The sequence below is a fragment of the Pinus tabuliformis genome, chromosome 6, assembly GCF_031772625.1.
Source record: "Pinus tabuliformis cultivar Carrire ecotype Pingquan chromosome 6, CPIR1, whole genome shotgun sequence".
In the NCBI taxonomy this organism is placed as follows: Eukaryota; Viridiplantae; Streptophyta; class Pinopsida; order Pinales; family Pinaceae; genus Pinus; species Pinus tabuliformis.
In genome coordinates this window covers 1,630,710,172-1,630,782,260 of record NC_142292.1, presented here as the reverse complement: position 1 = coordinate 1,630,782,260, position 72,089 = coordinate 1,630,710,172, and the positions used below count along the sequence as shown (strand labels likewise).

At 39.0% G+C, this 72,089-nt stretch overlaps 1 long non-coding RNA gene across 1 annotated transcript; it reads right to left on the bottom strand.

The window, feature by feature from the left end:
- Positions 1 to 25,516: 25,516 nt before the first annotated feature.
- Positions 25,517 to 30,296, bottom strand: LOC149265161 (uncharacterized). The gene is made up of 3 exons (XR_016250791.1): positions 29,423 to 30,296; positions 25,831 to 26,043; positions 25,517 to 25,689 (listed from the first exon to the last, which is right to left on the bottom strand). It is a non-coding gene; the product is annotated as an uncharacterized LOC149265161 (long non-coding RNA).
- Between the last annotated feature and the right edge of the window lie 41,793 nt (positions 30,297 to 72,089).

Sequence of the window (72,089 nt, the reverse complement as noted above, 5' to 3'; positions counted from 1 at the left end):
TGAATGATGAACTTATAGATCAAGGATATGTGATCCTCTTGAAGTTTGTCAAAAACAAAGAGGTGCTTGCCATAAATAGATGGGAATTAGGGAAATAATACATGAAACCTAGTTATGGCAGTGAGTCATTCTTGAACATAACACTCTTTCACCTTTGTGACTACTTTGGGGTATAGAATCTACCTTCCTCTATGTTGATCACACCTCATTGAAATCCTTCATAATGGATCTTTGAGTTAAAGCTGCCAAATCCATATGAATGTCGTTGATATGTTCAAGAGATGTCCACCCTTAGTTGACATCTTCTACAATACCTTAAGCCTTCTTTCATGTATGTCACCCCTGAACTAACTCTGAATCATCACATTCTATCTCAAATATTGATACACACTTTGTGTTGTTGATGTGGGATATATTAAGGCCCTCCCACGACGGGTTGCTTCCTATCGACATCAACGCATTATCTAGGAGGTTGACTTAGAAAATCCCTTCAATGCCTTGGAACTTGCATACCTCAATGGAAAATCTCTTCACTTTCGAACCAGGTTCTCATCATTTCCCTTCGATCAAAAGATTCTGTGAGGTGTTCAACTTCTGCTCATTTGTTCACATCTCATAGATTTCACTTAGTACCTTGAGGGACATTATCATTATCGGTGGTTTCTCTTGCATCTGTTAATTTTTTTCATCATTGGTCGGTAATTAGATGGTATCTACCATATTCAACTCTAGTGCATCTATTCACATGGTTAGATTTGTACTATTGAGTGACAAGGTAGAAGACCCCAGATCTAGTTTCATCCATTCGGCTCTGATTTCAAGATTCATACAAGATATGCAAAATATGATGCCTATGTTCATGCAAAAATTCAGTCGGGCATGAGTCCACTATATGTAATCAATGGACGTGAATTTGATCATATACATGTGAAATGACTTATAGGTTGAGTATGGGTATGCCTCCCTCAACAATGATATCATGATGATAATGTATTGTAACAATCAATTGGTGATATCATCCAATCAATTCTTGATCTAGACTTTTCCATGGTAAATCACTTTAATTATCAGCCCTAGCTTCTCACTTTGTACTTTCGGGAGCAATCTGTTACAGGGCATTCTATTGCATCCATATAAATGGCCCTGAACTTGGATCTGTCATCTTCTATTAATACTTTGAAATAATCCCCTATAAAGCGAAAAGCATTCCCATTCCAGAAGTTACAAGAATCTTGGATTACATTGGCTAAAAATTCTAATTTTGTGGGTCATCGCACTTAGCATTAAGACAAAGAATGTCGATGCAGGTTGCACACATGGAAACTTTGTTGGCCATAGCAGGTTGCTTCCATAAAAAGTGCAATGAACACCTAGAAATGAGGAAAAATAAAAATTAGCTTCAAAGTTTCTCTCTCTAAAATCTTTGAAAGTGGTTTTAACTATTTACTGTAGGACCAAAACTCGAAATCCTACTATTGAGGTCTTATCTCTTATCCCCTAGAACTTACCTCCCTCTAATGTGGATCTAAGCATGTTGAACACTTTCTATGTTTTATTTTACACATGTTTCTTCTCTATTGTGTATACTTTTCTTCTAAGATTGTGTTTCTCTTGTACGCTTGATTTTCATGTTTTATTGCAATTACATTTATATTAATATGTACATATATAATTATGGACAATCCTAGTGGATAGGGAGTAGCGTTCAATGTTGTTGGCTATTGGGTTTTTGAACATCTATACTTCGTGAAGGACTTGTCACTTGGTTGGGACTGCATGGGGATAACTTGGTGCTTTATATTGGAGTTAACTAAATCTTTCTAACGATGACATCTATATATATATATTCATATTCACACACAAACTTTTCTTCAAACGTAAGTACAATAATCACTTGGTCACACCCTTAAAACTAAATATCAGAGGTTAATCTTTTCGTGATACAACCACAAAATTGCATACAATAGATGTTATAATTACCTAGTTTGGTATTATCTGACCTAGTTTGGTAATTAAATGGCTTGACATGACATAATAATGAATTGAAACCTTTATATATTTTTATTAAACTTTCTTAAAATAATTTGATGTTTTCAAGTACAACTTTGAAGATATATTTTAATAAAACTTTCAATCTAATTCAAGATGCGTTGATGTCAATCTTTTCTACCCATGAACAAGGTTGACGTCATTATATTTATAATATGACTGTTGGTGACACACAAAATGTCTATTGGCACATCATAGTGACTGCAAGCTCGCACCCTATATATGCAAGTTTTAGAAGCGCAAATTCATAACAATATTTATTAATAATTGAAGGTATGCGTACTGGAAATTTTTTAAGGTCGCCCACTGGTAAGTGGTTGCTTTAAACGACCCGCCATAATGGAGCAGGTTGAATAATTACTGGGCCAAAAAAAGGATAACTTAATAATATTACGGTTATACGAGCAGTATATTGGTTATGGCTTTTCATACGGCATCTTACTGACCTGATAGTCGCGCAACGTCTGGCAGAGGTTTCATGGCTTCTCATCTGCCAGCCATTCCAAGTTTTAGAACCTCCAAAGCAGGAGATACCAGTAGATCAGAAATACGAATTAAAGATAGAGAGAAAGAAAACCAAGAGCGCGAGTGAAGAAGGTAAAACTTAGAACTTGGAATGGTGGTCGGAATGGTGGTCGGCGAATTGCATTATATGGCATGACATTATTACGCCAAATTCATGGAGTTTTCGCCTGCGTACACACTTGTATATATATAGCGCCGGTAAATTCAATTGAATGATAAGCTAACAGATAGATAGTAACGGGAGCGCAACATTAAATGTACACGAGGAAATATCCCACATGGCAACCACCGCCAGCTTACCGACCCTTTATAAATCCGCTGGCTCAGAAAACTGTAAGACGTGCCACTTGGCAGCCGTCCGTTGGCAGAAATCTGGCCATTGAGGACGTGCCACTTGGCAGCCATCCGTTGGCAGAAATCTGGCCATTGAGGACGTGCCACTTGGCAGCCATCCGTTGGCAGAAATCTGGCCATTGAGGACGTGCCACTTGGCAGCCATCCGTTGGCAGGAATCTGGCCATTGAGGACGTGCCACTTGGCAGCCGTCCGTTGGCAGGAATCTGGCCATTGAGGACGTGCCACTTGGCAGCCGTCCGTTGGCAGGAATCTGGCCATTGAGGACGTGCCACTTGGCAGCCGTCCGTTGGCCGTTGGCAGTGGCTGAATCACGTCCCTTCGATCGGGCTCTCAGATCGCTGCCAAGTGGTGGTCTCCTGTCCCTCCGATCTAGGCCATAAATCGCTGCCAAGTGGCGGCCTCTTGTCCGTCAGATCTGGCCCATAGATAGCTGCCAAGTGGTGGCCTCTTGTCCGTCCGATCTGGCCCATAGATAGCTGCCAAGTGGTGGCGTCCTGTCCGTCAGATCTGACCAATAGATCGTCAAGTGGCGGCCTCTTCTCCGTCCGATGCAGCCAATAGGTAGCTGCCAAGTGGTGGCGTCCTGTCTGTTAAATTTGGCCATTGAAAACGTGCCACTTGGCAGGCAGTCGTTGGCTAAATGCTGACCACTGAGGATTGCCACTTGGCACAAATCCGTTGGCTGAAATTAGGCCATTGGTGAAGCGCCACTTGGCAGATAGCTGTTCGCTGACTGTTGGCTCAAAAGGCTACTGAGGATGCGCCACTTGGCAGCCTGTGGAGAAATTATCTCTGTGAATATGTGCAGTATCTTTTCGGCGCTTATATTATCGAAATGTAGCTTGTCTGTGTGTAAGTTATCTGCCAGTAACCTATCAGCTTATAACTACTTACCGATAATTACTGTTGCTTATTGGACATAACCTATAGTAATGAGCAGATGAACTATCACGTAGAACCTATCAGACTATAGGCTATCAGCGTATCAGCATATAAACTATCAGTGAAAAGATATCAGAGTAGAGCAGATAAGCTATCACTAGATAACCCATCGGGGATAAGTTGTCATCTATCAGACGATAAGCTATCAGCTATAAGATATCGGCGTAAGAACAGATACGCTATCACTAAAGTACCTATCAGCGTATCAGAAAAGAAGCTATCAGAGTATGAGAAGATACGCTCTCACTAGAGAACATATCATAGTATAAGCTATCACTATGAGCAAATAAGATATCTCTAGATAATCTTCAGAAGATAAGCTATCAACGTATCATAAGATAAGCTTGGTCGTATCAGAGTTGACCAGATAAGCTATCACTGATAACCTACATAGTATAAGCTATAACATATAATAAACTATCAGTTGAGTGGTTATCAGATAACCTAAAGATCATAAGCCTTCAGTAGATAAGCAATTGGAGTATAAGCTATCGAAGATAAGCTATAGAGTACAAGCTCTCCGTCTATAAGTTATAATCACAGAAGCTATCCGTCTGTCAGCGAATAAGATATCAAGCTATCGGTAGATAACCTATAGGTGGTACGCCATTGAAGAGTACTTCTCTGCTGGAAACGATAAACACAGAATTTCTGGAATTTGTACGCTATGCCAATCCTGCGAGGAGCCATCAAATATAAACACGGTGTTTGCTATTTTCAAATCGTTCCTGTCTGCCACCATTTCAATGCATTCATCACACAGGGATTGCCGGAACTCAGCAAAATTGTTGGATCACGCTCAATGCACTCATCGCAGAGATTTCCGGAACTCAACAAAATTGAAGGATCACGCTCAATGCATTCATCACAGGGATTGCCGGAACTCAGCAAAATTGGAGGATCAGGGAGCCTGCGGGTCGGCCTGCTCAGAGGATTTAGGACCAGCAATTGGGCTGCCATGGCTGCAAGCAGCTCCTGCTCTATTCGAAGGATGAATTTGGAAATAATAAACTGATAGAGGGTGACTCCGAGTTCGGACAGAAGATAATCACAGAGCGTGAGCAAAAGATCGCAGAAAGCAAGAGAGAGGGGCAATTTTTGAGACACCTGCTCAGGATTTTCGGGACGAAGAGCATAAATGCATCTGCATTTCACTTTGTCCATTGGGTGCGACTGGCGAGGCATTGATTTCATTGGGTGCAGAGGAACATATTTTCTCCCAAAGAAAAACATGAACATGACATCGAATTGCGACCATGACATACTCCAGCGAGGTAATGGTTTTACCTCCAAGCTAGTTCCACAGAAAGCACTCCAACTCCAATGGGCAGGAAACAAACAGCAGATAGAAAAAAATTAAGGTGAACGAAAAGATTCACATGGAATTAAAAAACTTAAGGTGAACGAAAAGATTCACGTGGAATTTAAACGGTGATAGTGGTGGTGATAGTTTTTTAATCATTTATTATCTAAAGTTTGGGTTGCAATATCCCTGTTTAATTTGAAAAATAATTTAAATTTGGATTTTTCCACCGTTATGGTATGAGATTTGTTCCAGGTTATAGAGAATTTTTTAGATAGTTTAATTTATTTCTCCGAAGAGATTGTTCTTAGTTTCTCATAGAATATGAATGAGAAATCCAATAAAAACTAAATTCCACATACTTCAATTTATTTTTATTTCATAAAAATATTTAATTTATTTAAAATATATATATATATATATATATTTGAAAATGAAATAAAACAAATATTATTTTTTAATATTTATAATTTTGATAAAATTTATTATTTATAATTTAATAATAATAATATCCATTTTTAAGGTCACAGCTAAGCTAGACACCAAATTGATGTATGAGACCCCCTTGTTTATAGGACAAGGGACCTACCTTCGCGCTGCTAAGTCTACGAAGGCATACATACTCTACCTCCCTCTGGTTTTTGAACCTGTGACCTCTTAGGAGAAAACACATGCTCTTAACCATTAAGCCCACTCAATTTATAAATAAATTATAATTAAAAATAAATATTTTTTTATATAAATATGTTTTTGATAATCAGATCTGCCATGATATGATTTGCGGCTCTATGGCACATTTAATATACATTTTCGGTCTTGCTTCCCTCGCCTGCTAAGGTGTTTTGCTGGTGATTTGCGGCTTTCAGATCTACCATGATATGATCTGCGGCTCTGCGACACATTTAATATACATTCTCGGCCTTGCTTCCCTCACCTGCTAAGGAGAACATTCTCTAGATGGCTCCCAGCTTCGCGAAAATAGCTATTGGCTCGGTTCCGTCTGCTTCTGGGGGCAAGCTCCTGCCCATATCGTCAGTGAAGCCCCAGCTCCCACTGCCAGGTGGTCCAAGCTTCACTCGATGAGGCTTTGAAGTTCTCTGAAAGTGCCCTAATATGTCGATTCAATGGTTTTTGGCCGCGGCTGACAACTCTCCACAGTTAGATCTCGGAGGTATGGAAGCCTCTAATTCCTGATGCAATTAATATCTACCCCTATGCTAGGGGTTTCTTTATAGTAGATTTTGAAAACCGTGAAAGCAGACAATGTATTCTAGATTCCGGCCCTTGGTTTTGGGATAAATCAGGCCTATTCATGAGGCCATGGAACCCATCATTCGATCCCTCAACAACACTGATAACCTCAGCACCAATTTGGGTGAGATTGCCAAACCTGCCCTTGCATCTCTGGAATTTCTCTATATAATTGCAGATTTATATATAAGTTGAATTTAAATCATTTAAATTTAATTATATTTATATTTTCACATAATATATAATATTTTATTGATATTTATATGTTTACGCAATATATAATATTTTATTATTATTTTTTCAAAATATACGCAATATAATATTTTTATGGATATTTTTATACTATACAAAGTGTTACTTTATAATTTTATTATTAGCATTTATCAATGTAAATTATTAATATAAATTCACAGAGTCGCCTAACCAAATCACTACTTAGTAGTTTGTCGTTGGTCAAGACCCGCCCAACCACAGGCCGCCACTTGGTAGCCCGTCGTTGGTCGAGACCCCCCAACCACAGGCCACCACTTGGCAGTCTATGGTTGGTCGAGACAGGCCCAACCACAGGCCACCACTTGGCAGCCCGTCATTGGCCTAGACCATCCCAACCACAGGTCGTCACTTGGCAACTTGTTGTTGGCTAAGACTTGCCCAACCACAGACTGCCACTCGGCAGCCCATGGTTGGCCTAGATCCTCCCAACCATAGGCCACCACTTGGCACACACCCATTGGCTAAAACCTAGCCATTATGCACGTGACACTTGGCACATATCCATTGGTTGAAATCTGGCCACTAAGGATGCAACACTTGGCACACATCCATTTGGCTAAAATTGGCCCAACGAAAATGTGCCACTTGGAACACATCTGTTGGCTAAAATTGAGCCACTAAGGACGTGCCACTTGGCACAAGCCCATTGGCTGAAACTAGGCCACCCAGGACGTGCCAGTTGACACAGATCCATTGGTCAAAATGGGGCCACTAATTGGCAGTTGCGAAGGTGTGATGTGGCAAGCTTAGGCAACAGAAATCGGGAGGGTGAGAAGACGCCATGCATATTCATCGTATTCATCTAGGGGTTCAAATCAAGCAGTTGTGAGGTGCCATTTAGTACACATCCTGCGACTGAAATTGGGTGGCTGCAAGCACGGAGAGGAGATCCATCAGTGAGTACCCTATCAGGGAAGCTGAGAACCAGCACCCTAGCGGGGGAGATGACTAGTAATCAAAGGAAATGATGCAGTAGGGGAGATGACTAGCAATCAAAGGAAATGACGCAAAAGCAACGTTGAGCCAGCAACGAAACAATACTTTTGTGTAGGTATGCGCAGTTATCCTATGGCACATGTTTGGCTCATTGTGATGAGGGTCGAGTAGTAGGAGTGGAGTGGAGTCTCAACTCTTTTTAAGTCATAAATTTTTGGTATGTCTAGTTTACCAACTGTTGGATATTAGTCTTGGTGTTGATCATTTGGTACACACCCTGCGACTGAAATCTTGTCGTTGCAGGCGCGGAGAGATCCACCAGTGAGTGCACTATTGGGGAAGCTGAGAACCAGTGCCCTAGCAAGGGAGATGACTAGCAATCAAAGGAAATGACACAAAAGCAACACTGCCACATTGTTATCACTCGACCTGCCAACGACTGTTATCACTAACCTCACTGTTATTTTCGCAACCTCACAAGCTACAGGAAGCTACTGAAACGAAACTCTTAAATAAACTGTGTTGGTTGGCTGGGACCACGAAAAACGATCCAAAAGAGGCAAAACAACGATGTCTCGCCAGGTTTTGACTGAATGAATGCCCAGTTGGTTCACTGATTGATGGCGTTGTTGGAGCTACAAATCATCTTCGTCAGTGCCCCTCATTCATTCGTTCATTCCAGGTCAAAATTGATGTATTCAAAAGAAAGTCAACATGGGGCCTTCAAAGATCTAACATTCAGGTTATACAAAGTGAAGTCAATGGCGTGGGCGGAGCATTCCAGTGTTTGTTGTTTCAGGGGAATATTGTACATCGTTGGCCAAAGATTACATTTGCATTTTAAAAATACTTACATAACAAAACTTGTTATAATATCTTATATATAAGTGTGATAAGAAAGGAGAAAGTTATGAAACATGATATAATATTCTCTTTGAGTTATTATTATAATAAATTGACCGTAAAGAATGTAATATAAGTGATTATCATAAAAATCTTAAATAATATGGATATTAAATACCATTTTAAGAAACTGGGCTATAAAAGGTTTGATTGATATGAATCTAACATTATCATGAAAGTGAAGTTCTTAGAATCCACTTTGGTGATTGGTAGCCATCAATTATAGAAGTGCTCAAACTTCAATTGCAAGCCTTTAATCATTGTAAACATATCTTACAGAATGCAACATAATGAAGCCACACTTCTAGGTTTTTTTGAGGTTGGATTTATGATACTGATAAGATCCCAGTGAGATAAATCATTGCAAACATGTCTTAAAGAATGCAACATAATGAAGGCTTGGTTCTAAGCTTTTTTGAGGTTGGGTTTACGATATTGATAAAATTAGAGTGAGATAAATTGAGATATGGAATGCTCTAATTGCCACGCACCCACCCTTCAAACACATGCATAGGTCGGCCATCATTTGTGGGCTTGCTTTCCTTAGTTTCATGAAAAATGAGTTCTTTAACTTATGTAAACCACTCCACTAAAGGATAGACTTAGGCTTCTTCATATTAACAAGGTTGGAATTTTCTAGTTCTTAGAGAATGCCACCTTTTTCAATCTTGACTTTGGCACTTAGTTCAACGTCTTCCTTGCACCAATTTACGCACCACTAAAGGAACTCATTTTCAGTTCACAATGATAGACTTAGGCTTCTTCATATTAACAAGGTTGGAATTTTCTAGTTCTTAGAGAATGCCACCTTTTTCAATCTTGACTTTGGCACTTAGTTCAACGTCTTCCTTGCACCAATTTACGCATACTTCATTTTTTCTTTCCATTTGAGAATGAACCTATCTTTTTAAATTCTAATGAAAATCATGCAAGGCAAATATGCATGATTGTAACTTCAATTCCAATATAATAATCAATGATAGATGGGCACATCAAATTTTTGAAGTTGTTAAATCCTTCTTTCAGAAGGAAGAGAGGTTTAAGAATGAATGTGCACTCACCAAATCGTAAAATGTCTACACAAGCCAAGCCCATTTTCAGGGGCCAAAATTCTAGCAAGACATTGCCATGTTCAAATTATGTGTTCTGCAAGTATTGCATCATTTGAACAAAAACATTGTTGGTATTTTAATGTTCTTATGTAATCTCATATTGGTTGATTGGAACTTTTATTAAAAAAATCAATCTAAAATCTGAGTCATGTACATACAAAGCTTGAGCATATGCATTGAAAACATGATAAACATTTATATTTTAATTTCATAAATCATATAAAAAAGTCATCACAATTACCAATTATATTAGAAAATATATCTTATTTAAATTGAAATAAATTAATATTATAAAATCCACATACATCAAAAACTATGGTAAACTTTTCCTTTTTGGGAACAAAAAAAAAAACTATTTAAAGTGATAGTTCTTCATTGCTAATTAACTAAAGTATATGATTTGATAAATTTTAATAATTATATTTTAATATTCTAATCACTTTATTTTTATTTTTGAAAAATGTCACACCCTTATTTATTATATTTTAAAAAATAAGATTCAAAAAAATAGCATTTTTTTAATAAGACTCAAAAAACATTAGCAAACTATCACACCTTTCATACCCTTTATTATTTATAGTACATTGGTACCTTTCATACCCTTCATTATTTATAGTACATTGGTTTGTTTTCATCAATTTAAAATACTTTGGTTTGCCTTCATCAACTTTAGTTATCTAATTAAAGTACTTTACTTTATTTTCATTAAAACTTAGTTAAGTAATTAACCAAAATAAGTTATATAATTAAAGTACTTTGCTTTGTTTTCATTAAAATTTAGTTTAGTAATTAACCAAAATAAAGTACATAGTTTGATATTCTGAGAACTGTGTACTTCAGTTTGTTTATAGTTTGATACTAAGAGAACTATGTACACTGTTGTTTATAGTTTGATTGATATTAAGAGAACTATGTACTCTGTTTGTTTATAGTTTGATACTAAGAGAACTATGCACTGGGTTTGTTTATAGTTTGATTGATATTAAGAGAACTATGTACTATGTTTGTTTATAGTTTGATACTAAGAGAACTATGTACTCAGTTTGTTTATAGTTTGATACTAAGAGAATTATGTACTTTGGTTTGTTTTCCTCAATCTTCCACATATACCATGCTTTCCTTAAAAAAATATTTTGACATTTTTTAATAATTTGAATAAATCATATATCATTCTCTTATTCACATATACCATGTTTTCTTTAAAAAGATTTTTTTATATATTTTTTGATACTCTTATTCACATTTACCATGTTTTCTATTTCAAATAAATTATGTATCATATTCTTATCGCTTTCCTTGAAAAGATTTTTTTAATACTCTTATTCACATATGCCATGTTCTCCTTAAAAAAAATGATATTTCAAATAAATCATGTATCATATTTTTATCCACTTATAATTTTGTATCATACTCTTATCTTCTTATTCATATATATTCACATATGCCATACTTTCCTTGAAAGTTTTTTGATATTTCAAATAAATTATGTATCATATTCTTATCTATTTATAATTTTGTATCATACTCTTATCTTCTTATTCATATGTACCTTGCATTCTTTATAAAGATTTTTTAATATTTTTTTGATATTTTTATTCACATATACCATGCTTTTTTTAAAAAAATAAAAAATTAATAAATTATGTATCATACTTTTATACTTAGCTACTGATATCTTTCACAAATATATTTTTAAGCTACTAATATTTCTCATCAATCTTCCACAACTACAACAAAAATTCTAGGATAGTCCCATCAATCTTCCACAACTACAACAAATTTTAGAATAGTCCTCCCTTATAAGGGATTCTAGAATAATCCTCTCTTAATCTATATTCTAGAATAATCCTCTCTTAGTCTCCTCTTAATCTAAATTCTAGAATAGTCCTCTCTTAGTATTTTATGATATGTTTCTCATCAATCTTCCACAAATCTTATAAAATAGTCATGTAAGAAAAAGTTTTCTTTTGTTTTAATTTATACACCTCTATTTGCTTACTATTTGTTTTTCCGTCAATTTTTCACCATATGTTTTTCATCAATCTTCCACAAATTTTACAGAATAGTTCTTTGTAAGAAAAAGTTTTCTTTTGTTTTGATTTATAAACCTCTATTTGCTTAGCGTTTATTTTTCCATCAATTTTTCACCAAATTTAATTAATACATATGAAATTTTATAACAAATTCAATTCATTCATACAAATATTTATACACCTCTATTTGCTTACTCTATTAAGTTTTCTCCGAAATTAATTAATACATATGAAATTTTATAACAAATTTAATCCATTAATACAAATATTTATACACCTCTATTTGCTCACTGTTTATTTTTCCATCGATTTTTCACCCAAATTATGAACTTTTATAACAAATTTAATTCATACATATAAATATTTAAAATAATTAAAGTTTTAAAGTAATGTTTTTCCATTCATTTTTCACTAAATTTACTTTTATAACAAATTTAATTTATACATACAAATATTTAAAATAATTAAAGTTTTAAAGTAACGTTTTTCCATCAATTTTTCACTAAATTTAATTAATACATATTAACTTTTATAACAATTTCACTAAATTTACTTTTATAACAAATTTAATTTATACATACAAATATTAAAATAATTAAAGTTTTAAAGTACCCTTTTTCCATCAATTTTTCACTAAATTTAATTAATACATATTAACTTTTATAACAAATTTAATTCATACATACATATATTTAAAATAATTAAAGTTTTAAAGTAATTAGGGTTTTATTAGCAATTGGATATCTATTCAAGGTATTCGGACTAATAATTTTTACAAACTTAAATATCTTCATATATACATATTCATAATTTATGATATACATATTCATAATTTACCTTTTCATATGCATATTCTTATTTATCCATCATTTATCTTTTCATATCAAGGAAAAAGGAAGAACTTAATTATTTATTCATCATTTATCCTTTCATATCAAGGAATAAAGAAAAACTTAATTAGGATATCAAGTATCCTCAGAACTTAATTATTTATCCATCATTTTTTCATATCAAGGAACAAGGAAGAACTTAATTATTAGGATATCATTTATCCTCAACCTTTCATATCAAAGAACAAAGAAGAACTTAATTAGGATATCATTTATCCTCAACCTTTCATATCAAAGAACAAAGAAGAACTTAATTAGGATATCATTTATCCTTGCATATTAAGGAAGAAGGAAGAACTTCATAATCTATTCAAAACAGTCAGTGTGTAATATTACAAACGATATTTTGAAAAAAGAATTCTCTTAAGATATTCATATTCTTAGGGATATTACAAACTTAAATATCTTCATATATACATATGCATAATTTATCTTTTCATATGCATATACTTATTTATCCATCATTTATCCTTTCATATCAAAGAACAAGAAAGAACTTAATTATTTATTCAAGGAACAATGAAGAACTTAATTAGGATATCATATATCTTCTCATATCAAGGAACAAGGAAGAACTTAATTATTTATTAATCATTTATCATTTCATATCAAGGAACGAGAAAGAACATAACTGGGATATCATTTATCATTGACCTTTCCTATCAAGGAACAAAGAAGATCTTAATTGGGATATCATTTATCCTTGAGAAGAAGGAAGAAATTAATTAGGTTTTTTTACGCAGTCTGTGTAATATTACAAATGATATTTTGAAATATCAAAGAAGGAGGAAGAGCTTAATTAGGATTTTATCTCGATCTAGGTGGATTCAAAAAATGTCGTGAATTAAGGTGGATTCCAAAAACGTCGTGAATTAAGGTGGATTCAAAAAACCCCGTGAATTAACTTGGGTCACAGGTGTAATTTTGGCTGTGTTAACCATATCTTTCGGTGTAACTGGTTGTAATATATATACGTGGATTGTTTCCGCATTATCACCCGAATCATCTATGTTAAATTGGCAACTAGGGCCAAACTCCATGTGGGTCAGCTTATTTATGACAGCTGATAATTTTATTGGATCCCTCTCGTCGAGAGGTGTAGGATTGATCCAACGATCATCCGATTCCGATAAGTATTTATGGAGATATGAATTTATTTTGTTTATGTAATTATAGTCGAGCCGACCAGCTCTTATGTAGGCTCTAGAAGCCCAACCAACGTGTCTATTCATCATCCTCATTTTGGTATAAATAGATGAGGATTTGATATCATTTGCACACACGTATTCTTGAGGTGATCTCCTCTCCACGTCTGGGTTTTGGGAGAAGGAGAGAACCAAAAGAATACGCTGGCCTAAGAAGGAGCCCTAGCTGCAGATGATGCCCTAGCTGATCCAACGCAACCATAAGATGCCCTAAGTCACAGCAAAGGGAGGCTCAATATGCAGTACATGAAAGCTCTCTGTAATGATATAACACGCAGTCAGGCAATCCATTGTATATATATGCGTTATACGCACAGCTCTCTGAAATGATATAACACGCAGCTCTCTGAAATGATATAACACGCAGCTCTCTGTAATGATATAACACGCAGTCAGGGAATCCATTGTATATATATGTGTTATACGCACAGCTCTCTGAAATGATATAACACGCAGCTCTCTGTAATGATATAACATGCAGTCAAGAAGGCATACACATACGGGAATGAATGTCACGTAGTCATATAATATACACTGCTATAAAATTGTATTGGAAGAAGCAATGAGCTCTGCGAATACGTCCCATCAAATATATTTTGCTGTTAACAGTTTGAATTCGTGTTATTTTGAAATCCGCGGTAACAAGTTGGGTTAGGGTTTAGATCAGATGAAGAATGCAGAGGTGGTTCAAGTTTCTTCTTCCGATTCATCCGATTCATCCAATGGAGATTCTGATGGCTCAGAATATGTTATTGATATCGACGATAAAGACAATGCCGAAGGCCGGGCTAATTCGTCCAGCGATGATAGCGAGTTGAGTGACAACGAAGTTGACCATGACTCTGTGGAAGACGATGTGATCTAATGCGCTGGCCTAAACGTAGCAAATCAATAGATACATATACGCAGGCACGCAGTCAGTCACTCAGGTATATATATTCGACGCAGCCCAGGCATATATATATTCAGGCAATATTCATATATATACGCAGGAAATGGGAATGCAGTCACATATGGTCTCATACGCTCCTTCCACAGCAATAGATACATATACGCAGGCACGCAGTCACTCAGGTATATATTCAACGCAGCCCAGGCATATATATATCTCAGGCAATATATATATACACACAGTAAATATATATATATACATGCACAGCATTCACGTATGATATAGTCACGCAGGAAGTATATACGCAGAGACAATACGAAGGCCATGAAACATGATACGTAGGTCATACACAGATGTTGGAAATGGCTATACTATATTCATGGGCAGAAAGAGTAATCTGGCCGAAATCAAGTTTGAATTAAGGCAGCAGCAAGGTCACGTTGGTTAACCATCTCAGATGTCTCCGAGATACCATCATAACCTAACCTAGGAGTTGTGGTGAGGACGATAGCTGCCCTATCACAATGAACAACAATGATAGAATGCCATATGTTAAAGGCAGTTGCATGATGATGATGCACATTAGTATGGGCAGCATGAAGTTGAATGATGATCATGGACATGGGCAGCATGATGCAGTATGCAGTGGTGCAGCTTGAGAACCTAATGATGATAGGTGAAGGAGTCACCTCGGAGGATCAGTTGAAGCAGAATGTCTTCAACTGATCTCATCGTTATGGAAGATGATCTATGATCAGAACTAGACAAGTCAAAGTGTTGACTTCTGTTGTAAATGTACTCTCTCTCTCTTTCTCTGCTGAACTTTGAAGATAAAAGAAGAATTGATCAAGGGTTTCCCCACACATTGTGGGGTTTGTCCCTGGCTCGCGCCATATCTTGTGTCCTCTTGCCTTGGCTTGTCTTCTGCGATTTATATTTATGTTCTATCTGCAGTTTATCTTAATGCTGATGTGTTTTGCTAATTTTGCTAACAGTGAAAATTTAAATAAATTGCTCTAGCATAGAACATACCAAATCTTAACAATCTACCAGTGTTGGTGATACACTACTATACTAACAAGATGGATCACTTGATGTCAAGGTAGATATTTCATGATCCAATACTATGATCAGTGTGTAATATTACAAATGATATTTTGAAATATCAAGGAAAAAAGAAGAACTTAATTAGGATTTATCATGGAAAAAAGAACTTAATTAGGATTTATCATGGAAAAAAGAACTTAATTAGGATTTTATCTGGATCTATTCAAAACCGTCAGTATAATATTACAAATGATATTTTGAAAAAAAATTCTTAGTATACTAATAATCATAGAGATATTAGTATTCATATTCATTATTGGATAGAAAGTACAAATTCAGGCATATTAATTATTTGTGCCTCAAAATTATGAAGCAGCAGCTAAACTAAAAAATGGCTTCAATTTTTCCAATCACATAATGTCTTAACTCTATTTCCATTAACAAATGAACAGATACAGATATCTACAAATTCAAGCATCTTAATTATTTGTGCCTCAAAATTATGAAACAGCAGCTAAACTAAAAAATGGCTTCACTTTTTCCAACCACCTAATGTCTTAACTCCATTTCCATTGACAAATAAACAGATACAGATATCCGCACTCAGTGTGTAATATTACAACTACACATTACAAATAGTCAGTGTGTAATATTACAAATGATATTGTGAAAAACAAATGTCTTAACTCCATTTCCATCGACAAATGAACAGATACAGATATCCGCAGTCAGTGTGTAATATTACAAATAGTCAGTGTGTAATATTAGAATGATATTTTGAAAAATAAATCTCTCGAGGATAAAAAGTACCAATTCAGATATACTAATCATTTGATAGAAATCCAAGAACAATTATCTAGAATCTCAACTTATTATATAGTAGCCTCAAAATTATGAAGCAGCTTTAGAGGTTGCCGATTGATTGCCTTCCGCTTCAATTTTTCCAATCACCTAACGTCTTAACTCCATTCATTAACTTCATTTCCATTGACAAATGAATAGATACAGATATCCTGAACTCCATGGACAAATGAATAGAAACAGAAATAATGATATAAATGCAATTCCAGCGACAAGTACTGGCATGGTTATTGATAATCAATTAAATATATATATGTCAGGATACAAAATTGCAAAAGAACTCCATGGGCAAATGGATAGAAACAGAAATAATGATATAAATGCAATTGCAGTGACAAGTACTGGCATGGTTATTGATAATCAATTAAATATATATATGTCAGGATACAAAATTGCAAAGATAAAAAATTTTAATAAAAAACCATTCATACAAAGATTGGTACAGAAACTAACCCACTTTGCAACTTGTGGTAAATCCCGGTTAGTTATATCACGTTCTTTTCGTTCTTTTTAACTAAAAACATTCATCCGATATACCCAACCACAAGCATTCGGATCGAAGTTCTGGGCTATGTGAGGATTAGAAAAGTCCAGATATTTGTCGGAGCGATGGAAACTCTCACCACCACTGCACCATTTAAATTTCCTTGGAAGTTAAAAGACCAGAGTGCAGTCAAATCTCTCTTTACTACAATATCATCATCATCATCCAAGGATTTGTACTACAATATCATTATCCAAAAAGAGGATCTTGTCCAGTTTTTTTGGAACTTGTCCACCTTTGGGTAAACTGGAAGTAAATACAAGTGAAAATCCAAAATCCAAAAAAAGAATCTTGTACTGCAATATCATTATCCAAAAAGAGGATCTTGTCTAGTTTTTTGGGAACTTGTCCAGCTTAGGGTAAACTTGAAGTAAATACAAGTGAAAATCCAAAATCCAAAATCCAAAAGGAAAATCTTGTAGTGCAGTATCATCATCCAAAAAGAGGATCTTGTCCAGCTTTTTTGGATGTTGTCCAGCTTAGGGTAAACTTGAGATAAGTACAAGTGAAAATAATTTAACAGAGATAATTAATTGAGTTTCGATACTTCAAATTGGAGGCCTGCTGCCAAATTAGTTGGATGATCTACCTTAAAAACTTGGAACACTCTTTGCTGCCCAGTGCCACCTGACTTGAAACTCGCTCTAACTTTTTAGTGTTCTTACCTGATCATCTCCAGATTGAAGCATGGCTCACAGCTTTTGGGTTACACAATGGTACAACCATCTAATTGTTCTCTTCTCTGGTTGTGGAGAGAAGCAGCGAAAATCATTTAACATCGCTTATTTTGAGTTTCGATATTTCAAGTTTCAATATTTCAAATTGGAAGCCTGCTGCCAAATTAGTTGGATGATCTACCTTAAAGTAAAATAATATTCCTGTAGCATTTAACGTAGCTAATTATTTTTAGTTTCGATACTTCAAATTGGAAGTCTGCTGCCAAATTAATTGGATGATTTACCTTAAAATAATATTCCTTCACTGCTTCAGATTTGAAACCATCGGCTGTAGATTGGCCTGGAGGGTTTTCTAAAAACCATATTCCCTGATTGCTACAGATTCAAGCTGCCAAAGAACTGGACAATAAGAAGAATTTAGCCATTTGAAATCACCGACTAATCATCAACTATAGCTTTGCCAGGAGGGTTTTCTAAAAGCCACATCTTCATAACCCCATTTAATATATCCGTCAGAAGATGAAATATTTTTCAGGTTCCTGAAACAAACAAAGGAATATGCTGAATGAGAAAGAAAAAAAAATGACTGATTACCAAAATAAAACAGTGTGACACTGAAATCAAAGGAATATGTTGAATGAGAACCAAAAAAATGATTGATTACCAAAATAAAACAGTGTGGCACTGAAATCAAGTTCATACCTTGGCATTCAGTATGGTTGAATTAATCACAACAGAGGTAGCTAGCACATTGTCAGAAAATAATGCATAATGATAGACACTGGGGTCCTCCAACTTCTCCTTGTTAGGAAATTCAAGCTTTTCAGGTGCAAGCATGTCGTAATCAATTGTCAACCACATTGACACAGTACATGCCCTTCGGAACAGTCTTTGTTGCCCAGTGCCAACTGACTTAAAAACGTGCTCTGCCTTTTTAGTGTTCTTACCTGTTCATCTCCGGATTGAAGCATGGCTTGCAGCTTTTTGGTTACAATGGTACAACCATGTAATCGTTCTCTTCTCAGGCTGTGGAGAGAGCACTTTTTAGTGTTCTTACCTATTCATCTCCAGATTGAAGCATGGCTCGCAACTTTTTGGTTACAATGGTACAACCATGTAATTGTTCTCTTCTCGGGCTGTGGAGAGAAGCAATTGAGTTTCGATACTTCAAATTGGAAGCCTGCTGCCAAATTAGTTGGATGATCTACCTTAAAATAATATTCCTTCACTGCTACAGTGGAAGCCTGCTGCCAAATTAGTTGGATGATCTACTTTAAAATAATATTCCTTCATTGCTACAGATTCAAGCTGCCAAAGAACTGGACAATAGGAAGAATTTAGCCATTTGAAATCATCAACTGTAGCTTTGCTTGGAGGGTTTTCTAAAAACCACATCTTCATAGCCCCAAAATTCAATCTATCTGTTGGAAGATGAAAAACATGATTTTCAGGTTCCTGAAAATAACACAAGAATACGCTGATTAAGAACAAAAAAAAAATGACTGATTACCAAAATAAAACAGTTAACACTGAAATCAAGTTCATATCTTGGCATTCAGTATGGTTGAATTAATCACGAGAGGTAGCTACCACATTGTCAGAAAATAATGCATAATGATAGACGTTGGGGTCCTCCAACTTCTCCCCTTGTTAGAAAATTCAAGATTCTCAGGTGCAAGCATTGTTAGGATATTCCGACACATAGGATATAGTTAAGTTCAACTTGGTCTAGTATAGAGTTAGGTTAGAGTTAGGTAAAGTGTGTTTCTTTACCGTTGTACATTTTGTAACTTACAATCCGACGGTCACGATATGTAGTGATCCGACGGTTCACTCTCACCTCGGTATTACCGACACTTGATCCGTGGCTTGACACCCGATTGGTCCATGAGTTCTATTTAAAGCGCATGGAGGGTCATTGTTCGGGTAATCCGTGCATGAGAGAAGCTTATGTAAATTTTCATTCTTTGATTAATAAATTGTCTGTACCCACGTTGGGACAGGCCGTGGACTGTTTCCCTCCTTGCACTCTGAGGGTTTTAACCACGTCAAAAATACTGGTGTATTGATTTGAGATCTGGTTGTGAGCGGTGTCCTTTTGGTATTCTTCTGTGGAACTTACCCTGTAAATTCCTACATGGTATCAGAGCTATTTGAGGGCCGCGTCCGTTGGTGATCCAAATCTGAAGCCGGTAGAACTGCATGCGGCTGTCGTTTCCTAGATCTGCTGTTTCTGACTGCTTTCGGGCCGAGAGGACTGCTCTGTTGCATTCGGAGCATCTGTTTCAGTGAGGAACCCCTTTCGTTTCACGCGAAAAGGTTTCCGGTAGCCCTAGCTGCGTCATTTTTCAGATCGGGAGGTATACAGTGTTTTTTTTTGCAGTTTACTGTCATTTTCTCTCTGCTTATTTCGGTTTCGGTTTATTTAGCCTTTTTTTTTTCCCGGATCTATACCTTTCATTTCTGCGTATGCTCTTTGCCCTGCGACTCTGTGCGATCTGGGCAAATCAGAAACAGAAAGAAAGGATTTTTCTCATGCGTATGCTCTTTTCCCTGCACCTTAGTGTGATCTCGGAAAATCAGAAACATTGAGGAAAATATTTAGTTTTTCGGCTAAAAGCTAACTTTGAGATTTTTTTTAAAATTTCTAGTTTTTTGGCTAAAGCTAACTTCGAGCCGTAAGGTTCGTTTTTCTTTGGATATTCGTGTTGGGTTTTGTGTTTTGTGTTTTGTAGGGGAAAAGAGTCTTCCCAAGGCAAGCACGCAAATCGAGGCCCCCCCCCCCTCTCTCTCTCTCTCTCTCTCTCTCTCTCTCTCTCAAATCTTTTGTATAGATCAATTGGTTCAAAGACCTTTTAAGAGAGTAGAGGTCTTGGGTTCAAGTCTCCATTTTGTGGGGGCGGATTTTTTCATTCCCGCACATTCGCGCACTTTGCCGGCAACGTCAACAATTTTTTTTCAAAAAGCCATAACTTCTTCATCCGGAAGCCTTTTTCAGAGCCGTTTTTTTTAAAACCGCCTATTTTTTCGAGATCTATCCATTGGACCACTCACTTTCAGCATCTTCAGCTTCAGTTGTTTTTCAAAAATGGAAAGTCCATGCCAAGTCATTCTTGACAGCACTAACTACTTCCAATGGGTCGCCTACATGGGAGATTTACTTAGAAGTAAAGGTCTCTTCAGAATAGCCACAGACCAAGAGAAGAAACCCAAAGATGAAGACAAGGCCGAAAAATGGGAAAATCGACAAGATCAAGCACGTGGCTTGATAGGAATGTCTGTTTCTCCTGATCTTAGATTCCACATTGCAGAAATTGAAACTCCTCATGAAGCATTAGAAAAACTTGCTAAAGTTTTTGGGATTAAAAATGAAATTAGATCCCATCAACTTGAAAATGAGCTGCTTACTTTGGATCCTAATAATTTTTCTTGCATTGAAGATTTCTTGTCAAAATTCAAGAACCTTAGATATCTCTTGGAAGGTGTTAAAGTTAAGAAAGATGATGGTAACCTTATTTATTCCATCCTTACTAAGTTAGGGCCAGCCTACTCTGTATTTGTTTCCACTTTCCATTCTACCAGGGAAGCTTTCATTTGTCAAGGCAAAGACTACAAGCCCCCTTCCTTTGACTCCTTTTGTGATTCCTTAATAAGAGAACAAGAAAAACTCTTACACCTTGGTCTTCTTAATCTTGGAAACTCTTCCACAAAAGCGTTAGCCGCCCAGCAGCATCCAAATTCAAAGAATCCTAAGAAGTCTTATCCTCAAAGGAATGGTCCTAAACCAACTCAGCCTCAAGATGAAAGATCATTTCAGCAATATGATAAGCCCAATAAAAACAAATGGAAGAAGACTGAAAGACATTGTAACTTTTGTAATCGAGATGGCCACTTAGAATCTAAATGCTTTAAGAAGATGGAAGCCTTGGAAGCCGCAATGAAGAAACATAACATCCATCTGGAGCCTACTTCAACTTCAACTTCCGGAACGGCATTTTCTGCATGTCATCGTCAATCATCTCAGTCTGGTTATGCATTAAATGTATCTTCTTCTTCTTCTCATTCTCATGAGTGGCTCATTGATTCTGGAGCCTCTTGTCACATGGCCAAAAACCAAGCCATGTTTTCTTCTTTAAATGATTGTAACACCAAAAATATATATGTTGGTGATGATAGATCTCTTAATGTTGTAGGGACTGGAACTGTTCATCTAGACAATGGTCAGTTCAATGATGTATTATGTGTTCCAAACTTATCCTGCAACCTTCTATCTGTCTATCAGATAACTCATTCAGGTGAAGGTAAAATTGTTGAATTTTCACCTCATGATGTTGTAATCAAGGATCTAAAAGATCCTAAACAGATTCTAGCTACTGGTCTTGCTGATGATTCCAAAAGGTTGTATAAGTTTCACAACTTTGGGTCATCCCATCTTCCCTCAGTATTTGTTGCTCATAATGATGAAGTGAGCAAACTTTGGCATGAGCGGTATGGTCACTTAAACTATCGCTCCCTTCAGCATCTATGTAAAGAAAACATGGTGACAGGTCTTCCTATGGTATCTTGCAAAGATGGTGTTTGTTCCGGATGTGTACTCGGAAAACATCATCGGGACAGTTTTGACAAACGTGCCTCTTGGCACGCCTCAGCCCCTTTACAGCTTGTGCACAGTGATTTATGTGGTCCTCTTCCTGTTGCTTCATTCTCTGGCTGCAAGTACTTCTTAACTTTCATTGATGATTTCTCTAGACGCACTTGGGTATACTTCTTAAAACTCAAGAGCGAAGTATTTACCACCTTTTTGGCCTTCAAAGCATTCGTTGAAAAACAATCTGGACATCAAATTCTTAAGCTAAGAACTGATAATGGTGGAGAATATGTTAAAAATGCATTCATCAACTTTTGCACCGAAAATGGAATTCAAATGCAACATACTGTTCCATACACTCCACAACAAAATGGTGTAGCTGAAAGGAAAAATCGCACTTAAAGGAAATGGCTAATTGTATGCTGCAATCTAAAGGACTCAGTCTTAGTTTTTGGGCCGAAGCAATTAATTGTGCAAATTATATAATCAATCGCACTCCTACTAAGGTTCTAGAGAATATCACTCCAGAAGAAGCTTGGAGTTCCATTAAACCAGATGTAAGTCACTTTCGTGTGTTTGGAAGTGAAGCATGGGCCCATATTCCAGATGAAAAGCATAAAGCTTTAGAACCTAAGAGTGAGAAATGTACTTTTGTTGGATATTCTGAAGATGTAAAAGGTTATAGACTTATTCCATTTAAGTCCAAAAATGTTATCATTAGAAGAGATGTAAAATTTGATGAAAATAAATCGGCCTGCGAGCCTAGTCCGGCGGATGTGCCACCTCTTCCCATCTCTTCTATCTTTGAAAACATTTCTTCTTCTGATGATGAAAGCGAGGATGATAATCCTTCCCCACCTTCTCAGGATCCTCAACTTCCAAGATGGGTCCGTGCTACTCGGGATGCAGCAGGTGATCTTGCCGGTGATCCTACAGATCAGCGACGTACACGTTCTCAGTTTGAAAGAGCCTCTTCTTTACTGGCTCAAGCTCCAGTGAATCATGATCCTGACACTTTTGCAGAAGCTTCAGGCCATCCACATTGGGAAACAGCTATGAATGAAGAATATCATTCATTGATGACAAATGATACATGGGATCTTGTTCCTCTACCAAAGGGACGCAAACTTGTTAGATGCAAATGGGTTTACAGAACCAAGTATGGACCAGATGGGAAAGTTGATAAACATAAAGCTCGTCTAGTTGCTAAGGGCTTTTCACAGGTTGAAGGCATTGACTACACTGAAACCTTCTCTCCAGTTGCCAAAATGAACTCTATCCGCCTTGTTCTTTCCCTTGCTGCCTCTTTAAAATGGGAAGTCCATCAAATGGATGTTAAATCTGCCTTCTTGCATGGGGACTTGCAGGAAGAAATCTATATGGAACAACCCATTGGCTTCATACAAACAGACTCCAGCCTCGTTTGTCGACTTAAGAAATCCCTTTATGGCCTCAAGCAAGCTCCTCGAGCTTGGTATGCCAAAATGGATAGCTTTCTTTTAGAATCTGGCTTTTCTAGGTGTCATTCTGACAATACTGTCTACACCAAGAAAGTGGGCAACTCTCTCATCATCCTTGTTCTTTATGTTGATGATCTTATTCTTACTGGTAGTGATCCCAACCTTATAAACCATGTGAAGTCCAGCCTTAAAAAGAAATTTGAAATGACAGACTTAGGACACTTACACTATTTTCTCGGTCTTCAAGTCTTGCAATCCCAAGAGGGTATTTTCCTTTCCCAGTCCAAGTATGCTTGTGATATTCTTCGTCATTTTCACATGGAAGACTGTAAGCCAGCCCCTTCTCCCTTTCAGTCTGGAGTCAAACTTTCAGTCTCTTGTACTTCTCCTGAAGTTGATGCTACCTTATACCGTCAACTTGTCGGAAAACTCTTGTATTTAACCCATACTCGTCCTGATCTTTCCTTTGTTGTTGGCCTTGTTGCTCGTTTTATGCAAAACCCCCGTGAAAGTCATTGGAAAGCAGCTAAAAGAATACTTCGTTATGTTCGAGGTACAGTACAGTTTGGGATTCATTACAGTGCCAAAGCAGCTCCTCTGTTAGTTGGTTTCACTGATTCTGATTGGGCTGGTGACCTTGATGATCGGAAGTCTACTGCCGGTTATGTCTTCACTCTTGGTTCAGGACCTATTACATGGGCTTGTAAGAAACAGGCTGCCATTTCTCTTTCGTCAGCAGAAGCAGAGTATCGTGGTGCCGTGGAAGCTAGTAAGGAAGCCTTGTGGCTTCGTCAGATCCTATCAGAGTTTGGCTTTGAGCAGCAGCATCCAACCACACTTTGGTGTGATAATCAAAGTGCCATTCAGCTATGCAAAGATCCAGTCCAGCATCAGCGCAGCAAACACATTGAACTACACATGCACTTCATCAGAAAGCTCATTCATGACCATGTTCTTGAAGTGCAATATTGTCCAACGGATGATCAGGTTGCAGACATCTTCACAAAGGCTCTCACAGAGGCGAAGTTCACTAAACTTCGATATATGCTTGGAGTTCAGGAAGTTGTCACTAAGGGGGGATAGGCTCTAGTGCCTCCTTCCTTCTCCTATTGTGTCATATTTGTAAATCCTTCAATCCTATCCCAAGTTGTTCTTAAGGGGGGATGTTAGGATATTCCGACACATAGGATATAGTTAAGTTCAACTTGGTCTAGTATAGAGTTAGGTTAGAGTTAGGTAAAGTGTGTTTCTTTACCGTTGTACATTTTGTAACTTACAATCCGACGGTCACGATATGTAGTGATCCGACGGTTCACTCTCACCTCGGTATTACCGACACTTGATCCGTGGCTTGACACCCGATTGGTCCATGAGTTCTATTTAAAGCGCATGGAGGGTCATTGTTCGGGTAATCCGTGCATGAGAGAAGCTTATGTAAATTTTCATTCTTTGATTAATAAATTGTCTGTACCCACGTTGGGACAGGCCGTGGACTGTTTCCCTCCTTGCACTCTGAGGGTTTTAACCACGTCAAAAATACTGGTGTATTGATTTGAGATCTGGTTGTGAGCGGTGTCCTTTTGGTATTCTTCTGTGGAACTTACCCTGTAAATTCCTACAAGCATGTCGTAATCAATTGTCAACCGCATTGACACAGTACATGCCTTTTGGAACAGTCTTTATTGACGAGGGCCGACTGACTTAAAAACGTGCTTTGCCTTCCTTTTTAGTGTTCTTACTTGTTCATCTCCAGATTGAAGCATGGCTCGCAGCTTTTTGGTTACAATGGTACAACCAAGTAATTGTTCTATTTGTTCTCTTCTCTGGCTGTGGACAGTAATCTGCACTCACAAGTCAATATCAATTAAGGCCCAGCTCATACCAGTGATACACCATACAATAAGAGTTGATGTTTGACGGATTTATAAAATAAATGAATCCCGGTCCAATGCAAGAACTTCAAAATGGTGAACCAAACTTACAAGCAAGAACATTCGCCTCAACACCTTTGTCTTTAGCTCCTCCTCCGACTCCTTTCAAGCCTGTCACCAGCGTTTCATTATTTGAAGCATTACCCTGCTAAAGTGATTTCAATCTAACATCCTTGGAATTTTGCTCGAGTCATTTGCCAATTTGTTTTGAAAGATTAGCTTGCTGATCACTCTTTGTTTTTCGTCTCTGCCATTGGCAAATGTCTGTAGCAAATGCAGAGACAAAATATTGCTTCTGTCAGCATCAGTCCCTCAAATAGGTGCTAATTTGCTAGATAAGCATTGGAACAGAGGATTCTTTCAACAATACTACAATTTCCCAAACATGCCAAATGCCAAAATCCTATCACTTACTCAAAATTCACTGAGAGATTTACACGGAACAAAAAAAAATAGAGCGCAAAATCACATGACTCAGTCTCGACAACGACTTGTCTCGAAAATGAATATTAACTGCTACCTAACTATATTGACAAGTTGATTCAAGGTGGGAAGAGGGGAAGAGGCATGTTAAGGCACCCACTTCCTATTTGGCATTTTCAAAACATTCCTGATGTAAGCCCTGCAGGAAACAATGGATAATGGATGTCGTGGTTGTGCAGTGTACTGAATAGCTGAAAGGGTTGGAGTACGTACTGATACATGAAAGGATTTAAAGGGGAACAATTTAAGCCATGTACTGTATAATGCATTTGAAATGGATAACTGTTACAGCTTGTGAACTTCACAAGTGATGCTTTGCAAAATAGTGTTACAAAGCACTTGGAAATTCTTACAAACTGTTCGAATTACATAGCATTATCCAAGAACTTGTAAAAAAGAGGATGGACTTCAACTATACCACAAGCTCTGGCAATCATTGATGTATGGCAACTTGAGCCATTTAGGATTACAAAGCACTTGGAAATTCTTACAAACTGTTCGAATTACATAGCATTATCCAAGTACCTGTAAAAAAGAGGATGGACTTCAACTATACCACAAGCTCTGGCAATCATTGATGTATGACAACTTGAGCCATTTTGCTTCCTAAATAAGTATAGACATCCTAGTACTGGATGAATTCATTAGGGTTAGCAGTAGGCTCCAATGCCCAACCTTCCTGCATTAGTTGAACCTGGCTCACTTTATCAGGATCAAGAGTAGCTCCAATGCCCAACTTTGCTGAAGCTCTGGCACTCATTGATGTATTATAACTTGATATTATTTGCTTTGTATGATGTATAAACAACATAACAGTGGCTCACTTCACTAGGATCAATAGTAAGCTCCAATGCTAACCTTCCCGCACTAGTTGATCTTGGCTTCCGTATGGATTTTTTCCAGTTTCTACATCACAACTTGCATATTAGGCAAAGGGGAGTGGAATACAATCACCAACCTATATGACTTGGTCGGCTCCCTTTCATCAACTTCTGTGGCTTTCTAAAGGTTTAACTTTGGAAAACTTTGCAACTCTTGCAAGCATATATAAAAATGGAACACTATAGGATATCCAGAGGGCTCAGAAGGGGTATGCCACCCACTTCCTATTTGCATTCAACAAAACATTCTTATTATAATCCCTAGTGGAAAAAATGGATATGACGCTAACACGGGATAGATGTGACGGTTGAGCATTCCATTGAGCAGCTAGATGGTTCAGAGTAGGCATTAATAAATGGAAACATTGAGAAATTGATGAATACTGCATACAAGGATACCACATTTGCTGCAAAGGACTGAGATGTCATTCAATTGATCTGAACTGTGTACTCAACGCCAGAGATTTGTGTTGTTGTAACAGTAGTATAGGCTGACTCCCTTTCATCATCTTGTTGCCTGGCCCTCTAAAGGTTTAACTTTGAAAAACTTCCTAACTCTGTACTCAATGCCAGAGATTTGTGTTGTTGTAACAGTAGTATAGGCTGACTCCCTTTCATCATCTTGTTGCCTGTCTCTCTAAAGGTTTAACTTTGAAAAACTTTGTAACTCTTCTGGGCATATATAAAGTAGAGAAATCACTATAGGATATCCAGAGGGCTCAAAAGGGAGTATGCCACCCACTTCCTATTTGCATTCAGCAAAACACTCTTATTATAATCCCTAGTGGAAAAAATGCATATGAATGCTAACAGGAATAGATGTGGCAGTTGAGCAGTCCGCTGAACAGCTAGATGGATCAAAGTAGGCATTGATAAATGGAAACACTGAAAATTTGAAGAATACTGCATACAAGGATACCACATTCGCTGCAAAGGACTGAGATGTCATTCAATTGATCTGAACTGTGTACTCAACACCAAAGATTTGTTGATTTGTTTTGTTGTAACAGCCATTCATCATCTTGTTGCCTGACTCTCTAAAGGTTTAAGTTTGAAAAACTTTGTAACTCTTCCAGGCATATATAAAAGTAGAGAAATCACTATAGCATATCGGCTCAAAAGGCGGTATGCCAACCGCTTCCTATTTGCATTCAGGAAAACATTCTTATTATAATTCCTAGTGGAAAACTTGGATATGAATGCTAACAGGGGATAGATTCTTATTATAATTCCTATTGGAAAACATGGATATGAATGCTAACAGGGGATAGACGTGGCAGTTCAGCAGTCCACTGAACAGCTAGATGGGTCAGAGTAGGCATTGGTAAATGAAAACACTAAGAAATTGATGAATACCGGATACAAGGATACCGCATTGGCTGCACAGAACTGAGATGTCATTCAATTGATCTGAACTGTGTACTCAACACCAAAGATTTGTGGTGTCGTAACAGCCCTTTCATCATCTTGTTTCCCAGTTCTCTAGAGGTTTAACTTTGAAAAATTTTGTAGCTCTTCCAGGCACATATAAAAGTAGAGGAATCACTATAGGATATTCAGAGGGCTCAAAAGGGGGTAAGCCACCCACTTCCTATTTGGATTCAGGAAAACAGTCCTATTATAATCCCTAGTGGAAAAAATGGATATGAATGCTAAGTTGCTAACAGGGGATAGATGTGGTGGTTGAGAAGTCCACTGAGCAGCTAGATGGGTCAGAGTAGGCACTAATAAATGGAAACACAGAAATTGATGAATACCATATACAGGGATACCACATTGGCTGCATAGCGCTAAGATGTTATTCAATTGATCTGAATGTGTACTCAACACCAAAGATTTGTGTTGTTGTAACAGTTGCTGTGTTGTTCATATGCTTTGCAGATGACTAGGAGTTTCTTTGTGAAACTAAGAACCATTGAGGAGGTTTTTGAGTAGACGATTATGGAACTTCTGAACGAGGCAAACTTAGTGTACAATTATACATCAATGGAAACAAATAAGGCAACAAGCTGCTACAGTCAAAAGAAGTAACTATTCGACCAATAGATTTGTGCTACAAAAAGTTGAGTTGTCATTGAATTGAACTGAACTGTGTTTTCAACACCAAAAATTTGTGCTTTGTTGATGACTAGGAGTTTTTTTTGTGAAACTGATGACCATTAAAGAGGTTTTTGAGTAAAAGCTTCTGGAATTCCCTAAGCAGAGGCAAGCTTTGTGTACAATTATATATCAAATGGAAAACAAAAAATGCAACAAGTTGCTACAATCAAAAGAAGTACCTATTAGACCAATAGATGGCTGTTACATGGAGGATTCTTTTTGCCAATCCAGCTCCAGCTAAACTATACATAGTTTCATTGTCATAAGCTTCATTGAAAGCCCAAAACTGTAATATCTTTTGCAAACGAGATTGGTTTGCATCTTTTTGAGGATTGTGATAGATCTTCGCAAGCATGGATCCCAACAGAGGTAACACCGTACGAGCCTCAAGGTGATAAAGGAGATAAAGCAAGAGCCATGTTGTCTAGCTCCTTTGGATTGATGCGGTGCAAATCACTGGCGAAATAGAACACAGTTAACGTTAATATTGGAACTGTGCTTTATCATGAACATAATAGAGCCATATACAGACCACCAAGTATTAATCTGAAGCAAAGCAAAATAGAGAAAAATACAAACCCCCAATTGCTAATCCAACGCAAAGCTAAATAGTCAGTCCACCTATTAATGCACGTCAGCCTAACCATCATATCCTATTAATAAGGAAAACAACATCTTTGGCAAACACCCAAAATTTTGCAGCAATTTCAAAGTGCAGCCATCCCCCTTCTTCAGTATATATCATGGATAGTCAAGCCAACGATTTATTGGTTCACTCGTGAGATTGATCAAGAGGCCATCCCTTCTTCAGAATATATCATGGATAGAAGCCAATGAGGCATTGGTTCACTCATGAGGTTGATCAAGAGTAACAGGTTCCATCCCTGCTATGTTCTGCCCTGGTCGAATGGCATGAGTTTTAGGAGGTAAATAAATACCCCAGTATATCTGTTCTTTATAAAAACTGTAATGTACAAATACCCCTCAAATTGCATGTTTTAAATCAGAAAGAGAGAGATGAGAGATGTACTGAAAGTCATTATATGGAAAAACAAGAAACCAAAATCTTGATACGGAACTTCCAAAAACATTATCTTACATGCTTGTTTGCTAAAATTGATTCATAATTATTACAAAACTAATTGCTCAACAGTATCGATGCGAATACCAGCTGTAACAAGTTGTTGACAACAATATAAAGAAGGGAGGCTTGCACAAGTGGTCACTGGAAGCTGTCATAGGTCCACGATGGTAAATAAATTTGGTCACTTAACCTCAATCCAACATGATCAAGGGGAAGGACCATGAGGATAATTTGGTCACTTTACCTCAATCCAACATGATTTAGGGGAAGGACCATGCACCTTCATGATATGAAAGTTATAGTATGTTAGTTTTTGTAGCATCGGATGTGTTCTAGCCACGAAATTTGGTGGAGAGGTTAGAATACATGAGATCTCCAAAACCCAATAATCGTTTCTGGAAATTCCACTCAGAGACGACTTAATTAGATTATTAGCCGGTTTTTAACTATTTCCTAAGTCTAAACTTACGGAATATGGCTAATTAATCAGAATTAATTAAGTCAAGATGAGGATTCTTTAAAAACTCACACAGATCGATCCACAAATGATCTGAGCCTGAGAATTCTCTAGAAACTCACACGGATCGATCCACAAATGATGTAAGCCATCGATTAAGATTTAACCTTAGCCGTTGGAGTCCCAACAGAAAGTATATAAGAAGGGATCGATGTGGTGATGGAAAATACACCAGAGTCACTTGGAGAATTAGATTTTCTAGAGTAGCAGCAGTCAGTTGCCGAAGAGTTCGAGCTTTCTTCTGCTCAGAGACAATGAGGGGCAGGGACAGTGATCCGAAGCAATGTTTTAAGACTCCGACTCCGACTCCGACTCGGCCGAGGATCGACTCCGACTCCGACTCCGAAACGGTAATGACTCGGCCGGCTCGATTTCAATGACTCGGTCGTTGTAAAAAATACATTAAATATTTATTTTTTTATAAAAAAACATAATTTTAAAGATTTTAAACATAATTTTAGAGATTTTCATTCATGTTTCCAAACACACCTACAACTGGAGTCCTTGCTGGCTGTGAGACTGAGGATGGTGGATTGGGATCTGCATTCAACTGAACAGCATGTTCAAGTTCAATTGATGTCTCGATATCTAAATCTAAATCAAGATCCTCATCAAGATCAAACTCTGCTGGACGACTCTCCACTACCCAATCTCATGTTGGATCAATGTCTTCCAACACAATGGGATCTGAATCAGGTCTTTTGTTCAGCAAATGGTTTCGTCTGAGCCGGAGGTTGTATTGGACATAAACTAGATCATTTAACCGTTTTTGATCCAAACGGTTTCTCTTCTTTGTGTTACTTGGGAGCAGGAGCGAAAATGGGAGCGGGAGCGACATTTTCAGAAGCTCCTGGTTTGGGAGCGAATCCCAGAGGAGTTCGACAACCAATGTCACTAACATCAAGGTACATAGAGGGATTGGTGCTCTTGATTAAATAAGAGTTCCATACCCTAATACATGACAAAATTCAATCGAAACATTGCAATCCTCCAATCCTGAAATCCTGAAAAACTGATAAGTCTGCTGGATTTTGAATGAAATCTAAAATTCTACTTTCTCCATATGAAATCCAATGAGGCCGAAACCACTCTCAAACATCCTGAGTCATTTCATGGTAATGTTAAAAATTTAAGTAAAAGGATGAAAATGAAGATTAAGGAGAATGTCACTTTTACTTTAAGAATTTAACATTACCATGAAATTTGAATAGCATATCAATAGTAGAGAGCATTTGAGTGTGTTAAATAGGGTTTGGGAGGGGGAATGGACCCCAAATGACATTTAGCAAATTCATATAACACCTTGGAGTCCAAACCAATCAGAAATCACCTTAAAAATCCATTAAAAAAATATTAAATTGTTGTTTAACGTGTTCTGGGCCGGCTTTTTGTGACTCGGCCGAGTCATAACAGAAACGGCCGAGTTGGCCGAGTCAGCCATGACTCGGCCGAGTTGGCCGAGTCAGCCATGACTCGGCCGAGTCATTGAATCACTCGGCCGAGTCATTCAATGACTCGGCCGAGTCATGGCTGACTCGGCCAAACGTACCGTTTCAAAGGCCGAGTCATGGCTGAGGGTATCGGCTCGGATCAACTCGGCCGTTTCGGTATCGAAACGGCCGTTTTTTAAAACAATGATCCGAAGGAAGTTTTGTACACCTAGAGAGGCAACAGCAAGTGGCAGAAGTGATCCACGTAGAAGCAGCGTAAAGACTGCACAGAAGCTGACACAAAGCAGTTCGATTTAGTTTAGGAGGAAGTCGATTCAGTTTCCAGAAGTCGGGCAAGTCAACTTGAATGCCGGAGAGTCACTTCTAGCAGCAGAGACAGGCCAGACGGCTTGCTCAAAGGCAGATTCGAGCAAGATGTGTGAGAGGCAATGCAGTACGCTGGGGTTTGGAAGACCAGTTTTTTGTAAAAGCTAGTGTCAAGATTACTTGTGGGGTGAGAGAATTTTCTCTCTAATTATTTATGTCAGATACTTGCTGATTGGATTGCCAGTTGGGCATCCATAGATTCTACTCAAATTTCACTACTGCATAATAATAATAAAAAAACCTCACTGCTACATAGGTTTTACCAAGTTGGGCATCCATAAATTGTACTCAAATTTCACTACTACATAATAATAAGAAAAAAACCTCACTGCTACACAAGTTTTACCAAGTTGGGCATCCATAGATTGTACTCAAATTTCACCACTGCATAATAATAATAAAAAAACCTCACTGCTACACAAGTTTTACCAAGTTGGTTTTTTCCGGGGACAATTGTCCCAAAATAATGGTGTCATTTTTATTGTGTGTGTGTTAGTATTTTCTCAGTTTCCAGCACTATTATTTTCCGCAGTTTTATTTGTGAAGGTTGTAGTGTGTTTATTTCGATGTTGTCATAGCAAACTAAATAATTGATTTATCAGTTAGAAGAAACAATACCAGTTGTTGCAATAGGATTCCAATTGTAGAAATTTTCACATAATAACCCCAAGAGAAGGATCAGAAGCAGGTTGTTCCCCGCTACCATTATTAAATCACATTGTGGTGTAGGGGAGCCGGATGGAAGAATCGTAGCAAGTGCATGTGGATAAGGTGTTGAGAACGGAGATAAGCAATAACTTCGTTCTTATCATGCATTTGTTGGTTTTGTTGCCTGCTTTTATCTCCTCGTTGTCTAGTTAAACTCTAGTAAGTTTTAGTTGGTTTGTGTTGCTACGTTTTTGCTCATAGATATCGATGTTAATGCCAGCGTCCACGGGTAACAAGAACCTTATAAACAAGGAGGCTTGCACGAGTGGTTGCCAAAAGTGGTCACCCGTCATTGGTATAATAGGGCAAATATGTGTGGGAACACCACTCCAAACTAGCATGACTGAACAAGGTTAACGAGCATGCACCCTCATGATATGACAAGGATAGAACTTAACCCCAAGAGAAGGATCTGAAACAAATTGTTTCACCCTCTGCCAAAAATGAAGGCTAGAAATCACATTATTGAATACGGTAGCAGGATGGAAGAATCATACCCACTGCAAATAAATAAGGTGTAAGCTAAAATATTTGTTTCTTTTTAGGCTCACCTTCATCTCCTCGCTATCTACTTAGAGGCCCTCTCTGGTTTTAGGCTTTAGTTGGTTTACGTTACCCAGTGTCTCTCAGGCTTAGTCTCAAAACAAGCACCTACTTGGAATCATTAAATTCAGTGTTGTAAAGTATAGGCATTACACTTGCCATCCTCCCTGCCCAGGGGAGATTGTTAGCTCTAAGTGTAGGATGTTTGTTCACCCTCAATAGCTAAGAGGTTGGTCTCAAATTGCTTTCAACTAGTTAGTGCATTTCTCCATTATTCGAATGCTCTATTAACATACCTACTTGATTTAAGCTCCCTCTGGTACCTAGACTATAACAAGGTAAAGGTGCATTTGGGAGTATGGGAGGAATGACAAAAGGTAGTTGATCGCTATAGAACACACATTGAGGCCCAAATAAAGTTGATTGATGAATTGTAAAATAATGTATATAGGATAAGCTCTGAAGGGAGTCCCAAAGTAATGTTGAAATCTAACCCTATCCAAAAGCTTTGCATCCTAGAGAGGGAATGCACTCTTTCCCAACCTTTCATGAAGGCCAAATTTTTCTACTCATTGCTATATTGCCTTGCTAGAGCAAGTCCATGTCAATCATGCATTCCTCCATCAATGAGGCACTTTATAATATAGTGATGAAAGGAGTCCATGGTGCTTTTGGCTCCTTCATGCAAGATGTAGAGGTGAAATTTGACACAAAGAATTGTATCCAAGGGCTTAAGAAGAATTTAGGCAACATGAAATCCATGGAGCAGGTTATGGAGTTGAAAGGCCAAATATGTCACTCCAAGGGCTTAAGAAGAATTTAGGCAACATGAAATCCATGGAGCAGGTTGTAAACATTATGAAGTTGAAAGGCCAAATTTGTCACTCCACAGAAAATGTGGGACTGAATGACACAAGTGATAAGCCCACAACATCCCGTGGCATGAAGAACTTAGTGCCCCTCCCAATCACAAATGAAGACCAAGCTTGAAAATTATCCCAGTCTAGTTGGTGCTCTTATAAACTAGATAGAATCTTAAGTTTGTGAACTGGATAATTGGATGTTTGGAGTCTACAAACTTCAGAGTTTATGGCTTCTCGGGGCCTTAGTCAAGGCTTCCCCTTGTCACTTTTTTTGTTTCTTAGTTGCAATAGCCCTAAGCAGATTGATTCTAGAGGCAAAGAGGGTTGGGCAATTCAATGGAATCAATTTAGCAGGCAGAGTTGTAACTCATTTGTTGTTTGTGGATGACATTCTCCTCTTTGGAGAGGTACCTTGTGAGAATTGAATTGTCTTGAGATCATCTTGGAAACCTTTTGCAAGAAAATGGGAACGGATGTTTGATCCCAGGCCTAGCCCGGATCACTCCAAAGAGTTACCAATCCACCATGGTTTTAAAAATAAAATTAAATTAACAAAAAAAAAAAGAATTCCAATGAAGCTTCAGCCTCTTAAAAGTCTTATTTGTTGTTTAGTGGGATAACTGAAAACTTGAAGATGAGGTTAAGCCAGCTAGTTCCAATGAAGCTTGAGCTTCTTGATAAAGAAAGTATCTGGGGAATAACTTAAAACCTAATAATTACAAAATAGCTAATTGGTTATGGCTAGTTAAGAAGATTGAAGGATGAATCAATTGTTGGTTCCATTGAAGCTTCAGCCTCTTGATAAAGCAAGTATCTGGGGATTCACTTAAAACCTAGTGATTACAAAATAGCTAATTGGATATGGCTAGTTAAGAAGATTGAAGGACGAACCAGATGTTGGTGTCATCATTGAGTGTTCAAGGGAGGGGAAAATTTGATTATTGTTAAGTTGCTTCTTGAGAGCATACTTCTTTATTGGTTATCTATCGAGAATGGCCCAAAATCAATCTTGGAAAAGGTTAGAAAGAAGTTTTCAAGCTTTTTGTGGTCAAGTAGCAAGGGAGGGGAGTGCTTTCCCCTTCGCAAGTGGTCAATGATTGCAAATAAATAAGGGAATGGTGGTTGAAGGTTAAAGAACTTGCAAGCGTTTGGAAAAGCGTTGACCAAAAAAATTCTTTGGAGGTGTTTGTTTAAACAGGGTCTCTGAGGGAAGGTAACGAGGGTCAAGTATTTGGAAAATAGGCATCTGGAGGAGAACATTAGGCTTGAGCCTAAATATTCAAAAGGTGCCTCTAACATGTGGAGAGGTTTATTCAAAGCTTTTGAAATCTTAAATCCATGGGTCATTTGAAAAGTTGGTAATAGATCCATCATCCAATGTGAAGGTGGGAGGACTCGTGGATCAGATGTCAAAGGAACTTTTTGCTTTTAGATCCCCTAAGGAGGCACCTTCACAATAGGAGGGTAACTTCTCTTCAAAATGCTTCAAGCGCTGCAATGCCTAGTACAGGAATTCAAGATTGGAAATTTGCTAAAGATATGGAACTACAATGTCATTTGGGATGTGAATGGTCCCAATATATGTTATTGACCTTAAACATAGCACGATTTCTCTTGTGGAGCAAGAAAATGAATTATTGTTGATTTTTCCATGCGCCCTAGGTCTGGTCTAGACTCTATACCCTAGCTAGGAACACAAACACATTAGTAGTGCCCAAAAATAAACAACTTTTCTCAACTGAATATAATAGCAAACAAATCAATACCAGTACACAATATTTATGGCCCAAAACACATTCCTTACTAGTCCTTAAATAAGAAAACCCTAGGTCTCCCATACTAGGGATCACGGCCCTTTACAAACCCCAGTACAAAGCTAATATACGCAATCAATCCTTTGACCAATCCAACTAGGGTTGAGGCCTAGTCCATCAGGCTCTCATCTGCATAATAAATAAATACAATCAGTTGTCCTTCGCCTACAAAAATACAGTCAGTTGTCCTTCACCTACAAAAATACAGTCAGTTGTCCTTCGCCTACAAAAATACAACCAACAAGAACTTGACTCACCTAGGCTAGTTTCCTTTAGCCCACAGTCATTATAAAAGCCTTGTTGTGCCTTTTTGTCATCCCTACCAATCCTTTAGTAGGCCTCCAACCTTTGCCAACCCTGTCTAGATCTCTACCAACTCTCCTTTGTTGTGTCAGCCAGGCCTTTAAACTAGGGATCCCCTGCCCTAACAAGGCTATGACCAGCTCCAACACTAATTGCAGCCTTCCACAACGGCCTCAACCTCCTTTGCTTTGTCCTCACCCTAGGGTTCTAGGCTATGGCCTACCCTAATAGGCCTCCCTTAGCCTTCACGATTCCTACAGCAACACTAACCAACCTCCTTTTCAACTCAGCTTGCCTTATTAGTTATGGCCTGCATCAACCTCAATCTTAGCCTCCTTCCTAGACACTCAGCCCTTCCTGCGGCCTTCATTCACAGTCTTTAGCCCTCGGTTCTAGGTATGTGGCTCTCTTCTTGCTGTCCAAACCAACAACAAAACATGGCTTCCTTGATCAGACTTTAGCCCTCCTCAGATACGATAAATCAGCACTCAAACTAGGGATCGGTCCTCCTAATCTAGCTAGAACAAACCTCAAATCACTCCCACTGCAGCCTACTCCTTCACTAAACAAAGCACAAACTCAGCCTTCTCCAATGCTTGTTGCTTCTTCTCTACGACTACCTATGGCTACTAAGCCTCTCCATTGGCTTATATATATACCTTTCCCGTAGGTGACTTAGGAGCCCACTTTGTCCTTCAAGAGACCCCACTTCACCACTCAACAACAAATTAAAATATAAAATTACTTTCCATGGGTTCCAAGCAATGTTGCACGAAGCGGGGACGTTTTTTGGAAGTGGGGACACGGAAGCGCCATTTTCCAAAAATCTAGGAAGCGAAGCATCTGCGGAAGCGTCTGCAATATATATATCTATATATATCTATATATATATATATATATATATTATATTTATATTTTTTGCATTTATACTCAAAACAAACATCCCAAATACCAAATTAGTTGTAGAAGACATGAAAACATGCATATTTTTGCATAAATCAAGATAGATATAACATCCATTGTACATTAATGATTAATTATTCGAGCATCAACCATTTAGATGCATCAACCATCTAGAATCTAGATTCTTCTCCTCTTGTCTAGCCTTTGCCTCTACCTCGATTGTCTAGGGATATTAGTCAACATTACCCAATTTTGATCAAACCACCTAATTCAAGACTTAAAATATGGTAGAAAAAGCTTAACATGCTTGATCGATGATTTTGACTTGATTGAAAGGTAATTTTTTGCTAAGGGCGTGCCGCATGACAAAGGAGTTCAACAATTAACACCACCAACACTAGGGTACATATAGGGCTTGGTGCTCTTGATTAAATGCTAATCGCATACCTTCATACTTGATATAATCTAATGAAATGCCACAATCCCATTAATCCTGAATTCCTGAAAATTGTTAAATCTGCTGAATTTTGAATAGGATATGAAATTCTATTTTCTCCATATGAAGTCCAATGAGGCTGGAACCACTCTCAAACATCCTGAGTCATTTCATTGTAATGTTAAAAATTTAAGTAGAAGGATGAAAATGAAAAATGAAGGAGAATGTCACTTTTACTTTAAGAATTTAAACATTACCATGAGGGAGCATCTGCTATATTTATATTTTTTTTGGCCTTCATTCCCCACCCTAACCCAAGCTGGACCCACCCCCAACAAGCAAACTCACCTAAAATTAAAAAAAAAATGAAAAAAATGATTTTCTAAATGCTTTTCCGGAATCGTACGGAAGTGTACGCTTCACCCTCCGAAGTGCCACGCTTCGTACTACCGAAGCGTCGTACGAAGCGCGCTTCAGAGGAAAGCTTCCGAAATTTCCAGGAAGCGTCCAAAACAAGCGGAAGCGCGCTTCCGCCGAAGCTTCCTAGACTCTTCCGCATGGGACACGCTTCCGGGCTTGGAACTGGGGGGGGCGCTTCGTGCAACATTGGTTCCAAGCCCATTCCTTTGGGTCAAAACCCAAACTTTGGGTGTCTTTCCTACAAGCTTTCTTTTTGTAGGTTTTCTCTACTTGGAAATACCTTCCAAGCTACCCAAATTTCAACACTCCCTCTTAGTGAGGAAGGTATTTCCACCACTAGCTAGAAGTGGCCTTGCCTCTAAATCTGATCCACAACCACGTCCTTTTGGAAGACCAAGATCTTTGAAGATACCATACTCCTAGAAATCTCCAACTCCATGACTTTTCCTTGCATGGCCATGACTTTCCTTACATGTGCCACGTCTTCTCTTTGCATGATCATGACTTTCCTTGCATGGTTCATGACTATCCTTGCATGTACCATGACTTTCCTTGCATGCACCATGACTGTCCTTGCATGGTCTACGACTTTCCTTGCACGTACCACAATTGTCCTTGCATGGTTCGTGACTTTCCTTGCATGACCTAGAAGACTCTACTCTCTTGCTTGAACTTGAAGGTTAGACTTCCACTGGGTGGCTAACTCTCCTTTGTTGTCTCCCTTTGAAGCCAGACTCCCTTTGAACCTACACAACCGTCCCTTGGCACACATTGCTTTCCCTCCCAGGAATTGCTGCAACTGAACTTGTGTCCTTTCAAGGTCAATCCTGAGCTACAATTGAACACTAGGCCTAGTCTACTCTAGGTCACCGCAACTCAACTTTGCAAGTGTCCTCATCATCATGGGTCAAACACCTAATATGCACATGGCTCTACTACTGGATGTGCAACTTTGCAACCCAATGAAGAAATCATCTCGCAATCATCTTGCCATCCACATGAATCTATCTCGTCCAAGCCAAAGCACATGAATTGTCTCAACATACTTTGACAAGTCAACAGAAGTCCATCACCAGCAACCTGCCACACAACATATTGTTGTGCCGAGTACTCCACCAATCCACCAGAACTTGTTGAATTTCCACGACACTCAAGAATCTTGTTTGGGTCTTAAAATATCTAACACAAACACACTCAAATGCCACAACACTTATACTTTGTAGAGCAGAATATACAACATCAATGAATCAACTAGTGCACATGACAATTTTTAACTTTTTCAAACCCACTACTTGTTATATTACAATCTAGAATACAACAATCTTAGGGATCTTGTACCAAGGATCATGGCCCTTACATACAACCCTAATACAAGGACACAACTAGGGCTTGGTGTCGATCACTTTGACAACCAATCTACACTGAACAAGAAAACACTTGACCTACTTGCTAATGGTGGCCACGCTCAGCCCTTTCATTCCACGTGCCCTGAACACATTTGGTGGGTCCTTTTGCCTCCCAATTGTTGATCACTCCATCCAGCCACTATCAATGAATGCAACTCCTTTTGTGTCACTGAACTTTGGCTCATGGATCTTATCAATGAATGCAACTCATTTTGTGTCACTAAACTTTGGCTCATGGATCTGGCCACTAGTAGCTCACCTGCTCCATTAGGATGACTGTTCATCAAGTCTTCGAGAATTACCGTTACTTCACTAAAGTTTTCCCATCTGCAACTTCTGAACTAGGGCTCATAGATCTGCCTCCTAACAGCTCATTGACTCCTTTCATGAACGTGTACTTGAGGTCTGCATCCTGCACTGCTTCCTACACTGTTCACAACTTCGTTTGTGAACAGTGCTCACTCTTCCAAATTTGCCCACTTGTCAGCCTTCTTGTCACCTTAGAGTGTTGATCCTAGGGCCTACACATCTCTGCCCCATATCTGTGACAAATTAGCCTCTTCTGTCACTGTTTTTAGGGCCACTAAATCTGCCCACACACACAATCACTCCTTGATTGATCTAGGGCTACAAATACTTTGCCCTCAATTCTGCAATTTGTTCCTCAAATTGCACAGATCGATTGTTGCTCATGATCTATGAACAGGCTTCCATAAACCCTTCTTTCCACTCAATCCATCAACCCTCCTCTGCTTTAGTTCACCCTTAAAATGTTTCGACCTCACAAAGGACAAGCACATACACAAGACTTGTGTATACACCAGCGGCCCTAATCTTAGGAATACACCAACAAAACTAGCTTCTCCTTTAGGGTCTCAGCCCTTCCCTCCAAATTTGAACTAAGGCTTCACAAACTCAAACTACTTGATAGAGAAACATGGTTGTGACATCACTGGAATAGCCCCAATCTAGGGCCTGCAACTTCTGTCCTAAACTCTTCAAGACAACCCTCCATCACTTGGCATTGGATCAATCACGGGAGCCAAATCAACCATACCTTTCCTAAGACACCTTGTTGTACCATCTTAGAGACATTGTGTTATGTATTTCTCTGATTTTTCAGACCTCTTTTAGGGCACCTATTCCAGCTACAAGTGTGCCCCAAACTCGGCCTCCAATACTCTTTGTACCAGTGCCAAAACCCCTCTCACAAACCCCTTTTATCTTTGTGTTGATGTCTTTACTTGTGCAACCCTACTCCTGCATTAGATCAGGTATCTCGGCCTTCCAAGATGGAGCTTAGGCCTCTCCAAATCACATGTTGTAGGGTCTCGGCCCTGTTCTAAAGATCACCATCTTTGCAACCAAATCTATGAGGGTTTTGTACCAACATATGTAAAGATATACACTTCCAATTTCGACCTACAAATCTCCTAACTCGTTCAGATCAGATCTTGGAAGAAGAACTCCAACCTCGGCCTCCTTCAGCTTCCAACTGACTCTTTTAGGTTTGCGGCTCTTCAGACTTGGCCCCCTCCTCATCATCGAATGCCCTTGATGTACAAACTCAGCCTTACTTGCAGCCCATGCTTAGCCTTCAACTTGGCCTTTCCTTGGACTACATCTCTCCTAGCCTCATGATCAAATGAGCTCCTCCCACTTGATTCTCTAGCCTTCCCTTAGGCCTCTTAGGAACCCTCTAGATCTTAGGGGTTTTGTCCACTTAGACCTTAGGAAATATTAATTTTCCTTTTAATTTCTTTTTAGATTTTAAACCACATCTTGGGTCTAAAACCCCTCTACTTGGGTTCTTTGCCCACAAAGCCTTTTGTGACCAAACTTCTCACAAACCCAACTCCTAGGCTTGTGGAGTACCTCCCAAGCTACACAATTCAATAGAACTCCCATCCTACCTCGTCACCAAACCAGTCAAGGCCACATCTCCACGTTATTTGTTGAACCTTTTGTTCCATGGCACAAACCCAACTCCTAGGTTTGTGGAGTACCTGCCAAGATACACAATTCAATAGAACTCCCATCCTACCTCATCACCAAACCAATCAAGACCACATCTCCATGTTATTTGTTGAACCTTTTGTTCCATGTCTAGCCAACTCACTTGGCAACACTGCTTCTTCTTGCAACAGTCTCACAGCTCCCTCCTAGAGCTGACACTTGTGCACACTTTGATCTAGCTACCCTTCAAAGTAGCTCTCATACCATGTTGGAATTTCCATGCACCCTAGGTTTGGTCTATGCCCTAGCTAGGAACACAAACACACTAGTAGTTCCCAACAATAAACGACTTTTCACAACAGAATATAATAGTAAACATATCAATAACAGTACACAATATTTATGGCCCAAAGCATGTTCCTTATTAGTCCTTCAATAAGAAAACCTTAGGGCTCCTATACCAAGAATCATGACCCTTTACAAACCCCAGTGTAAAGCTAATATACACAGTCAATCCTTTGACCAATCCAACTAGGGTTGAGGCCTAGTCCATCAGGCTCTCATTTGCCCAACAAATAAATACAATCAATTGTCCTTCGCCTACAAAAATACAACTAGCAAGAACTTGACTCGCCTTGGCTTGTTCCTTTAGCCCACAGTCATCATACAAGCCTTGTTGTACCTTTTTTCAGCCCTACCAATGCTTTGGTAAGCCTCCAACCTCTGTCAGCTCTCCTTTGTTGCTTAAGCCAACCCTAAACCTGCTGTGAGTGCCCTTCTTCAACAACGGCTTGTTCCTTTAGGCCTTAGCCTTGCCCTAACTAGGTTGCAGCCAGCTCTAACACCACTTGTAGCCTTCCACAACAACCATGGCCTCCTTTGTTTTGTCCTAGGCCTAGGGTTGTAGGTTGCGACCCTACCCTAACAATCCTCCCTTAGCCCCCATTGCTGCTACAGCAACACTAACCAACTTCCTTTTCAGCTTGGCCTACCCTTATTAGTTATGGTTTGCATCAACCTCAAACACAGCCTCCTTCCCAATGTTATTAGAACTGGCCGGTCTGACCATTTCTGGCCCAAAACCAGTCCGAACCGGCCAGTTCAGGACCGTTTTTGTTTTGTTTGTATCTTCCCAGGTCAATGTAAACAATTTGCATTTTTTTATTTTTTTATTTTTTTCAATTGGTTGGCCTACTTCTAATTCTCCCCTAGGCCAACCTAATATTCAAGCCTATAGTCCTATTATTGCTATGCATTTCATGGTAATGTTAAACTCTTAAAGCAAAAGTGGCATTCTCCTTAATCTTTCATTTCCATACTTTTACTTAAATTTTTAACATTACCATGAAATGACTCGGGATGTTTGAGAGTGGTTTCAACTTCATTGGATTTCATACGGAGAAAGTAGAATTTTAGATTTCACTCAAAATCTAGCAGACTTAACAATTTTTCAGGATATCAGGATATCAGGATTGCGGGGATTGCAACATTTCCATTGGATTTTGTCATGTACGAGGGTAAGGAACTAGTATTAATAAAGAGCACCAATCCCTCTATGTACTTTGAGGCTAGTGGCAATGGTTGTTGAACTCCTCTGTCATGACTCTACTAAAAATATACCCATCACTCAAACAAAATCTTGACTTGACATGCTACGCTTTTTCTATCTTATTTTAATATTTAGAAGGTTATATTGATGACAAAGATCCCAATATAGGCAATGATTGCAAACTTAGCTGCTACTCATTCTTCAAATGAGGATGAGGAGGATGATCAAGATGATGATTCTGATGATGACATTGACAATTAGCACTTATAGGCTGTAGTTGTAGTATTGTAAATTATAGTATCATACTATCATGTTATTTTGGACTATAAATGCCTTTTAGAGCATGTTTTTTGATGTTTTTTGGTTTAGCGATGTTTTGCACTAAGTGTTATTTTGGTTATATGCTCTATTCCTTACTATATAAATGAGAACTTTTGCATATTTGTGTATAAATGGTTTGGATTCATATGGATGCACATGAATATATATGTTTTCTTTAAAATATGAATATTTTATGCGTTTTTGGTGAACAAGTTTTTTTCCTGTTCCCAATCCACAAGGTTTTTCGGTTCAATCACCGGTTCGGTTCTGATAACACTGCTCCTTCCTAGGCACTTCATGCAACCTTTTGTCAGTCTTCAGCCCTCAGTTCTAGCTTTGTAGTGCTCTTCTTGCTATCCAGACCAACAACCAAACTCGACCCTCTTGATCAGACTTTGGCTCTCCTAAGATTTGCTATACCAACCCTTAGTTCTAGGGTTGTAGTGCTCTTCTTGCTATCCAAACCAACAACAAAACTCGACCCTCTTGGTCAGACTTTGGCACTCCTTATATTTGTTATACCAGCCCTCAAACTAGGGCTCGGTCCTCCTGATCTAGCTAGAACAAACTTCAAATCACTTGCTCCAACTACGGCCTACTCCTTTACTAACCAAAACACAAACTCGACCTCCTTTTATGCTTGTTACTTCTTCTCTAGGGTTGCTTACAACTCCTTTGCTTGCCTAGGCTAAGTCCTTCTAGCCTCCTCTCTTACAAGTGAAGTCCTCCACACTTGTGATACCAAGTTAGGTAACTTAGGACCCCTCCTTGTTTCCAGAGACCACAAATTAGAATATAAAATTACTTTCCATGGGTTCGAAGCCCATTCCTTTGGGTCAAAACCCCAAGCTTTGGGTGTCCTGCTCACGAGCTCTCTTTTTGTGGGTTCTCTCCACTCAAAATACCTTCCGAGCTTACCCAAATTTCAACACTCCCTCTTAGTGAGGAAGGAATTTCGACCACTGCCTAGAAGTGGCCCTACCTCTAAATCTAATCTACAACCACGTCCTTCTAGAAGACCTGGATCTTTGAAGATACCATACTCCTAGAAATCTCCATCTTCATGACTTTTCCTTGCATGGCCATGAATTTCCTTGCATGTGCCACGTCTTCTCTTTGCATGATCATGACTTTCCTTGCATAATTCATGACTATCCTTGCATGTACTATGACTATCCTTGCATCTACCATGACTTTCCTTGCGTGCACCACGACTTTCCTTGCATGTTCTACGACTTTCCTTGCATGTACCACAATTGTCCTTGCATGGTATATGACTTTCCTCGCATAACCTGGAAGACTCCACTCTCTCGCTTAAACATGAAGGTTAGACTTCCACTAGGCAGCTGACTCTCCTTTACAGTCTCCCTCTGAAGCCAGACTCCCTCTGAGCCTACACAACCTCCCCTTGGCTCACTTTGCTTTCCCTCCTAGAAAGTGTTGCAACTGAACTTGTGTCCTTTCAAGGTCAATTCCGAGTTGTGGTTGAACACTATGCCTAGTCTACTCTAGACCACCACAACTCAACTCTGCAAGTGTCTTCATCCTCTTGGGTCAAACACCTCATATGCACATGGCTCCACTGTCGGATGTGCAACTCTGCAACCCAATGAAGAAATTATCTCGCCATCCACACGAAGCTATCTCGTCCAAGCCAAAGCACTCCTTACCAAGGCACTTGAACTATCTCAACATACTTTGACAAGTCAAAGAAAGTCCATCATCAGCAACCTGCCACACAACATACTATTGTGCATCGAGTTCTCCACCAATCCACGAGAACTCGCATCTTGCCTCGTCACCAAAGTAGTAAATACCACATCTCCATGTTCTCTATTGAACCTTTTGTTCCATGTCTAGCTAACTCACTTGGCAACATTGTTGCTTTCTGCAACAGTCTCACAGCTCCCTCCTAGAGCTAACACCTGTGCACACTCTAATCTAGTTGCCCTTCAAAGTAGCTCTAATACCATGTTGGAATTTCCACACACCCATAGGTTTGGTCTATGCCCTAACTAGGAACACAAACACACTAGCAGTGCCCAACAATAACAACTTTGCACAACGGAATATAATAGCAAACAGATCAATGACAATACACAATATTTATGGCCCAAAACACGTTCCTTATTAGTCCTTCAATAAGAAAACATTAGGGCTCCCATACCAGGGATCATGGCCCTTTACAAACCCCAGTACAAAGCTAATATACACAGTCAATCCTTTGACCAATCTAACTAGGGTTGAGGCTTAGTCCATCCCAACAAATAAATACAATTCGTTCTCCTTCACCTAAAAAAATACAACCAATAAGAACTTGACTCACCTAGGCTTGTTCCTTTAGCCCACAATCATCATACAAGCCTTGTTGTACCTTTCTATCAACCCTACCAGTCCTTTAGTAGGCCTCCAACCTCTGCCAGCCCTATTCAGATCCTTGGCAGCTATGTCTGTACTTCTGCCAGCGCTCCTTTCCTATTCTAACCAGGCCTAAAGCTGCTACGAGTGCCCTTCTTCAACAGCGACTTGTTCCTTTAGGCTTCGGCCTTGCCCAAACAAAGTTGTGGCCAGCTTTAACACCACTTGCATCTTTCCACAAGAGCCTTGGCCTCATTTGTTTTGTCCTCGACTTAGGGTTCTAGGCTACGGCCTGCCCTAACAAGCCTCCCTTAGCCCTCACTGTTGCTACAATAACACTAACTGGCCTCCTTTCCAACTTGTCCTGCCTTTATTTGTTGCGACCTGCATCAACCTTAGTCTCAACCTCCTTCCTAAACACTCGGCTGTTGGCATTATGATACAAGTATTGTCCTTGATGGCAACTCTACAGGTCAACTCAGTTTTGATAAGAGGCTAACAGGAATATTCAGAGGCAATAAGGCAGTGGTACAGAGGATCAGGAAGATGTAACTAAGGTCTATTAATCAGAATAAAGAAGTTGAAGGAAGAAGATGATGTAAGAGCAGTTTAAGAGATACCCACAAGTTCACTTAGTCCAAGCAGCGTATACACGTAAGTACTCAGAACAAAAATAGTGTATAATGTACACACGCACTCCCACAGAAGGCAAAGCGCGTACATGTTGAAAACCATGGTTTTGGTCTGAGGTATTTGGTCCAAGGTGTCTTTGGACCATGATATTGACCCTAGGTATTTAGTCTGAGGTATTCGGTCCATGGTATTTGATCAAAGGTATTGGTCCTAAGTGGATTCGATCCATGGTATTGAGAAAGGCCAAAAACTATATAAAGAAGAGAGAATCATAAGGCCAGATGTGCAAGTGAATAAGATTCTAAGAAATACTTCTATCTTAAATATATTTTATGTTGCAGGGTTATGTTTGGGACTAGATCTGAAATATTTATGTGCACCTTGAGTTCAATATTGGATCAGGGTCATGAAACCTGAAGACACTGTTGCCATGGGGACGGGGTAGCCCGACTTCCACAGGTCGTTCAACCTCCTAATGGTAATTGGGGTGCTTGCGCATTAATAGGCGTCAACGACTGTGTAGGAATAGGTATGGAGTGCTACTTACCAGAGCATAGCTCTCACCTCCCTGACTGTTTGGGTAGCGGGCGATCTCCAGCAGGCCAGGTGGTGTATCAAGAAGATTCCAACCAATAAAGGCAGACAAACTTATTCTTGAATGATCTGATATTGGTTGAGGCTTGATCTGATGTTTTTCGTATGTTTTATTCGTTATCTATCATGATCTGGGTTTGTCTGAAGTCTGGAATTGCAGCAAAGTTCTGAGTCAATATTTGCAGATCTGTACGCAGGTTCGTCTCGGCAAAAGAGTGTATACACGCAGGTTCTGTTCTTTCAAGTAGCGTATACAAAAGAAAGGATTGATGTTCAGAGATGACTAATCTATCAGATCAGTATTGCTAATTTATTGTTGCTGCTATTTTACTGTTGTCTGTCAATGAAGTCTTCTTAGATATGAATGTAAATCTGAATGCATAAGGAGGTTGATATTTGATTGATTATGTAAGTGAGAAGAAGTTTTTTTTGTTGCCTGCCTGTGTAAAGTTCTGTAAGTTGACAGTAGATGTTCAGTACACTGCTGGTTGGTACAGTTTGTGATTCAGAGATTTTATGATTCAGAATCTTTAGAGGTATACGCAGGTTGGGCTGAAGGAAGTAGCGTATACATGTAGGTTTTCTTCATTGAAGTAGCGTATACAGTCTAACACATGAATTTTTGAGGTTTCAATTGGTTCTGAATGTTGATACAGGTTTCTGGGTTCAGCACAGTGTTCTGATGACAGTGATCTGATTGTTTCAGATTAACTGCATGTTGGTTGATGAAGTTTGAGTTTCTAAATTTCTGATGGGTCATTGATGAGTTAAGGTCTTCATGTGTCTTGATATGTGCCAGGAGCATCCAATCTAAAAATTCATGAAACGTGGTCCCTGGTGGAAGAGTGGAGTTTTCTGTAGGCTGGCACCTACGTACTAGTAAATATATTGGCTAGTACAAGAGCTAGAGGCTTGTAGCTCCCTTCCAATAGAAGTTGAAGAACGAGAGAAGGTTGTAACCTTTTGCAAGTAGAAGCCTGCGTACTAGTATGAGTATGCACTAGTACAAGATTGTAAGCAGATTTTCTTATTATTAAAAGAAGATAGAGACGACAGTAGTAGGTGGTTTTCACCCACGTTGGGTTTCCACCTTAAATCTTGGTGTTCATGTGTGTTGCTTATGCGTAATGGTTTATTATGTTTATACTGCACATGGTTATTGTTTAATGATTGATGAAGTACTGGTGCACTGATTAAAGATCAACATATGATGAATTAACTGAATCATAAGTTTACTGCATAAACGTTGGTTGCCTTAAAGATAGTTGTGTGTACACGCTAGTTCCCCTCTCCGATGTAGCATATATAAATATGATTATGAAAAAGAAAAATTCTTGATCTAATAATACTGATTCACCCCCCAGCCCCACGGGGGTAGGCGAGTTGGTAATCGCATGGCGGTGAAGTTCGTAGTAAGCGGACTCCGTATTGAAGGTCACGAGTTCAAATCCCCCGGACGTACATTGGTGACGCATTATAACGGGCAAGCGCGAAGCCCAGAGGTTATAGTGGTGGCGGCCAGAATCAACCCCGTGTCACGCGAGTTGCGAGGCTGTCCCAGTTGCCGATTCCTCTGTTAGACAAATAAATTAACCAAAAAAAAAAAATATTGATTCACCCCCCCTCTCCTCGACTTAGGGTTCTAGGCTACAGCCTGCCCTAACAAGCCTCCCTTAGCCCTCACTATTGCTACAACAACACTAACCAACCTCCTTTTCAACTTGTCCTGCCCTTATTTGCTGCGACCTGCATCAACCTTAGTCTCATCCTCCTTCCTAAACACTCGGCCCTTCCTGTAGCCTTCTTTCACAATCTTCAGCCCTTGGTTCTAGGTTTGTGTCCCTCTTCTTGCTATCCATACCAACAACAAAACTCGACTCTCTTGATCAGACTTCGGCCCTCCTCAGATCTGTTATACAAGCACTCAAACTAGGGCTTGATCCTCCTTATCTAGCTAGAACAAACCTCGGATCACTTGCTCCAGCTGCAGCCTACTCCTTTACTAACCATAACACAAACTCGGCCTCCTCCTATGCTTGTTGTTGCTTCTCTAGGGTTGCTTGCCACTCCTTTGCTTGCCTAGGCTAAGTCCTTCTAGCCTCCTCTCTTACAAGTGAAGTCCTTCTCACTTGTGATACTAAACCTATCCATTGGCTTATATTTATACTTTTCCCCTAGGTGACTTAGGAGCCCTCTTTGTCCTTCAAGAGACCCCACTTCACCACTCAACAACAAATTAGAATATAAAATTACCTTCCATGGGTTCCAAGCCCATTCCTTTGGATCAAAACCCCAAACTTTGGGTGTCTTGCCCACAAGCTCTCTTTTTGTGTGTTTTCTCCACTCAGGAAGGTTTTTTTTTGTGAGTTTTCTCCACTCAGAAATACCTTTCGAGCAACCCAAGGGGTTATGACAAGATATGAAGCAAAGATGACTGAAAATGTGGGAGAAGCTAGGCACTCATGGTGGAAGGCAACTTAGAAGATAAATGGCCCTTATCTAGATCTTCCTAAATTCCGGTTTGGAAACTTGCTAAAGATTTGGAACTACAACGTCATTTGGGATGTGAATGGCCCCAATATGTGTTACTGACCTTAAACATAGCATTGTTTCTCTTATGGAGCAAGAAAATGAATTATGTTGGACGAGGAATGTCACTATAGGGGTTATGACCACAAAGTTAGGATATGAAGCGAAGATGAGTGAAAATGTGGCAAAAGCTAGGCACTGATTGTGGAAAGCAGCTAGATTTTCCTATGGGTGGCATTGACAAATAAAAATTTAATGTGAGACAACGGTTAAAAATGAAGCTGGAATGGAGGTCGAGTGTGCTTCTGTAAAAATGATTGAATTATGAGACCCTATACCACCTCTTTCTTCAATGTTATTTTGCAAAGGTTGTTTAAAAAGAGGTGCTCCAACCCTTCAAAGTACAAGGTCAGTGGTCTCAATCTACATTTTTGGAGAGAATTGAAGATTGAATAGTGGATGAAGCTACATCTTTGATAAGGGTTTATGACATCTAGGGTATTTGGTTGAACTCGAAATAAGACTATTTTTTATGAGAAAGTGGATGGTATTGAACGTCTCAACCCAGGTCAAAATTTCCTTAAGGGAAGGAAGAAATCCCTGAAAATGAGTACGTAGGAGGAATCTCCAAATGCCCAAAATAGATCTTACCAACCCATGAGGTTATCTTGACGGAGTCTGCCAAGGTACTGCGGTACAAGTGAGTGCAGTTTGAAAGCTCTCCTCTTTCTCAAGAATACATGTGTTCTCTCTAAAATATGGAGCAAGGATCGGAACGAATAACTAAATATATGCTTTATGGCTTTTCTCTAAAATATGGAGCAAGGATCGGAACAAATAACTAAATTTGTGCTTTATGGCTTTTGTTAAAAGCAGTAGCAGACCATAAGGTGAAAAGGTTTCAGATACTTGGAGACTCCAAAATTATTTTAGAGTGGGGTAAGTGGCAGACATAACCTTCAAAATTTGTGTCCAAGTCCCACCATGAGCAGAATTCATTGTTTGAAAAGTAATTTGAATGAAATCTTCATTCGTATATATAGGGAATTCAGCCAAAATGTTGATATTTTATCCAAAGAGAACTTAGTGTTTGAAACGTAAACTGGATGAAATGTTCATTCGTATATATAAGGAATTCAGCCAAAAGGTTGATATTTTATCTAAAGAGGCTATCTCAATTCAAGAAGGAACATTAATCAAGCAGGAGATATGAAGAACAACATGCCCTTGTGTTAAATTATGGTATGTTCTATGCTTAGAGAAGTTTACTTCTTTTCTTCTTATTAACCACAGATTAGCAATCACATATACAATAAGTGCAGATAGAACATTAAACGATCAACAAAAAACAAGCCAAGAAAAGAGACACAAGATGTGGCGGCTAGCCAAGGACAAACCCCAATGCGGGGAAACCATTTGATCAAATCTTCTTTTATCTTCAATAGTTCAGCAGAGAGAAATAGTACAAAATCAAAATTCTGTAATTTTATATCAACAGCAACAAACCCTAGATCAGCAAAGTCAAACTTGGTCAAACGAGTTGAAATTGACCTCCAATATGCTTGGTCAATTTCCAGTCAACTAGCCCTCGGACAGCCCTTGAACAACCCCAAAAACATAGTCAAACTATTGTTGACTGAAGTCAACCTGCTGCCCACAACTAGGGCAGTCAACGTTGGTCAAACCTGTGGACGGATTGCCTCGATTTTTGTGCCAAAATCTGCAGCCTACCTAGGAGAGGCAACCACACCAAAACCGCACCTTGATGAGTCAACGCTTGGTCAACGCAGGTCAAAGAGACCTTCAGCAGCTTCTGTGTCCTCCTTTCAGTGTCCTCCTCCTTCCCACGTGTGAGTTGCGTCTTGTATAACCCAAAGCTAAGGAGAGAGAGAGAAGAATGAGTGAGATGATATGATGAGAAAATGAATCAACCTCTCTTGTATTTATATGATTCACTGGGCATGTGTGCCACACATTTAACTGTTGGCCGACCTTGACAATTTGTCAAGTAAATACAAATAAATTCATATCTTCATAAATACTTGTCGGAATAGGATGATCTTTAGATCAATCCTACACCTCTTGACAAGAGGAATCTAGAAAAAATATCAGCTGCCATAAATGAGATGACCCACATGGAGTTTGGCCCTAGTTGCTAGTTTTAACACTCCCTCTCAACTAGGGAGAACTCCATCTGCAATCCGTCTGACCGTCGCTACTATCCCAGTGATCAAATGCACTGCCCTGCACTGCTTGGCCCTGCTCTACTTTGCTCGAACTATGAAGAAGAAGAAATGATTGAGGATGTATCATACCATCATCCACTGACCCGAAGTTAGTCTCAAAGTGTGTCATTCCACTCTCACTGATCCCAGATCAATGGAGGTCATCCTAGCATAGGGAGTACAGTAGAAACAACGATGCGTCCTGTTATCACTGTAAAACTTCCTTAAAAAATTTGGAAAACTTACATGGTTTCTCAATTCTTGTATCACTCATGGTCAAGTCATTTTTATGTTTTAGAGTCTAAGTCATAAGGTTAGAATCTCATGTCCATCTTCAAATAAAGTTTGACAACCTCATTCCATGTCCTAAAAGCCTCACCATGTGTTTAGAAGTCATATCTCACATAATTTTGGAGAAATTTTGAAACTAGCTACGAATCCACGTTTTCGTAGCGTAGACAGTGTAAAAATCCTGTTTTGCGCTACGAAATCAATGTTTTCATAGCGCGCTACGAAACCCCTGAAGCAGCCTGTTTTAGCAGAAAAAACTGTTTTTACTAGTTAACTTCCAGAAGCTTTCCTGAGCAGCTGAGAACTCAATTTTGCAAACTGAAAGAGGCTTTTCTTCCTAACATGCTAAAATACAAAAACCTCTTTCAGTTTCTTCAAATTCGTTCTAAGGTGGGAGGAATTTACGGTTAAACATGCGCTACGAAACTGCTAAAAGTCAAGCTTTGTCTTCTAGTTTTAGCAGTCTTTTTCAAGATCAGTTTCTGGTTACAGGAAGACGTATTTTGGAATTCTGAGGGAGGTTTCTCTTCATACACTCTCCAGCTACAATAACCTATCTCACTTTATTCATAAGTGTTTTCAGTTGGGAGATACTAAGCTTTCATTGAGACCCTAATTTCAAAAAAGGAATTTTTCCTGTTTGACTTGTGTTTTTCAAGGACAGTTTTTGGACAGCTGGAGGAATGTTTTAAAAAACCAGGAGAGGTTTTTGTTCTGGACAACATGAGCTACAAAAACCTCCTTCAGTTTCGTAAAATGTGTCATGGATGAGGAGATAAAGGCTCTATCCCACGTGCCAATTTTCAAGGATCTAAACCTAAAAACAGGGAAACATGTTCCCTAATTTCTAGGGTTTGTCATCAGCAGTTGGGTGACCACGTGGGAGGCTTCATCAAATTCGACTTCAAGAGGTTGCAGTTGTCAAAGAATGCTTTAAATGCATAGATAAGGTTGTTGTAATCATAATAAGGAGTTACACTCCTAGTTGTATTAGGTCTCTAGGACTGCTAGTTAGCTGTCAAATGCATTTAAAGGTTTGTTTTATGGTTAGAATAGGTGTCACTGATGGCAAATTCGAATTCTCTTGATGAGGGATGATGGAATCCTAATTGTAAATGCTTTATATAGAGCAAGAGGTCGAATTAGCAAAGGGTTGGAGACTTTTTGGCTCAGCTGCTGCTCTATGTGCAGACTGTGTATATTTTTAACCTAATGCAGATTTCTACTTAGACAACTCAAGATTCATGAAGAGTTCTTGTATGTTCTTGTTATGATGGCATCTTCCAATACTTACATTGCAGTGGTGTTTACTTATGATACTCAGAACTCATCAATGATGCTCTGACTTCCTTCATAGATAAACTTACTATGTTTCACTGTTTTGTATTTTCATTTCTGCACTTGAACTCTATAATGCCTTGACTTCCATGCTAGGTAGAATGCTTTGGCTTCACTACTCAGGATTCAAAGAGAGTTTTTAATGTTATATTGTCTCATGGCTTTCCTCTTTCACTTACTTGCAGTGGTATGAATACATGTTACTTAGAACTCATCAATCATGCTCTAACTTCCTTCATGTATTTATAAACTGTGTTTCCTTGCATTGTATCTTTGTTTTGTTGATGCATAAAAACTCTCTATGCCCTAAATTCATGTTAAGCTGAACTTGCTGTGGTACTGAAACATACTTTGACTCCATAGCCCAATGGTAGCCAGCCTTCATCTTTCAACCTATAAACATATACAATTACAAACCATAGAGTTAGCCATCTATTCATATCTTTAATCTAAATCATTAACCCTTTGAGAGAGCCCTCTCAGGCTGAGGAAGCTAAGCCTTAGCTAAAAGATTGGTTTGAAATAGTTACACCGAGATAGTCTGATCAGCAGCCTATCAGGGTCCTATTTTGGTGATAACACGTCCATCGATAGAAATACTAATCGTCCCTAACCCCATTTCCCTACTCATTGATCAGATGAGAGCTACTTCCCATGAGTCCCAGACTGCATGGGTAGGATGCCTCGACACGAGAACTAATCATCCTGTCCACAAGAGAACGAATCATCCTTTCCAACAGTCGCCACGGGAGAACTAATCATCCTGACCCACAAGAGAACTAATCATCCAGTTCCACAGTCGCCACGGAGAACTAATCATCCTAGCCCACAGGAGAACTAATCATCCCATTCCACAGTCGCCACGGAGAACTAATCATCCTGGCCCACAGGAGAACTAATCATCCTGTCCTACAGTCGCCACGGGGTGTCACTGGGGAAGGTTGAACCTTTCACCCTGTACATAGTGCACCACCAAAGGATGGCGAGTCACCCTATGGTCGCATGTCGCTCCAAGAAGTACCCTGCGCCCCCCCTAGAGCTCAATACATCATACTCGATACTCATAAGAGGGTCTCTCAATACATCATACTCGATACTCATAAGAGGGGCTCTGAACGACACCAAGTCGTTCTCGAAAAGTCAAGAATTTGACCTTTCCCAGGGGCTTCGTCAAAATGTCGACGACCTGTTCATCTGTACCGATATGTTGGAGCCTTATTGCTCCCCGCTACACCATATTCCGAATATAGTGGTACCTGATATCAATATGCTTGGAGCGATCATGAAATACGAGATTCTCCGATAAACGAATCTCGCTCTGGTTGTCACACAGGATCACGATGGTATCCAATGTGAATCCAAACAGCTCATTGAAGAGCTTTTGCAACCAAACCGCCTCATAGGAGGCCATACTAGCAACAATATACTCTGCCTCAGCAGTGCTCAAAGCCACTGACTTCTGCTTTTTGCTCATCCAGGATATCAAGGCAGATCCCAAAGAGAAACAACACCTGGAAGTGCTCTTTTAGTCCACCACACTGCCTGCCCAATCAACATCAGTATATCCATGTAGTCTCACATCTTCGGCAGTGTATCTCAACCCATGAGTGATTGTGCCATGCAGATATCTCAACAAATTCTTGGCACCAATCCAATGTGAGTGGTGAGGCTCGACCATATGTTGACTCAACGTGTTGACTACAAAACATATATCCGGACGAGAGTTCACCAAAAGCATCAATGCTCCGATGAGTTGATGATACTCGGTAGCATTTCGTAAAACGGGTCCGGCAGCACTACCGCTTAACTTCTTGAAGTCAAGCTCCATTGGGGTAGTCAAGGGCTTGAAGTCCACCATATCGAATCTCTCCAATATCTTTACTACATATTTTCCTTGAGATGGGAAAATCTCCCCTTGCTTCTGCCAGACTTCTAGTCCTAGGAAATAGTGCATCAGTCCTTCATCTCAAATTCAAAAGCCAACTCCCTCTTACATTTGTGAATGAGAGGGTCTGCACCTATTAGAAAGAGGTCGTCAACGTACATCACCAGTATGAGAGGATTGTCATCTTCAACCTTAAAGTGAAGGTTAGGGTCGGCTTCACTCCTAATGAATCTCAGCTTCATCAAGTAGCTATCGATCCCCTCATACCACGATCGGGGTGCTTGCTTCAACCCATAGAGGGCCTTCTTCAACCTGCACACATGAGATTCTCAATCATGAATCTCAAATCCTTCGAGTTGCTCCACATAGACCTCCTCTTTGATTGAGCCATGCAAGAATGTGGTCTTGACATCCATCTGATGTAGGTTCCATCCATGCGAAGTAGCAAGGGCTATGATCGATCGGATGGTGGTATATCGAGCAACAGGTGCAAATATCTCGTCATAATCTATACCTTCCTTCTAAGAGAAGCCACAAGCGACAAAACGAGCCTTATACTTTTCCGCACTTCCATCAACTGCATGCTTTATCTTGTAAAGCCAAAAGTGACAACTGCTTTGTCCTGTGGTCTAGGGACCACAGCCCAGACATCGTTTTTGATGATGGACTCATATTCCTCAGTCATAGCATCCTTCCATACTTGATGCTTGACAGCTTCTGTGAATGACGAAGGTTCATTTTGGATGATCATGCTCATGATGGTCAAGTATCCCTGATACCTGGTCGGCTTCTTATTTCTCAGAAGGTTCCCCTAGGTGCAATGTGCCCTTCAGCATCACCAAGTGTCCCCCTAAGCCATGAAGGCCTCTTCCTAAAAGAGGAAGGCTCTTGTGGATGGGGATCAATAGGAGCCATAGATTCTTCCACATCGGGCATCGTCTCATCTTCCTTTTCCTTTGGTTCCCTAGTGTCAGCTTCTTTAGATCCCCTTTGAGTAGGAAGATTATCAACTTTGCTAAGAGCCATATCTTCGTCAAAGGCTAATCTCGATTTCCCTTTGACCAGCCACATAGATTCTATAGCCCTTAGTGTTTTCGCTATAGCCCACGAAGATTCCTTTCTTTCCAGATGCACCCAATTTATTCCTCTTCTCCTTCGGCACATGAAAATATACCGGACTTCCAAAAATTCTAAAATGAGATACATCAGGTTTCTTACCAGTGAACATCTCTTTAGGAGTCTTGGAACCCAATGCTTGATGAGGGCATCGGTTTTGCACATATACGGCAGTATTCGCAGCTTCGGCCCATAGAAACTTCGGAAGTCTTTGATCATGGAGCATAGCACGAACAGCTTCCACAATCATACGATTCTTCCTTTCCGCCACACCATTCTGCTCAGGAGTATATGGTGTTGTAGCCTCCCTCTTAATGCCAACCTCTTTGCAAAAGTCATGGAACTCATTGGATTCATACTCAGTCCCATCATCAGTGCTTAAGATCTTGATCTTCTTTTTGATTTGATTCTCAATCAAGGCTTTGAAGTGACGAAACCAAGTGAACACTTCATCCTTCTTTTTCAAGAAGTATATCCAGGTCTTGCAAGAATAATCACTTGTAAAAGTGAGGTAATATAAATATCCTCCCAAAGAGTTCATAGGCATCATACCAGATATGTCTAAGTGAACCAACTGCAATATATCAGAGGTCTTGCTTTGGCATGAGGGGAATGGTCCCTCTTTAAGCTTCCCTTCGGCACATCTAGGACGTACACCTTCTTGCTTTACTTGGAACTCGAGCATCCCTATCACCATTTGTCTTGCATTGGGTAGAGCTTTAAAATGAAGGTGAGCAAACCTCTGATGCCATAGTTCGGACTGAAGTGATGTGTCACGAGACATGACACCCAGCGGACTTCCTCCGACCTGGTATAATGAATCGACTGAAACCCAAGAGTGAAAGCTTCCTTAAAATTATTTTTCCATACATGTACCTTGCCATCAATGAAGGTTACCTTGTTGTCTTTGTCCTCCATTGCCGAAACAGACACCAGGTTCTTTTTTAGATCAAGTACATATAGGACTTCTTGCAAATGAATTGTATTACCCTGATTCAATTGAAGAGTGACATTCCCTACGCCTTTCACGAGATATTTTGCGTTGTCCCCAAAAACAATTTCCAGGTTGGTCTCCTTTTCTATCAAATTGGAGAGAGCTTCTTTGTACCCAGTGAAGTGCCTTGAGGCACCACTATCAATAAGCCAATTTCCCAGCGAGCCCAGGGGGGGGAGCAGTAGTAGAGAGGGCCGTTGGTAGACAATATTCATCTTGCTTATTGTTAACAACATTAGATTCATACCTAGAGTTTCTTGCCTTCTTGAAGGGTTGTCCTCTTCCTTGATTTCCAGCATTTCTTTTACCTCTGCCATTGGACCTGTGATTCCTTTGATTGCCTTGAGAGTGATTTTGGTCATTGTCATGATGTGAGTCCCTTTTATCAGGGCACTCCCTGGCATAGTGGCCCATTTTGTTGCAATTGTAACATCGACCTTTTCTTCCACCCTTTGGTCCAATTTTTCCTTTGGATTTAGCCTGAGAATTGTTTCTTCTTTTAGCATGAGAAAAAAAGGCATAGCGATGGCCTTTAAGTGTGGCCATTTCTTACTCTTCGATCCTTGTCTCTTCTTGAATACATCTAGCCATCAATTCCTCAAATCCTGGGATGCCATTATTGTTGAGAAGAGTAGTCCTGAATATATACCATTCAGGTGGCAATCCTTCAAGAGTTGTGATAGTCATTTCCCTGTCAGGAACTACTTCCCCAATAGATAGGAGATCATTCTTGATCTCGGTGATCCTTAAGAAATATGCTTGCATACTCTCACATTTTCCCTTCTTAATTTCCTTCAGCTTATTTCTAAGGAACAGAACTTGATTTGCATCATTAACTTTAAATAAACTCACTAGTCTATCGTAGATTTCCTTGGAGGTTGTCAGCTCGGAAACATAGGCCACTAGGCGCTTGTCGATAGAGTCCCGGATGATCTTCCTTGCTTTGACTTCTCCCTTGGACCACTTGATTTTGGCAGCAGCGGATGCATTTGATGGAGGCGCAACAATATTGCCTCACATGGTCCAACACTTCCTGATCTTCTAAAGTCAGATCAAGAGACATCTTCCATCAGTGATTGTCAGACTTCTCACGGACCCTGTCTTCGGCGGGGAAGAGTGTTGAGGACCCCATGAAGTTTTTAGGATAGCCTTGCCAACCTTCTCTTCGATGATTGCTCTTGCTCTTGCTCTTGCTTGGGCTTTGTCTTCACCTCAGCTCTGATACCATGTTAAATTATGGTATGTTCTATGCTTAGAGAAGTTTACTTCTTTTCTTCTTATTAGCCATAGATTAGCAATCACATATACATTAAGTAAAGTGCAGATAGAACATTAAACGATCAACAGAAAACAAGCCAAGACAAGAGACAAAAGATGTGGCAGCTAGCCAAGGACAAACCCCAATGCGGGGAAACCCTTTGATCAAATCTTCTTTTATGTTCAATAGTTCAGTAGAGAGAAATAGTACAAAATCAAAATTTTGTAATTTTGTATCAGCAGCAGCAAACCCTAGATCAGCAAAGTCAAACTTGGTGAAACGAGTTGAAATTGACCTCCAATATGCTTGGTCAATTTCCGGTCAACTAACCCTAGAACAGCCTGAAGAAACAGCCCTTGAACAACCCCAAAAACACAGTCAAACTATTGTTGACTGAAGTCAACCTGCTGCCCACAACTAGGGCAGTCAACCCTGGTCAAACCTATGGACAGATTTCCTCGACTTTTATGCCAAAATCTGCAGCCTGCCCTAATGCGTCCTCCTTCCCACGTGTGAGTTGCTCCTTGTATAACCCAAAGCGAAGGAGAGAAAGAAGAATGAGTGAGATGAGATGATGAAAAAATGAATCAACCTCTCTTGTATTTATATGATTCACTGAGCATGTGTGCCACACATTTAACTGTTGGTCGACCTTGACAATTTGTCAAGTAAATACAAATAAATTCATATCTCCATAATACTTATCGGAATCGGATGATCTTTAGATCAATCCTACACCTCTCGGCAAGAGGAATCTAGATAAAATATCAGCTGTCATAAATGAGATGACCCACATGGAGTTTGGCCCTTGTTGCCAATTTTAACACCTTGCCTTCCTAGGGATACATAAAATTCTCTTTTGATGTTCTCTTATGTTTAGTTTATTCTCTTTTGATGTTCTCTTATGTTTAGTTTGTTTAAAGTCATTCAAGGATGAAAACTAGAATGTTTTTATGTTAGCTCTATTTGGAGTAGTCGATAGTTAAGCAATAATTCTCTTTTGATGTTCTCTTAGGTTTAGTTTGTTTAAGGTCATTCAAGGATGAAAACTAGAATGTTTTTATGTTAGCTCTATTTGGAGTAGTCGAAAGTTAAGCAATAGCATGGTCGAAAATTGGGTTTTAAAAGGGTAAGATTGTTTTGAATGGGGTAGTTGAGTGGAACATAGGTGAACAGCTAGTCGAAAATTCTCTTTTGATGTTCTTTTATGTTTAGGCTTCTTAAGGTCATTCAAGGATGAAAACTAGAATATGCTTAAGGTCATTCAAGGACGAAAACTAGAATAGTATTGTATTAGCTCTATTTGGACTAGTCAGTAGTTAAGCAATGGTGTGGTTGAAAATTTGGTTTAAAAAGGGTGAGATTGTAAATTCTCCTTCGTTTTGAATGGGGGTAATTGAGTGTATCATGGGACGAAAAGTCAGTTGAAGTGTATTTGATTTCTGCTTTGAAATATTAATAAAATGCATTTTTTTGCAGAAAATATAAGAAAAAAATAGGGTTAGAAATTTTATTTTAATCATCCATATCAACAAACTCTACTCATTCTAGGCAATTTTTGTTAATGCATGGAGATTCCAATTATTATCCTTTACCCACATTGCCTCTAAACTTAAACAAACACACATATGATATAATTGAGTGGAACATGGGACGAAAAGCTAGTCGAAGTGTATTTGATTTCTTCTTTGAAATATTAATAAAATGTTTTTTTTGCAGAAAGGATAAGAAAAAATAGGGTTAGAAATTTTATTTTAATCATCCATATCAACGAACTCTACTCAATTCTAGGCAATTTTTGTTAATGCATAGAGATTCCAATTATTATCTTTTACCCACATTGCCTCTAAATTTAAACAAACACATGATATAATTATCAAACAATTTTATCTATATATTGGTATAGACAGTCCGTAGATGAGGAGTAAAAAATAACAGCCTCTAAATTTAAACAAACACACGTGATATAATTATCAAACAATTTTATCTATATGTTGGTATAGACAGTCAGTAGATGAGGAGGCAAAAATAATAGTTTGGACTGTTTTGGGCTGAAAGTTTTTATCTTTCTCAGCCCAGTTTTTTAACCTTATTATGTTATGATGCTATATGTATTGAAATGCTTAAATGCATGTACTTATATAACTTTTATATATCTTAATAAAAAGTTACGATTTTTCTTTGGAAAAAATAAATATCAAACAGTTAAAATGACATGGAACCATAAAATTATGTAACAGAAAATGAGTAAATTCCCATACATACCTCCTTCACCTTCCCCACCAAACCACTGAATTCTGTGCTTTTTTAAGCACTAAACCCAAAATATGGGTAGTTAAGGCCCACCTTAGTTTTGCCACCAACAGAACCCAAAACAAAAACTATTCACAAAGATAAGAATTCACAAAGATTAAAAAAAAAATCAAAAAAAAAAAAAAAACAAACAAACAAACAAAAATAAAAAATTAGCATGGCCATGCTCACACATACAAATAAACACCAAAAAACAATAAAAAAACACCAATGCAAAAAAATACAAACAACAATAACAAAAAATCAACAAAAAGAAAATGAACAAATAGAAATAACAGATAGACCCTGCTCTGCAACCCTAGAAAGGGTCCATGGCCAACCAAGATCACCCTGCACACCAAAATAGATAAGTATTAAATAGAGACCAAAAAATATATGATAAATATATTCTAAGAAATATGAAATAGAGACTAAAATATTTGAAAAGAGATCTTAGATATATACCTAAAATCTTAGGAGTAATCTTATGCACAAGTACATCCTACGCCAACAACAAAGTAATGTTCATTATTGGCACAAAAGGAAAAGATAGAAAACTTTTTCTTCGAGAACGATATGGCGCTTAGGACGACTCGACGAGCAACGTGATTGATTCGGATGGTAGTAATCGAAGAACACCACTCTGCTCTGCTTAAGCGCTTCCGGGCGGAAAACCACCCAATCATGCAACAAAGCAGCATGGAAAAGCCAGAATGAGCCCACCTACAAGCGTCCCAGGACATACGAAACCATTATATTTTAAACAAAGATTATTTCATAGCAGATCATAAATTGATTTTGCACAAAAATATAGCTCACCTTTGCCACATGCTATGCAAACAACAAACAAAAATCATAAGAGGAAGCAGAACCATTATATTTTAAACCAAGATTATTTCATAGCAGATCATAAATTGATTTTGCACGAAAATATAGCTCACCTTTGCCACTTCCTATGCGAACAACAAAAATCAGAACCATTATATTTTAAACAAAGATTATTTCATAGCAGATCATAAATTGTTTTTGCACAAAAATATAGCTCACCTTTGCCACATCCTATGCAAACAACAAAAATCATAAGAGGAAGCAGAACGATTATATTTTAAATGGAAAATATTTTATAGCAGATCATAAATTGATTTTGCACGAAAATATAACTCACCTTTGCCTCTACCTCTACACAATAGATTTTAGTAGTGAACCACCACATAATATTGAAATTTACCAAACACACATGGAACGATGTATACACTTCTGCTATTTCACTCACCCACTTATGGGCTCTGCATCAACCCTATATCCACAAAATATGAGTCATTAGGACAAGCCTTAATTTCAACAACCATTCGACCCAGCAAAATCAAAGCATATAACATTAAATAGATACCACCAGCCTAGATCCATCTTAACTCCAGATCTACAGATCTACCAAGCACTGAGAGGGATCAAATCTCTTGTTCACTCTAAAAGAGGTTTGCATCTCAAGAAATTTGATCCCTCTTGGCGCTTGGTATATCTAGAGTTAAGATGGATCTAGACTGGTTTAATTTCCTCCTTTAAATAGGTTATATTCCACATGAATTCCATGGGTTCTCATAAACCTAGAGCTCAAAAACCACAGGTAACTTGACGAGTCAAGTTTCCATTATTATTTTAGTTTAAAATTATTTTTATTTCAAGATAAGGTTTTTTTAATTTATTTTAACAAGTAAAAATGTTTAACATAGGTTTATTTTTATTTTTATTTGGTCCAGTAAAAGTGTTTATAGGACGTTAAATTACAAGGCGCAAAAATATATAATGATAAGTCTTAAAAAAACGCCAAAAATATCATGAGAAATATTCAAAATTCTTATCCAAAATTAAGGAAAATCTATTGCAAAGGCTAAAAATCACAAATCCTAAACAGAAAAGGAGGTAGAAGAAGCATTTTATTTGAATCGAGGAATATTTATTCGCATAACATACATTGGTTTTGTAGCAAAAGAGAACTCACCATTTTCCTTTACGTCTACTCACTAGCCCACATCTCTCTCGCACAAAGAGATTTCAATGGTTTCATCAGCAATCCACCTTCCTTTACCTGCAATACATTTCCTTAAAAATTTAAGGAAGCACATGATATAATAATGTAACAACGAATGAGTTAAGTTCAACTAACATGAAACCATGCATGCAACATACCTCCTACTCCTTATCCTTCTCCTCGCTCATTGTACCTGTAAAATATGATTCATTCCTAAACCCACAATATGAGTCCTTATCAATAAATGTAGAACTCGCCCTCGACCTGAACTTTGCTGCATTGCCCCATATCCCTCTCAAATAAGGATATTTGAGCAATGCCATCAATGCTTTTCCACCTACCCACTTGCTCTATATTTCTTCACCTACATTTTCCACCTACCTTTACCCACTTGCTCTATATTTCTTCACCTACATTGCATTGCACTAATAAGATGTCTTCACCGCATAAACCCAACAAAAATGAAAACAAAAAAATATTAAATAGAGATTAGAAAATAATATGAGAAATATTAAACAAAAAACTAAAAGATATTATGAGAAATTCTAAACAAAAAACTTTTGAATAATAATATGTAAAAGTACATCATATGTAGAGATCAAAAATCACAAACCAGGTATAGTTAAGAAGGGAGGAGAACCATTGTATTTAAACAAATACAATGGAGGATTTCATGGACGAACACACATGGGCCTTGCACCAGAGCATAACTCATCCTCTGCCTTTGCATTTGCTTTAGAGCGCCATATCTTTCTCAGACAAAAATATTCAGTGCTTTCATCAACACTCCACCTCCCTTTACCTGCAATCACTCTAAATTTAAACAAACACACAAAATATAGTTATGATATAACAAACAGGTAAATTCTGTAACCATAAAATTATGTTGTAACAAACAGGTAAATTCCCCATACATACTTTGTCAGCCGTTTTTCCCTTCTTCGTTGTCTCAATTGCTGAGACAGAACGAAGACTTAAAACTAGCTCAATGAACTCAACCCTGCAATGTCCAAAGCCCAAATAGCTCGAAGATCCACACTTGCACTTTTGGGTACACCCTATAAGTATCATTTCCATATTCAAAAAATGGTGATCAGTTTTAAATTCTTGTTAATATGGATTCATCTCTACCATGTAACAAATGTGATAGAAAAACAGCAGGGAAAAAAGTTACTCTCCGTTGAATTTTTGCTGGACTTTCTTCAATCTGTGAGCGATCTGCATTCACAAGTAATTCTCAATTAAGGCCCAGCTCATACACCACTGCATTCTGCATTCATAAGTAATTCTCTGGCTGTGGACAGTAATCTGCACTCACAAGTCAATATCAATTAAGGCCCAGCTCATACACCATACAATAAGAGTTGATGTTTGACAAATTTATAGAATAAATGAATCCCGGTCCAATACAAGTAAGAACTTCAAAATGGTGAACCAAACTTACAAGCAAGAACATTCGCCTCAACATCTTTATGTTCAGCTCCTCCTCCGACTCCTTTCAAGCCTGTCACCAGTGTTTCATTATTTGAAGCATTACCCTGCTGAAGTGACTTCAATCTAACATCCTTGGAATTTCATCCTTGGAATTTTGCTCGAGATCCTCAAAGGAGATGCCAATTTGTCTTGGAAGATTAGCTTGTTGAGCACTCTTTTGTTTTTCGTCTCTGTTATTGGCAAATGCCCACAGACAAAATATTGCTTCTGTCAGCATCAGTCCCTCACACAGGTGCTAATTTGCTAGATAAGCATTGGAACAAAGGATTCTTTCAACAATACTACAATTTCCCAAAAATTCCAAATGCCAAAATCCTATCACTCACTCAAAAATCACTGAGAGATTTACAGGGAACCAAAAAAACAAAATCAAAGCAAAACCACATGGAGAGTCTCGACAATGACTTGGCAAATCCAAAATGGAGAGTCTTCTCCATGACTTGGCTTAAAAACTGGGAAGCCAGGGTATATAAATTCACTGAAACATGCAAACTTCTTGACCAAAATCGAGTCTGGCCAATTTTGGTTCAAACAATGTTTTGATTCCAATAGCTAGTTCAGAAAACAAAGTTGTAAAGAGTCATGATTTTCTGGAATAACGTTCAGAAAAACTTATGAAAACAGCGTCCCAGAGAGCTAGAGATATAGAATCTTTATCTTTAAAAATCTACAGGGGAAATACCGACTGCATGAATATTAACTGCTACCCAACCATATTGACAAGTTGAATCAAGGTGGGAAAAGAGGGGAAGAGGGGTGTTAAGGCACCCACTTCCTATTTGGCATTTTCAAAACATTCCTGATGTAAGCCCTGGACGAAACAATGGACAATGGATGTCGTGGTTGTGCAGTGTACTGAATAGCTGAAAGGGTTGGAGTCTATACAGATACATGAAAGGGCTTAATGAGGAACAATTTAAGAAATGTACTGTATAATGCCATCTGAAATGAATAACTGTTACAGCTTTGTGAACTTCACAAGTGATGCTTTGCGAAATAGTCTGTTGCAAAGCACTTGGAAATTCTTACAAACTGTTCGAATTACATAGCATTATCAAGTACCTGTAAAAAAGAGGATGGACTTCAATTATCCCACATAAGCTATGGCAATCATTGATGTATGACAGCTTAAGCCATTTTGCTTAAGTATAGACATCCTAGTACTGGTTGACTTCATTAGGGTTAGCGATAGCTCCAATGCCCAACCTTCCTGCATTAGTTAATCCTGGATCACTTTATCAGGATCAAGAGTAGCTCCAATGCCCAACTTTGCTGAATCTCTGGCACTCATTGATATACTATAGCTTGATATGCTTTGCTTTGTATGAAGTATAACATCATAACAGTCGCAAACTTCACTAGGATCAATATTAAGCTCCAATGCTAACCTTCCCGCATTAGTCGATCTTGGATTCCGTATGGATTTGTCCCAGTTTCTACATCACAACTTGCATATTAGGCAAAGGGGAGTGGAATACAATCACCGCCTATATGACTTGGTTGGCTCCCTTTCATCATCTTGTTGTGTGGCTTTCTAAAGGTTTAACTTTGAAAAACTTTGTAACCCTTGCAAGCATATATAAAAGTAGAGGAATCACTAAAGGATATCCAGAGGGCTCAAAAGGGGAAATGCCACCCACTTCCTATTTGCATTCAACAAAACATTCTTATTATAATCCCACTGGGAAAAAATGGATATGATGCTAACACCGGATAGATGTGGCGGTTGAGCAGTCCGCCACTAAGATGTCATTCAATTGATTTGAACTGTGTACTCAACGCCAAAGATTTGTGTTGTTGTAACAGTAATATAGGCTGACTCCCTTTCATCGTCTTGTTGCTGGCTCTCTAAATGTTGAACTTTGGAAAACTTTGTAACTCTTCCCGGCAAATATAAAAGTAGAGGTATTACTATAGGATATCCAGAGGGCTCCAAAAGGGTATGCCACCCGCTTCCTATTTGCATTCAGCAAAACATTCTTATTATAATCCCTAGTGGCAAAATGGATATGAATGCTAACAGGGGATAGATGCGGCCGTTGAGCAGTCCACTGAGCAGCTAGGTGGATTAGTAGGCATTGATAAATGGAAACATTGAGAAATTGATGAATACCGCATACAAGGATACCACATTGGCTGCAAAGGACTAAGATGTCATTCAATTGATCTGAAGTGTGTACTCAACACCAAAGATTTGTGTTGTTGTAACAATCATCTTGTTGCCTGGCACCCTAAGGGATTAACTTTGAAAAACTTTGTAACTCTTCCAGGCATATATAAAAGTAGAGGAATCACAAGTGGGTATGACACCCGCTTCTTATTTGCATTCAACAAAACATTCTTATTATAATTCCTAGTGGAAAACATGGTTATGAATGCTAACAGGGGATAGATGTGGCGGTTCAGCAGTCCATTGAACAGCTAGATGGGTCAGAGTAGGCATTGATAAAGGGAAACACTAAGAAATTGTTGAATACCGCATACAAGAATACCGCATTGGCTGCAAAGGACTGAGATGTCATTCAAGTGATCTGAATTATGTACTCAACACCAAAGATTTGTGTTGTTGTAACTTGTAACAGCCCTTCCATCATCTTGTTTCCTGGCTCTCTAAAGGTTTAACTTTGAAAAACTTTGTAACTCTTCCAGGCATATATGAAAGTAGAGGAATCACTATAGGATATCCAAAGGGCTCAAATGGGAATAAGCCACCCACTTCCTATTTGAATTCAGGAAAACATTCCTATTATAAGCCCTAGTGGAAAAAATGGATATGAATGCTACATGGGATAGATGTGGTGATTGAGCAGCTAGATGGGTCAGAGTAGGCACTGATAAATGAAAACAGTGAGAAATTGATAAATACCACATACAGGGATACCACTTTGGCTGCATAGGGATAAGATGTTATTCAATTGACCTGAACTGTGTACTCAACACCAAAGATTTGTGTTGTTGTTACTGCACTTTGCTGATGACTAGGAGTTTCTTTGTGAAACTAAGAACCATTGAGGAGGTTCCTGCGTATATGATTATGAAATTTCTGAACGAGGCAAACTTACGTGTACAATTATACACCAATGGAAACCAAATAAGGCAACAAGCTGCTACAGTCAAAAGAAGTAACTATTCGACCAATAGATTTGCGCTACAAAAAGTTGAGTTGTCATTGAACTGTACTGAACTATGTATTCAACACCAAAAAATTGTGCTTTGTGTATTAAAAAGGTTTTTAAGTAAAAGCTTCTCGAATTCCCAAACCAGAGGCAAGCTTAGTGTACAATTGTATATCAATGGAAAACAAAAAATGCAACAAGTTGCTACAATCAAAAGAAGTACCTATTAGACCAATAGATGGCTGTTACACGGAGGATTCTTTTTGCCAATCCAGCTCCAGCTAAACTATACATAGTTTCATTGTCATAAACTTCCTGGCAAGCCCAAAACTGTAATATCTTTTGCAAACGAGATTGGTTTGCAACTTTTTTAGGATTGTGGTAGATCTTCACAAACATGGATCCCAACAGAGATACGAGCCTCAAGGTGATAAAGGAGATAAAGCAAGAGCCTCACTGTCTAGTTCCTTTGGATTGATGTGAAGGAGCAAACCACTGGTGAAATAGAACAGTTAAAGTTAATATTGAAACTGTGCTTTATCATGAACATAATAGAGCTATATACAGACCCCCAAGTATTTATCTGAAGCAAAGCAAAATAGAGCAAAATACAAACCCCCAAATGCTAATCCAATGCAAAGCTAAATAGTCAGTCCACCTATTAATGCACGTCACCCTAACCATCAAATCCTATTAATAAGGAAAACAACATCATTGGCAAACACCCAAAAAATTTGCAGCAATTTCGAAGTGCAGCCATCCCTCTTCAGAATATATCATGGATAGACAAGCCAACGATGCATTGGTTCACTCATGAGGTTGATCAAAGGCCATCCCTTCTTCAGAATATATCATGGATAGAAAAGCCAACGAGGCATTGGTTCACTCATGAGTTTGATCAAGAGTAACAGGTCCCATCCCTGCTATGTTCTGCCCTAGTCGAATGGCATGAGTTTTAGGAGATCGTAGTAAGTGCATGTGGATGGGCTTTGATCTCCTCGTTGTCTAATTAAGCTCTGTGAAGTTTTAGCTGGTTTGTGTTGCTACGCTTTTGTTCATAAATATCAATGTTAATGCCAACCTCCAAGGGCAACGAGAACTTCATAAACAAGGAGGCTTGCACAAGTGGCTGCTAGAAGTGGTCACCCGTCATTGGAATAGTATAGCAAATATGTGCAGGAACTCCACTCCAAACTAGCATGACCGAACAAGGTTAACAAACATGCACCCTCATGATATGACAAGGATGGATTCTGGAACTTAACCCCAAGAGAAGGATATGAAACAAAATGTTTCACCCTTTGCCAAAAATGAAGGCTAGAAATCACATTATCGCGTGGGGTAGCAGGATGGAAGAATCATACCCAGTGCAAGTAAATGAGGCGTTGGAATGGAAATAAAGCTATGGCTTCAATCTTCTAAACATTTCTTTCTTTTGAGGCTCACTTGCATCTCCTTGTTATCTACTTAGAGGCCCTCTCTAGTTTTAGGCTTTAGTTGGTTTACTTACCCAATGTCTCCCAGGCTTAGTTACAAAACAAGCACCTACTTGGAATCATTAACTTCAATGCTGTAAAGTGTAGGCATTGCATTTGCCATCCTCCCTACCCAAGGGGGATTGTTAGCTCTATGTGTAAGATGTTTGTTCACCCTGAATAGCTAAGAGATTGGACTCAAATTGTTTTCAACCAATTAGTGCATTTCTTTTTTATTCGAATGCTTTATTAGCCTACATTCTTGATTTAAGCTCCTTGTGGCACCAAGCCTATAACAAGGAGTTGCGCAGAGCCTGAGGAGGGCCAGCGTGTGAGATGCAGAGGCTCCAGAGGCTCCAAAGGCTGACGCAAGGCTAGATAGGCTAACACTGGGCCAGAGAGGTTGACACAGACCCTAGAGGCAGTGCTAGGAGATTTCGTGGGACCCTTAACACAAATAAATTCATATCTCCATGAATACTTATCAGAACTGGATGATCTTTAGATCAATCCTACACCTCTCGATGAGAGGAGTCCAAGAAAAATATCAACTACCATAAATAAGATGACCACATGGAGTTTGGCCCTAGTTTCCAATTTTAACACTCCCTCTCAACTAGGGAGAACTCCATCCGCTGATTCATCTGTCAGACTGTACTATCTCTGCCATCAGTGCCCTACACTGCTTTGCTCTGCTGAACCATGAAGAAGAAGAATTGATCGAGAATGTTTCATACCATTCTCTATTGACCCGAAGTCAGTCCCATATGAAGAGAGTGTGTCATACCACTCTTACTGATCCCAGATCAGTTCCAAAAGAGAGCGATTTATATCACTCTTATTGACACAAAGTCAATTTCATTGATCCCAGATCAATATCAAAAGAGAGTGCCTTAAACCACTCATACTGACCCGAAGTCAATTTCATTGATCCAAGATCAATATCAAAAGAGAGTGTCTCAAACCACTCATACTGACCCGAAGTTGGTTTCATTGATCGTAGATCAATATCAAAAGAGAGTGTCTCAAACCACTCATACTAACCCGAAGTCAGTTTCATTGATCCCAGATCAATATCATCCTAGCATAGGGAGTACGGTAGTAACACGATGCGTCCATTGGTACTACTATGGTCCCTATCCTCATTTCCCTGCTCATTGGCCAGATGAGAGGTACTTCCCATGAGTCCCAGACTGCATGGGTAGGATGTCTCAGCAAGAGAAGGATGAACCACTCATCCTGCCTACATGTCGCAAGGGGTATCCCAGGGGAAGGCTGAACCACTCACCTTGTACACAACAAATCACTAGGGGAAGGCTGAACCACTCACCCTATGACTGTGTCTCGGCAGGAGAAGGATGAACCACTCATCTTGCCTACATAGCAAACCACTAGGGGAAGGCTGGACCACTCACCCTATGGTTGCTCATTGCTCCACGATGTACCCCCAAGCCCCCCGGAGCTCCCAGAGCTCAATGTCCATATCATATAGGACCCTTAGGAGAGAGTCTCTCCACGACTCCTAGTCGTTCTCGGAAAGTCACAAATTTGACCTTTCCCAGGGGCTTCGACAAAATGTCGACGACCTACACATCAATCCCAATGCGATGGAGCCTTCTTGCTCATCGATGTACCATATCCCAGATAAAGTGGTACCTGATGTCTATATGCTTGGAGCGATCATAGAATATGGGATTCCTCAACAACGAATCTCCCTCTGGTTATCACAGAAGATCACGGTGGTATCCATCATGTGTCCAAACAGCGCACTGAAGAGCTTCCACAACCAAGCAGCTTTACACGAGGTCATACTTGTAGCTATGTATTCGGTCTTAGTGGTGTTCAAAGCAACCTTCTTCTGCTTCTTGCTCATCTAGGATATCGTAGTAGAACCCAAAGAGAACTAGCACTTAGAAGTGCTCTTGCGATCCTCCACACTGCCTGCCCAGTCAACATTCGAATAATCATGCAGCTTCACATTTCCGGCAGTGTATCTCAATCCATGAGAGATTGTGCCCTGAAGATATCTCAGAAGATTCTTGGCACCAATCTAGTGAGGCTCAACCATATATGAGCTCAACATGCTATCTGTAAAACGTATATCCGAACGGAAGTTCACCAAGAACATCAATGCTAGAATGAGTTTATGAAACTCAGAGGCATTTCCCAAATCAGGTCCAGCATCCCTACCACATAACTTCTTAAAGTTAAGCTCCATCGAGGTAGTCACGGGCTTGTAGTTTTACCATTCCAAATCCAGAATCCAACTCCCTCTTACTTTTGCAAATGAGAGGATCTGCACCTATCAGGAAGAGGTCGTCCTTGTAAGGTGCCAGTATGAGAGGTCTATGACTCTATCATCCGCAACCTTCAAGCAATGGTTTGGATCGACTTCACTCCTAGTGAATCTCAGCTTCATCTGACAGCTATCAATCCTCTCATATCAAGCCCGGGGTGTTTTGCTTCAAGCCATAGAGGGCTTTCTTCCACCTGCATACAAGAGATTCCTGATCATGAATCTCAAACCCCTCGGGTTGTTCTAAACCTATGGACCTGCTACATGAGGGGAATGATCCCCT